The sequence below is a fragment of the Neophocaena asiaeorientalis genome, unplaced genomic scaffold (genome assembly GCF_003031525.2).
Source record: "Neophocaena asiaeorientalis asiaeorientalis breed wild unplaced genomic scaffold, Neophocaena_asiaeorientalis_V1.1 scaffold5, whole genome shotgun sequence".
Classification (NCBI taxonomy): domain Eukaryota; kingdom Metazoa; phylum Chordata; class Mammalia; order Artiodactyla; family Phocoenidae; genus Neophocaena; species Neophocaena asiaeorientalis.
The window spans coordinates 12959562-13020509 of NW_020174698.1; the positions used below are offsets into that span (position 1 = coordinate 12959562).

A 60948-nucleotide genomic window follows, 5' to 3' on the forward strand; every position below is an offset into this window, starting at 1 on the left:
CCCCCTTAACGTGTTCCCTTTGGAATTCCTGGATTTGCCTCTGTGTCTTGCTCCAATCTCTCACGTTGCATATGAGCCCAAGTGTTCCTGACCCTGACAATTTACCCATTAAAATAAAACTTTAAATTGCCAGGGATCAACAGATGCCCTCAGTGCAAATGCTGACTTCAGCACTGACCGGGAGAGAGACTCATAATTTCTTATTGTTTCTGGACTTTAAGGCCTTCCCTACAGTTATACATTTTTAAAAATATTTTATTCAGTTGTTCCGTACTTGCACTCCAGGACCCAGGTAGAAGGAGAACACTCGTGTGGTTTGATCTTCTCAATGTAGAGAGTAAGAAGAGCAAGAGAGCTGGTGAAACCAGCTCTGGTTTATATAAAAGTTTCTGCTCTGGTGAGTGTACTGTGACTTCTGCTCACATTTCCTTGGCCAAGATATGCCCATGGCAGAGCCCGGTGTCTGTGGTGTGGGAAAATATGCTCCTCCCAAGGAAAACGCTGTCAGCACGTGGCAGTGGCTGGAGATATACAATCCTGTTACAGGGAGGAAGAGAATGAATAATTAGAAACAATACAAGCTGCCACAAGGGAGATCACAGGTGGAAGAACAAGTCTGATGAATAAGTTGATGTGTTCACATCAGACATGTGATGCTTGAAATGTCTATGAGACACCCAAGCACAGATGCTGAGCAAACAGTTGGGTATATGGGTCAGAAGGTGAGGGAAAATAACTGAATGGGAGAGATATATTTAGAAACATTAATTGAAAATGGTAGCTGAAATCTTATGGAAGTAAATGAAATCTTTCAGGGACAAGAGGATAAACTTGCCATTTGCACATTAATTTTTGCATTCTTCCAATTTTCCTTAAAACACAAAGCTCTCTTGGTCTTTCACTTTTCAATTTTTTATAGAAACAGTGGATATCAAGAAATACTTCTCTATTATAAGAAAATCAATAACTGAGGTAAGCAATAACTGAGGCTTAAGGTCAATGTGTGAAGGATAGCAAAGAGAGTAGTAAGTGGAAGAGATTACAGTACATATCCTATCCAAATGGGCAGCTCTAGCTAACTATTGCCAGGTAGAAATACTAGCTTAGGTTGTCCAAATGGTCCAGTGTTTTCAGGAAAAGCTGAAAACATATTTAATGGGTAGTCCCCAATTTAAAAATATTGAATATAATTATTTCAAAATATTGCAAGGTCCAAATTATTATTATTTTCATTATCACTATCAACATTGTTATTGTTATTCACTATCTGTAGGCAGATTTGGCCTATGGAGTCACCAGTTTGATATATGATCTATGATACAGAGTGAGAAGAGGACAAAGAAAGAAACCTGAGAACAGTTAAAGAATGAGCAGAAAAAGAGAACTCCACTAAGAAAAGTGGTAGGAGAAACATAAGAGGACAGGGAAGTCACAGATCCCCAAAAAAGGAATATTTCTAGAAGCCCCTAATCTGGTTATTTTAAGGCATTAATGCTTCCTTATATCTCAAAAATGCACACAAAAAATGTGTTTTATATTACTTGAACTAAAAATATAATCTTGAGATGCTGGTGTGTTAAGATACCACCACAATTTTAAAGAGGTTAGGATATGTCCTGAAAAGTGTCTGCAATGCAAATCTGTATGTATTTTTAAACCAAGACATTTTATTCACTAATGTGCTGTAAAATGTTTGTCCTTCAGTGAATAAAATATACAATTATGGCTCTACCGAAATATGAGAGAAATATGAAAGATGTTATATAACTGGTCAAAAAAATTTTAATGATAACTTTAAGCCAGAAAATATAGCACAGCCTGTGAAAATGTGCTAAATCATTTTTCAAGCTATGGGAAGTAACTATCTCTGAGCACCCAGGTGTCTCTAACAAACATGCTAAAATTACAAAAAAGTGCATTAAGAGAGACTGGCATCAGCTTTCAAGGAATCTTAAATGAAGGGTAATGCTATTTGAGCACCTGCACTCAGCGGCTGGACACTGATACCTTAATGGCATGGATGCTACTTGAACTATATAGTAAAAAAAGCAGTGCTTCATTAAGTTCATATTTATTCCAGGTTGTCAAGGCCCATACTCCCTAAAACAACGTGAACTTTATAGTAAAATGAATTATTTTATCAAAAGGAAAATGCATTTAATTGATGGTAAAGATTCTAAAATAAGGAAGAACCCAGATTATTAAAGGTTATTAAAACCGTAATCATGAAGATCAAAAGACTTGACAACCATTGACCTCAGAAAGAAGACTCATTACTCATTACTGCAGTCTACCACCAAATGTAATAAAGGTATGCCCAGCCCACTGAATCGGGAATTGAAAAAACCGTTTATGAATATATCCTTTGTTAGCATCTTTCCAAAGAATGTGGATAGTTGTCTGTTTTAACTTCTAGAAAATATTTTGGGCACTGCCATTAAAGACATTGGAATCAACTCATTATCATTACCAGAAACTATTGGTAAAATGTAGTTGCATATGTTTGGCTAAATATAATAGAAATCTCTTTGAGTTTTGTTTCGTTTTGTTTTTTGATCTTCCCATAATCTTTTTGTCTCTCCTAAATTTGTTTGGTATCGGAGTCCTCACTTTCTTTGGGTGATTGTCCTTCCTTGACCCTAGCCTGGAACAGCTTCATGAACCAAGAGATGGTTACGTGACCAAGGCCTGACAACCATGATTGTCCACTGCACTGGCCACAGGAAGTAGCAGAGGAATGGGCAGAACTAAAGCTAGGTATTCAGTCTGCCCTGTAATACCCCTAAATAAACAAGTCCTCTCTTTTGGGGTACTAAATGGAATGATATGTATCCTTCATGAAGGAAGCTTGTGGTAGTAGAATAGAATTAATCTACAAGAATAAAAGAAAAGAGATAAGTGAAGGAAAAAGAAAATCCTGAAGAGCTTATTTAAATCCCTGGATTCAGTCACCCTGAAATACAAAGTAAATCTCTTTATTTCCTCAAGACACTTGGAATTGGGTTTTAAGAAATAGAAACATTTGGGGCTTCCCTGGTTGCGCAGTGGTTGAGAGTCCGCCTGCCGATGCAGGGGACATGGGTTCGTGCCCTGGTCTGGGAAGATCCCACATGCCACGGAGCGGCTGGGCCCATGAGCCATGGCCGCTGAGCCTGTGCATCCGGAGCCTGTGCTCCACAACGGGAGAGGCCACAATAGTGAGAGGCCCAAAAAAGAAATAGAAATATTTGTATAAATTATTAACATCAAATACCAACTATCCATAATAGTGATAACATTTGAATAAATTTAAAAGTAATATATAAGCCTCTCGTGAGGCACAATTTTTACTTCCTCTGTGACTTTTAAATCTTTATAAGGATTGCTACATGAAAATTTCAGAGACTCACTACCCTTGTCTGACTCTTTCAAGGTAGATATGTAGTTAGTTATGAAAAATTACTGAAGAGTGACCTTTGAGAGAAAAGAAACCAGGATCTACATAATTCATGAGCTGCAGAGTTCACCTCCAAAAACCTGGAAATTACCATATTTAGCATACCAAGAAAATGCATTTGGCACATATAGCAAAATGAATTTCCCTGCATCTAAGAAAATGCAATATCTACTTATTTTATAGAAATAAACTATATCTAGGATTCCATGCATGCAACAAGAGGTAAGTTCTCTATTCTCTGTAGCAATTGGAACAATTCTAGAGACAATCTCAGGCAGCATGTTTTGTGTGAGCTCTCAGCTACACAGTGTAAAGGTTTATAACTAGCAATGTGTGAAAAGACTCAAAGAAAATTATTTCCTGTACTAACTGTATAAATGTACTGCAAATGAAAATTTATCTATAGAAAAAGGTTGAAATAGTGGGACAATCTTCTGTTCTCTTCCTCAGCATTACAATTTAGTTTTATTAATATTTATTGAGCACCTAGTATGTGCTAGATACTGAATATAAAAAATGAACATGACATAGCCTCTGCTACCTAGGAACTCAAAGTCTGTTGAGAATTTTCTCCCATTTTTCCTAATCTCGTTGAGGAGCCAATGACTTCAATACTGAAAAGGTTATTAAGGAAAGAGCTTTCCCTACCATGGGCCAATCTGGCCTCTGTCTCAATAAACACATCATAAAACTGATTTATCTGTAGAAGCATAGTTGAAAGGATTGGTTATGTGTACTCTTATTTCTGTGGTGCAAGGCTAAGTCCTATTCTCTTAGTTGTATTCTTCCATCCCATTTACCCACTATCACCACCAGTACTCTCACTGAAAGTATTCAAAAAACTTTGGAAACTGGGTGCAGGTTATATGTGAACTTCCTGTACTATCTTTATGGTAAATCTGTCCTAAAATTTTCTTAAGTTTTTTTTTAAACTTAATGTGTGGATAATGAGCTTTTCATGTAGGTATTTTCCATAAATGTTGCCAGCAATTATCAGTCAATCATACAAGAAGCTTAGGACATTGAAAAACAACTTAAAATATTAACATTATTATCTTCTATATTAAGTATTTTCCTGATATGAAAAAAGAAATGAGATTTTTTCTAGAGGCAATTTTTATTTTGATCATTACTTTTCAACACATGTTCAGGGACCACAGGAACCGAAAGACATCAAAGAAGCTTAGTGATCATCTGCTGATGTTTCCCAAGGGATGTGTCATTGACATTTCAGTCAAGACAATTCTGTATAGTACAACAGTGTCCCATGAATTAAAGGATAACTAACATTCTGGCCCCGGCCCTGTAGCACTCTTCAGTTACTGTGACAACTAAACAAACCTAGATATTTCCAAATACCTACTGGAAGGAGGTACCATATGGTACCACTAGCCTGTTCCCTATTTTTGGAAAGGGGTAAATAGAAGTCCAGAGAAGTTCTATGGCTTGATTAAGGTCACAAAGGTAGCAAAGTTCTAAATAGCAAGCAGGCTTTTCTTAATCAATATTCCTAAGATACATGAATGTTTTCTTAATCCTATAGCATTACATTTAAGGTTTCTGAATTTTTGGTGCTTGGATTTAGTGTGAGTTATTAAACCAAATTCTCAAACAAGGAAACTCAAGGGGGGAATTTCCTGGCGGTCCAGTGGTTAGGACTCGGAACTCTCACTGCCGTGGCCTGGGTTCAATCCCTGGTCGGAGAACTAAGATCCTACAAGCTGTGTTGTGCAGCCAAAAGAAAAAAAAAAAGAAAGAAAGAAAAGAAAACTCAAGGCCTCTATGAAATTGGATTTAGTAATTGATTTTGAATTACTAATAGATTTTTAAAAATTTCATCTCTATTAACATAAGCATATACCTCATGACTTTTTTTTTGAATTTTATTTATTTTTTTATACAGCAGTTTCTTATTAGTTACCTATTTCATGCATATTAGTGTATACATGTCAATCCCAATCTCCCAATTCATCCCACCACCTCCTCCTCCCTCACCACTTTCCTCCCTTGGTGTCCATACATTTGTTCTCTACATCTGTGTCTCTATTTCTGCCCTGCAAACCAGTTCATCTGTACCATTTTTCTAGGTTCCACATATATGCTTCAATATATGATATTTGTTTTTCTCTTTCTGACTTACTTCAGTCTGTATGACAGTCTCTAGATCCATCCACGTCTCTGCAAATTACCCAATTTTGTTCCTTTTTATGGCTGAGTAATATTCCTTTGTATGTATGTACATACAGCTTCTTTATCCATTCGTCTGTTGATGGACATTTAGGTTGCTTCCATGACCTAGCTATTGTAAATAGTGCTGCAGTGAACATTGGGGTGCATGTGTCTTTTTGAATTATCGTTTCCTCTGGGTATATGCTCAGTAGTGGGATTGCTGGGTCATATGGTAATTCTATTTAAAAAAAAACAAACAACCTAATCAAAAAATGGGCAGAAGACCTAAATAGACATTTCTCCAAAGAGGCCAAGAAGCACATGAAAAGCTGCTCAACATCACTAATCATTAGAGAAATGCAAATCAAAACTACAATGAGGTATCACCTCACACCGGTTGGAATGAGCATCATCAGAAAATCTACAAACAACAAATGCTGGAGAGGATGCGGAGAAAAGAGAACCCTCTTGCACTGTTGGTGGGAATGTAAATTGATACAGCCACTATGGAGAACAGTATGGGGGTTTCTTACAAAAAACTAAAAATAGAAATACCTCATGACTCTTAAGGACAATTTAAGAAAATAGTTAAAAACTTAAAGCAAGCAATAAGGTAAGTGGTGAAGATGAGAAAGATCTCATTTCTTCCCAGCAGTGCCACAGTACACAAATGACTGCAACAGGATTAGTGGGAACAACCTTCAATTTGGCCATGGACCCAAGAAGAGAATTATATATACCTAAATCTACAGAGAGGAAGGTCAAAGTCACATGTGCAAATATTGGACTAGCTAGACCACCCCTTATGTAAAGATGATTAAGGAAATTTAAGACCTAGGAAAAGATTCTGAAGGACAAGGGAAAGAAAATATAAACCTGAAGCTCAGAAAAAAGGACAAGCCTATGAATTTTGTATACTAATCAAGCAGTAAAACATTTTAGAAAACTCCTTGGAGCTCTCAATCTCATGGAAAAAGACAAAGTAGAACCTCAGGCAGAAGGTTCTATTTATGAGGAACTAGCAATATCAAAGTTATAGAACAAGGAACATTTATGTGTTGAAACGCAGAGCATCATTTATTAGATACATGTGTATATATAATAAAATCTATTAGAAACAGAAAGAATTGAGAACCACCCCCATAACTTTCCATAGAGGATTTTAATACTTCTCATACTTTGACAGCTCAAAAGGATTTTTTTTAATGCAGAAAGTTTGGATAACCTCATAAATGACGTTGAGTTTAGATAGACAGATATCATAGGAAATTATCCTTTTCAAGAATGCATGAAACAAAAACTAATCAACTACTAGGACACAAAACCTCAACTAAACCTGGGTAGAAATGGTAAAAGCCATATTCTCTGACTACAATGTATCAATAACAGAGCTGTAATTTAATGACAACAGTTTAAACAAAAAGGCTCATCATTGTGGAGAATGGAAAAAACATGTCCTAAATAATTGTTCGGTTAAAAGAAAACCAAAGCTACCGGTAAAGAATATTGAGAACATTTTTAAAAATAAGAACTCGTTCTATTAAAATGTAGAAGACATGGCAAAGTTATATGGAGGCAAATGCATAACCTCTTATACTTAATTATTTAATAGGGAAAAATAATTTAAAAGAACAAGCACTTTAAGGAAAATAAAGCATAAAATGTTAGAGCAATGAAAATAATAAAGTGGAAACTGAATAAAAAGGTAGTTTGATTTATGAAAGAAAAAGCTGGTCTTTGGGGGAAATTTTTGTTTGGAATAATATCTCTGATATTCCTTATTCTGGTCCAGGAATTAGTGGAAACAAAATATAATTCTGGAAAAATTACTGAGCCTGTCTTTGGTCCCATATTGTTTCCTAGGTACTCAATGGTAATGCAGATTTAGAGTCCAGAAATCACCCTAGGTCATAGATCCAAAAGAAGCTCATGGCTTCCCTAAAACTTGGATTCTACTTTCTTTTCCTCTTTTCAGAGTTTTTAATCCCATAAGTACTACCAGTGAAAAACTGGTGATTCACCCAGTATACAAACATCACCTTCTGTATTTAGCGTAAGTAGATGAACCTATTTATCTGTATCTCCAAGACCAAGCCAGAATCCTCACTGTGTCCTCTACCTCTAGGGCACTGCTCTGGTAGCCCTCTGCTGCCCCCTCTTGGTTCTAAGCGATACTTTCTCAGGAACTGGGACAATTGGCTTAAAGCCTCTGAATAAAACCTCCAAATGTTTCAGAAATACCTGTGTAACCAAAGCACACTTGGTGGATATTCACTTTTAGTAATGTAATAAAGTTATAGGTGGTTTTCAGTACTCATAATCCTCACATACAACTAAAGGAAATTTGCCACCTGTAAAAACAGAGTACTTATCTTTAGCAAGTAGTTTCAGAAATTAACTTCAGCTCAAAGTTTTCTAGATAAAAACAGTCAAGGTATAGACATAGTAAATATTCCCAGTAAGACAGTGATTCTTTACATTTCTGAGTCATGAACAGCTTTGAAATCAGATGAAGACTAGTGTCCAGAAGAGTGCCTATTCAGAATACATCCACCAGGACACTGTGAGGAGATCCATTTTCAAGGAAAGACTTGCCTCAGCTGTGGGAAGTGCTGTCTTCTGTTAGCCTTCAGCTGTCAGGCCCTGCAGGAAGCCTTGGCTTGCCTGTCACCATGCCCCTTCTAGAGCCCTGTACTGACAACTGATTATGTCGGAATATAAATGTCTGGTCACCTTAGCCCCACTCGAGCAAGTCCAGAGCTACCCCATGGAGTCAGCTGAGGCTGCAGTTGAGTCTCTGCCCATTCTTGTTTCCTTCTCCTTCTTGCTGCGGGTATTGATCCCAAGGCACAACCTAATAAATATCCTTATGTTAAACCTCATGTCAGAGTCTTCTTGGGGAACCCAACATGTGACAACTATGAATATCACTGCGTAAAGTGTTTCCCCCTCCTTGTGGGAATTATTCACAGGCTACAGGAAGAAGCTTTTATAAGTTCCCAAACCTTTTTTGGAGAACTTGGAAACATATTTAACTTCCATACTCCATTTTATATGTAAACTACCAAAAGCAGATGACATTTATTGAGATCATGAAGGAGACAGGGGAAACAAGGATCCCTGGAGAGAAATCTCAAGAGCAGGGGCCCAGAGAAAATAGATCTCAAAAAGCACCAGCAAAAATATACTTCCTGAAAATGGGGGTCATCCTGAAATCAATAAGTAATATTCCTAGTTTATGATCCTTGGTGCAAGGACTAGCTAGATTGAGTTGGCATATCTTTCCTCCTAAGAAGAGGTGGGGCTATAAAAAGAATCATAAAGAAAAGTTATATTTGCAGGAAGCAGCATGACTCTGTGACAGAAGAAGAGAAAGCCCTTGCACTGTGAAAACCTGCTAGCCTAAAACTCTACCTTGTCTTCTTCCCCCAAAAGGAACCTCTGACAAATGACCAGTCTAAGAGAACCTAACTCATTCAATGATGAGTAATATTTTAAGAGGACAGAGTTGATTTTTTAAAATTCCCTTTTTTAAAAAAAGGTTTTTCCTCTTCCCCCTTCCATTAGTTACAAAATATTCGTTGATTCCTTTCACTTCTTTTCCCTTGAAGCAGCCAAGGCCAGTGACACTGGTAGAGCCAAGGAGATTATTGGGGCTGTTGAAGTGGGCAGGGCATAGCTGGGTCAGTAGTTTGATTACATACAGGAAGAATGAACAAGTAAGTAAATTGAGAATAATGGGAACCAGATTTCTCACTATTAGAAAAAGGAGTTACAAATATGGAAAAGCCAAAGGTCAAAATCAGCCCTGTGGTATTGAACTGTAGTTGGAGTTGTCACTATGAATGCATGTTACATAATATATAGAGGTAGATGTAGAAATAGATATAAATGTTTATGTGTGAATATAGATGGATGGAAAGATAGATAGATAGATAGACATATTTTCTCTGCCTGGTGGGAAAGCCTAGAAGCAATTGCATCCCAGGGGCAGTGAGCAGACCTACTGCTCAGATCTTAGCTTCTAAATAGAATTCTCCACTATATAGAATGAGAGCTCCTTGGTGAAATGAAAGAACGATATGAACCTGGAAGATCTTGTGCCAGAAAGTACAGAAGGGCTAAAACGAAAGTGATGGGGAGATGTCAAAAATAAGGTCCAGCCTCGAGGGAGGAACATCCCATTTGCCAAATAAGTAGCAAATTGAGCATCAAAATAAATAATTATATCAATGACTATCAACCCCTTAAATCAATAGAACTCTATAAGCATGTATGTGTATACACATATACATATATCATATGAATACATAAATAAGAGAGGGGCAAGAAAGCTATGACTTCCAGAAGGATGCAACTAGAATGTAGAAAGAATGATGAAATTAGAAAATCACAATTTGGCAACCATGATAGTAAATATATATTGAGGTAAGAACTTCCAATAAATGCTGAAATGAATGGGTAAATAATTATTGAGAACAATATATTTACATAATCTCAAAATAACTCCTTTCAAAATACTTATTAATTACAAAGAGAAAAACAGAAAGTTTACAAAGGAGAAACTTCACAGATACAACTTTAAACAAGTGATAAAAGTTATTATCACTAGTAGTAGGAAAAATTGAATCAAAATCCAGACATGAAAGGCATTCTACAGATTAACTAGACTGCATTCTTCAAAAAATGAAAGGGTCATGAAAGAAAAAGAAAGAATGAGGATGAGTTCCAGAATGGAGGGTAATAAAGAGACATGACAGCTAAAAGCAACATGTAATCCTTCATTGGATCCTGGACCAGATTCTCTTATCTATCTATCTATCTATCTATCTATCTATCTATCTATCTATCTATCTATCTATTATAAAAGATAACATTAGGATAATGGGCAAAATTTGAATGTGCCCTATAGATAGTATTGGAGCAATTAATTTTCTTTATATTATTTTTATATCTTTCCTGTAAATTTGAAATTATTTCAACTAAGAAAGTTTTAAAATGTTGCACTTTTAAAAAGTAAAATATACAAGAAAAATAGTCATAGTGTAGATTTTATCTGTGATCAAACATTCTTCCAAAAAATTAAAAACTTATTAACACTAATCCCTCTAACTAGAAGACCACGAAGCAGAAAGGGGGCATCATGTCTCCCTTATTCTCAATTGATTCAATCACACTCATTGTTAATTCATGACAAAGAAGACATCAGCAGATGCAGTTGAGTGTTTCAATCCTCAGGCACTCTTCAGTCTGCTAAGGATTTCTATCACCACCCTTCAGGTCATAAACCTGAACTTCATCTTCTGCTGAAGATGACTTCAGTCATCGAAGTAACACTGCTTTTGACGTTTCTGCCATTAAACTAGCCGTCTTTAACCATCTCTGCTCTTTTCTAGCTTTGACATGGAAACGCATTAGCCACTCCTTTGTCGCTTGTTTCTTGTTTGCTATGTGTGCTTCCCTTGGATCCTAATTTTTTTATTCCAGTCACATACTACAGGTTTTATCCAGACTCCAAATTATTCCAGAGCATTTCATGTTGTTTTTATTGCTGATACATCTGCCTTTTACCTAGAGAATAATGCTTTGACATGTTAGTTTGTTCTGATATTTTAACCCAAACCCTTCAAATAAATACTTTATTGATGACTCTCTGGTCTACTTTTAAAACAAGATTCTAATTTTCCTTTGGGAAATAATTTTAGTGTGTAAATTCTTACTTAGATCTCTTATTTATATTTTGTGTAATAGGTTAATCCAGTTTTCCCATTTTGTCTAATTTTATTCTCAGTGGAAATATAGACCACCTAGTTACCACATTCTAAAAGAGTATATTTTCAGTGTTTCCCCAAACATGATCCATGGGATGTGATGTAGGTTGTTTTTTTTGTTTCAGAAGATAGAAAGTCCTGAGGTCATATAAATATGAGAAACACTGGCTTAATAGCAAGCTTTATCACATCATTTCTCAAAGCCTTTAAAATGTAATGTGTGATGTGAATCTCTAATAGGGAAAGTACCAAACCTGTTTGAAAAAGATCTCTTTATTTTGGCTCCTTTTTTATTTCAGGACTCCTTCTTTCAACAGAAACAAATAAAATCCCTCTTCCTGTAATTGGCTACCTGAAGTTCTCCCACTTACTGACTGAGTAGCCTTGGACAAGTCATTTGATTTCTCCAGCCTTCAGATTCCTCATGTGTAAAATAGAAATATTAATAATATTTTTCCTGATGGAGTTGCGATGAGGATTAAATGAGTTAACACATATAAATATTTATAATACTGGTTTAGATACAATACAGGTTTTAGATTAATATATGATTATTATTGTTATTATTACGATTGATGACAATGTTAAAAGTCATATAGAGGGAAAGCAGCTCTATGATTACTTTTACTACCCTGGAATAAATGTCTGTGTTTCTAAATCAAATACAAAACAGAGGAACTAACTTGTAAAATGTATAAATAATCAACTAAAATATTCTTGTTGGCTTTTACTTTTTTAAAAATTAATTAATTAATTTTTGGCTGAGTTGGGTCTTGTTGCTGCACGCGGGCTTTCTCTAGTTGCGGCGAGCGGGGGCTACTCTTCGTTGTGGTGCACGGACTTCTCATTGCAGTGGCTTCTCTTGTTGCAGAGCACAGGCTCTAGGTGTGCGGGCTTCAGTACTTGTGGCCCACGGGCTCACTAGTTGTAGCTCACGGGCTCTAGAGTAGTTGTGGTGCACGGGCTTAGTTGCTCCGTGGCACGTGGGATCTTCCAGGCCCAGGGTTCGAACCTGCGTTCCCTGCATTGGCAGGCAGATTCCTAACCACTGTGCCACCAGGGAAGCCCAGGCTTTTACTTTTGAAATGGAATATCATCCATTAGTGTCAGCTCTTTTAGTTTGGTTCTCATGTTTTAAAAGTAAATATGTTGTTACCAAAAAAAAAGTCATTAATGGACAAAAAATTACCTCTAATAATTCAAGCACTGCCTAGATAGAGTATTAAGAAAAACAAATCTGATTATAATTTAAAACCAATGTCAGAATGGTAAGATTTTAAAGTGCATCTATTGTAGAATATTCCATTACCTTGCATTGGACAGGACTAAACCTTACTACTGCAAACAGATAATATACACAATTTCTTTTAAATTGCAGCCTATTTTGTACTCTATATATTTCTCCCCTACCCCAGGACATACCAATAACCTTATAAAATAAGTCAGGGTTCTTTAATCTTAAATATACTAACCCAACTTTCAAGTGTTTTAATGTATAATTTCAAGATAAAATTTGAATATCTATATAGAATAAAACTCTTATTTGAAACTGAAATTCTAATTCAAAGATAAATATATATAGAAGCAACATTTTATTTTTAGAAGAAATAATTCTACTATTTCTCACTGTTCTTACTGTTCTACTTTCTCAGACAAGACATTGGTTTTATTTATATAAAAGTTACCATATTTTTTGGTTGGCATAAATAATGCCCACACAAATCTTTCAAGGAATATAATGTCTGCTTTTTATGAAGCCTACATTCTGTCTTTAAATAAAAAACAAAGGTCAAGCTGTAGAAGTCAAAAGAATTTATGACATTCCCTTACCAGTGCCTGCAGAAGAGGGTATTATTGAGGAAGCAATGAAGAGCTCTTAAAGAATCAAAAATCAATCCGTTTGCAATTAACATTGGCTGCAGGCATGTTTGGAAGAGGCAGTAAATGCAATAGAAAATTTTTATGTTTACTTGTAAGTAAATACCAATTTAAAAGTTGTCTGTGAGTTTTGGGAACAGCAAATGACAAACAAGATGTACCTATAATATGGAATTATTTGTAATCACACTATGGGTAAAGTGTTTTACTTTTCATTCACTTACATAGCATTCACAATCATGCTTTATTTTTTCAGTTCAGTTTGTTTTTTTGCTTCTCTCTTCAATGACTTGAAAGCATCTCATGAATTAAGCGACCATACTTTCTGAAAGATTTGCTTCCTTCTCCACATCTCTTTAATCCCAATTTTCAAAGTCAAGGCTGATACCTTCTGAAATAGCGGATGATTTGAACAGTGAACCTTTAAATTGACTTAATATTTCTAAAAGCTAAGAGGAAAAGTTTTTAAATTCTTCAAGGCTGCAAGGATTTTCTTAGTTAAAATTCGTGGCATCTCACATTCCTGGCTTTCTAAATGTTACAATTTGTGGCAATTCAAATTTCTGGCTTTCTCAATTAAATTCTAAGACAAATCATAGATTCAAATTTTGTTTCCAAGGTAGTCACTTGTTCTACTCACTTAGGTACAGAAGAGGTCAAATGTTTTCAGGTCCCATTCATGTCCCATTCACTAGACAAGTGAAGTTTTGTTGAGATATTTTATCATAATATACCACACTCATTTCCCTTTCTATCACTGAGGATGAACAAAATAGAAAATGAAAATTTGCTTTGTGAGCTAGAGTTTAATTTAATACTGCTTTGTATTGTAGGGGAGCAGAACTTGCCACCCCCAAATATCTCTTTAGCATTCAGATTTTTTCTAGCTAAAAATAATCAAGGCCCAAAAAACTCAGGAAGAAACTTTGACCTTTCCCCTAACTGCGTAAAGAATTTAGAGGGTTAATTACAAGAATAGAGCTATTACCAGAGATGTCTGCAATGAACATAGGCTAGGTATTGTGGGGGAAAACTTAGAGATCAGAGACTCTGTGTCCCATTGTCTCTGTGAGGCCCAGCAAACATTTGTTTACCAAACTTTTGATTTACCATCTCCATGTGAATTGCCTTCCTCCCCTTTGAAGTCCCAAGCCACCACCCCCAACATCTTCTTTTGTCTTTAGCTGAAGATAGTATTTAAGGTGAGGGTTTTAGTCGTTTTGACAAGTCACTCAGTTTTTCTGGGGCTCACCCAAGGGTGTATGTTATTAAAATTTTGTTTGATTTTTCTCTGGTTAATCTATCTCATGTTAATTTAGTTCTTTGACCAGCCCCAAGAACCTAGAAGGGTAGAGAAACCTTTCTTCCTCCCCAACAGCATTAAAGCCCTTCTATTTTACTGGAATTTGGGGGGATGGGATAGGAAGTAGGAAGAAAACTCTAGGAGATTTTCTCAACGGTTAATGTCACAGATTGCTTATCTCTAAATTTGTTAATATTGTGAGATTTAATAATAGCTATTTATTTAAGACTATCAATGTACTTGCTCGATTTTTTTCATAGAAAATAATAATCAGTCTGGGAAAAAATAAACATGATTTCCAGATTTTAGTAACTTAGATTATTTTCCAAGAAAATAATTTTGAAAGACATCAGAAATTTTTCATCTCCTAAAGAGATATTTTCACTGCAAGAATAAGAGAAGGCAAAAAGGGACCCTAAGTAAGTACTTAGTGTCATCCAAATCCACCTTCTCTTATCTCCCCCTGCCATCAAGTTCACTCTTAAATTCATTCATTTATAAGTGTTTATCGAATGTATATTATATGTAGATGCATGATGAGTACTATCAGACATATAAAATAAAACTATCAGAGCATATAAAATAATCTATGACCTTATGTAATTTATACTATAGTGGGGTATTCAAGCAGGGAAACAGAACTAAAAGGAATAGTCAAGTTCATATCACACCAGCTCTGTAATTCATTAATTAATTCAACAAACATTTACTTAAACATATGTACTATGTAAAGGGCATGTTTTCATTTTGCAAATACAGTAAATTGCATAGGTATTGTGTGATTAACTGCTGGGTATAGTGTTTGGGACATGGTGAAGACTACACATTACTTAAATGTATAACAGTATGCTTCTCCAGAGAAGACCTTACAAAAACAAGCCAGAAGCTTCATTAAAATTTTCAAGTATATATTTTGCAAATGTGTTATTTATTTCTGAATAATATTGAAATCTTTTCTTAAAAGTTATTTTCCACAGACAAAAATTATGTAAAGATTAAGGAGAATAAAAAACTCATTAACCAGACAATGACAAATTCTGCAGTTATTGCCAAAATCACAGTACCTGTAGTAGGTTGAATAATGGCCCCTACAAAAAAGGCCACATCCTAATTTCCAGAACTTGTGAGTATGTTACCTTACAAGGCAAAGGGGATTTTTCAGGTATGATTAAGTTTATAATCTGGAAATAGAAAATTAGCCTAGATTATCCAGTTGGGCCCAATGTAATCACAAGAATCATTATAAAATAAAGGGAGAGGCAGGAGAGTCAGAGAGAGAAATATGACAACATGGTAGAAGTTGAAGTGATGAGGGATTGTAAGCCAAGGAAAGTGGACAACCTCCAGAAGTTAGAAAAGGCAAGGCAATGGATTCTCCCTAAAGCTTCCAGAAAGAACACAGTCCTACCAACACCTTGATTTTAGCCCAGTGAGACCTATTTTGGACTTCTGACCTTCAAAACTATAAGATAATAAATTTGTGTTCCTTTACACCACTAAGTTTGTGGTAATTTGTTACAGCAGCCATAGGAAAATAATACAGCACCTTCTTGAGCATTTACTTTGTGCCACTACACATATTAGACATATTATATCTTTTAATCTTCATAAGAGCCCTATAAAGTAAATACTCAATTTTTCTGTGTTTCACAAATGAGGGAACCAAGGTAAAACTGTTTAAGCAGTTTGCTCAAGAGACTGAACCCTTGGATTCCCTGGTGGCGCAGTGGTTGAGAGTACGCTTGCCGATGCAGGGGACACGGGTTCGTGCCCCGGTCTGGGAAGATCCCACATGCCGCGGAGCGGCTGGGCCCGTGAGCCATGGCAGCTGCGCCTGAGCCTCAGGAGCCTGTGCTCCGCAATGAGAGAGGCCACAACAGAGAGAGGCCCGCGTACCGCTAAAAAAAAAAAAAAAAGAGACTGAACCCTTAATCATTAAATTTCCTCATGATCAAGCAAGGAAATACATATATATGAAGCAGGATATCAACCTAGTAGCAATTTTATTATTGAAGTATTTTACCAAAGTGCTCATAGTTTCCTTAGATTTTATTTTGTAACTTGATGAAAATTCTGTAAGCATACACTACTAAAGATTTGAGTGATTGCTTGAGTTTCATGATAAACATGTTGGCTTTGTTTATTCTTGATGGCAGTACTCCATTTCTAATGTTTTCCATTTGTTTCACTCCTAGGAATTTGATGAGATATCTGCCACTGTCTCTCTATCTCTCTCAGAAATGGACCAAGACCCCCTAAACACCACCATACAGAAATGATATTTGAACAGCTTAAGGTAGAGTGGTTTATCTAATCAAGGCTAGATTAAGGATGGTAGAGCAGGTAATTGTTTAAAAATAACATAGAAGTATTGGAGCAGTGTGATAAAGGTATCGATTTTTTGTCACAGAAGTCTTAACTGCTTTCTTTGTTTAAAACTCACTCTTCTACAAGTAAAATATCAAAAAATATTCTCTCTCTATATATTGGTAAACTGTTTAAGCACCATGCACTTAGTAAAACATTACATAAAACACATGTTTACCTTCTATTTTTCACACACAGATAGATAAAGATGGCAACTGGGGCTTCTCTGGTGGCAGAGAGGTTAAGAATTCACCTGCCAATTCAGGGGACACAGTTCAAGCCCTGGTCCGGGAAGATGCCACATGCTGCGGAGCAACTAAGCCCGTGCACCACAACTACTCTAGAGCCCACAAGCTACAACTGCTGAGCCTGTGGCCCACAACTACTGAAGTCTGTGTGCCTATAGCCCATGTTCTGCAACTGCAACAAGAGAAGACATGGCAATGAGAAGCCCACGCACGTCAACGAAGAGTAGCCCCTGCTCGCCGCAACTAGAGAAAGCCCACGCACAGCAATGAAGACCCAACGCAGCCAAAAATTAAATAAATAAAGATGGCAACTGTAAGCATATTAGAACCTATTATTTATAACTAGTTATCATGCAACATAATTTTTATTATTCCTATCAATATGCATCTATTTAACTAGTTTTATTATATCTTTTATTTGGTTGAACAATAAAATGTGTTCTTTTATATTTATTCTTTATAGTAAATGAAGAATAGTATGCAGTCTATGTAGTACTACCTTTTCCTCAAAACAAAGCAAAAACAATTAAAAAAAAAAATCATATGATACTCTTTTTTATGTGCTTGTTTTTACTTCCAAAAGCTTTATAGAGTAAACAACCAAATTCAGTGCAGTTTTACTCATGCACAACTGAGGAAAATATATGTCAGATTTATATTGCTAAATGTCAGAGATACATTTCCCAAGGGGCTAAAAGCAAAACACTGTACCCTTAAACTTAACATTAAGATATATGATTCTAGACTGTATGAAAGTATACTTACCTTTAAAATTTTACTAAAAAGCTGAATTTTCCATTTATTAATTTATTGCAGAAAGAATAATAGAATTTCTTTCTTACACTACAGAATGAGAATTGTCAGCTAAGATACAATTGCAATAATTATTGCTGATGAGGATACAAAAGACAGAAATAGCACTACTTGCTGACAGATCACAGGTGGAGCATGGGTTACTGGAAGCAACAAAAATTACATTTCCATTGAACAGCAAATGGACTTGCTATGGAGATCTCTAAGAAATAAATAGATCCACTTGTAATCTTATTCACACAAATCTATATTCCCTGAACTGAATTGCTACTTTTTATAGTTATGAACAATTATTTGTCAAACTTTCTAAAAACTTTAAATTCTAGTTGAATTTATGTTCAGGAGTGTGATGTTCCTGATCACATATCAGTTACCAATATTTTCAGGGTTTTTTTGGTAAATAATACATTTATTCATTCAACTAACTTTATTGATTGCCTATCAAAGGCCTAATGTTTTTCTAGCCTGAGGATACAAAAATGCCTAAGACACACTCACTGTCCTCAAGAAGCTTAGGATGGTTTGGGAGGTTAATAAAATACAACAGACAATACAATGAGGTAAATGCACTCTTGCAAAAATGCATAGGTTACATAGAGAGTAGTTAAGTTATCACACTTAATGTTAGGAATTAGTCAAGGAAAGAAGGGGAGGCTGTCAGGGAAATGCCATAAAGGAGATGCACCTAAGCTGAGTTTTAGTGGATGAATCGGTACCAGCTAGATACAAGCATTTATGGGGAATGGTGCTGAGAATATTTCATGCAGAATTATATACATGAGCAAAGACAGAAAGATAAGAAAGTTCATGGCATATTGGGTAAAGTCCTAGTAACATGGAGTGATCGATGAAATGCAAGTTATAATACTGGGCTTCCAGTCGCAATATGGAAGTAGAAGTTGGCATTTTCCCTATTCTATTCCTTGAAATCATCCAAAAGGAATGAGGAGAAAGAAAACAAAACTACACAATCTCATTTTTAGCAAAATTAGGGAATAGCTAAATCCTAGATGAAATTGGAGGAAAGGCTGACATAAATTACTGGAGATAAAATAATAGTACATTTAGGAGGAAGCAAAGAGGGTTTGCCTTGGTTGTAGATCCCCAATAGAACCAGCAAAAGCCACTTCTCAATGGGAAAGAGTACACTTGGAGGTGAAAACCTAAATTCCTTATTTGCAATCATTAAAATCATTGATAGACAACGTTGCAGTGTTTCTCTGGACCTAATTTGGGTTTGAAAAGCAGAGGTAGGGTTAACTGAAGCATCATGAAAATAAGTTCATTTAGGAAGGAAGGAGTCTATGGTAGTAGAATAAAAGAGAAAACAGGAGAAATAAAAAAAAACTTTGGTGGGGCAGTAAGGAGTGGGAAAAATTTCACTGGCTAAGGAGAAATGAAATAAAAATGACACAGCCACACCCCCGCCCCCCAAAATATCCAAGGTCAAAAGGAAATTTTCAGATAGATAGAACATGGTGCTAGATATTTCTCCATATGAATCTCCTTTAATTACCATGTCTAGGACAAAACTCACCATTTAAAGATGAAATATTAAAATAGTATGAGCACAGATCTATATAAGGATATTATAAGGAATAAGGAGAAAAGAAATAAGAAAAACAAATGGCAGATGGTGATCATGGACGAGAAAAGCAATGTGGTAGAGCAAATAAAATAGATAACCATGATCTTAAACAAGCAAATCGACTTCTATGAAGTATTGAGTAAGTGAAAATAGACATAAGAACTTAGTGAAGAGATGGGGAAAGTGTAGGAAGAGAGAAATTGTGAATTGGCAGAGGTCAGACACTAAGTGGAAGAAACTAAACAAAATAAAATAGAAATAAAGTTGACCCTTGGACAACACAGGTTTGAACTGTGCAGGTTGACTTATATGCAGATATTTTTCAATAGTAAATAGTAGAGTACTACATGTTCCATCGATGGTTGTATCATGAATGTGGAGGAACGGCACATATGGAAGGCCAACTATAAATTTTACACAGACTAACCCCTGCGTTGTTCAAGGATCAAATGTAAAGAATTTAAAAGGCCACGAAAGAAGATAATATGTATGAAAGATAGGCAAAAGAGAGTCAATATATAAATAATTGGTGTTTCTATAAAAATAACAGAAATAAGCAAATAATTAAAGATACAATTCAAGGCAACTTTCCTGGAAAAAAAACACCTTAAATTTGCTCATGAAAGGGTTCCTCATACTTCACGGAAACTTGACTCAGAGTGTTTAATACTAAGATATATCCTAGTAAAGTTACTGGACTTGAAATTAAGAAAATTGACAGCTAATTTGAGGTGGAACTAGCATTTAAGCACTGGCAGCCTTACTTCAGGTTTAAGCATTTCTCTAAAACATTTCTCTCAACTGCCATTCAATCCAAGGCTTTTCTGTATGGAGACACAATGGGAAAAATCCATCTTTTGGATTCCATTTGTAAAAGCTACTTCTTAAAGCGTAATTTCCATGTATTATTATGTTAACCAATTCTGTTCCTGTGTTTTCTCTCTTACTAAAGACTACTGTTTGAAATTGCTGTCCAACCATGCCTGGATGAAAGCATACCATAGAAAAAGGAGTACACTTTTATATGTAGCTGGATGAGTATTTCTGGGAAGGAGAAATGTGCATTTATATTAATCGTACTAGAAATGTTCTCTCCATGGCAGAGAAACTAGATGGAGAGAGCTCTGCTCTCAGCCCAGTAGCCCCTGACAGGATTTCAAAAACTGGTTGATCCCCGAAAGACTGAACTCTACTGTACAATATAAATAAGACGGGCCAATTGAGGCAGGAAATTCCCTTTGAGAGATGTCAATGGAAGATGGTTTCTGGTTGGCTCACACATGAGCTTCCTTTAACACCAGATCTTTAAAGAAGATAGGACTGTTTCTGGAGGAAGACAGATCTATGAGCAATATGGCAGAGTTCGTGGAAGCCAGGCCAAGCTATACCAGAAACAAGTTTGGGGAAAACAATAGAAGAAATGACACAACTGGATGCTACCAACAGCTACACATAGGATTTTTGCAGGTGATGCAGAATGGGTTCCATATATGAAGACTGGGGTACTAGGAAATACTGTGATGCTTTATGAAGAAATTAGGACCTTACCAGTTAATTATTGGGTTGAGTAAAACCTGGTAGGGAAAGTGTCGAAGGGTGTCCACACTTTTTTTCTAACTATTTTTGAAGTTAAAGCAAATCTTCAAGAAAGGAAAGACTGTGAAAAAAAGAGTACCCAAAGTTCTTGATCATTCAGCAAAAAGAGAACAAGAAGAGATCAGCTTTATGTAAGAATTTGCAGAAGTGTTATATGGGGTAACAGAGAATACAGGTAGTGGAATGAGGTGTGGAGAGCTGAGTGAGAATCAACAAGCACTGTCTGGAATTATTTGAAATCAGGCTGCCTAAAGTGTCAAGGACTTCCTGGGAGCACCCTATTGTTACAATTAACTCTGGAGGGGAGAAAGCTAAGGCCATAGAAACTTATCAGATGATAAGTTGGTTAAAACAGAATTATGGATTATTTGGAATGCTTGAAAATCAAATCTGGTGAATTTCATACATATAAAAATAGCAGTATGATAGCCTAAATAATTATAAGAACTTAACATTTACCCTTCATTCAAGTCTATTGGATTTGATTTTTATACAAAATATTAATTAGATGAAACAGATTCGATACCTGAAGTAAATGTACAGGCTTAAAACCACTTTATCCTGAAATAGCTTAATAATTTATCCAAAGAAAAGTATGTTTTGCTTGTTTGTTTAGCTTGAACTGGATCACCTGGATAACTGCCTCAATTTTTTCTCTCAGCATTTGGATACGTGTTGTCCAATATGTGAGCTATTGAACTCTTATAATGTGGCTGATCTGAATTGAGATGCGCTATAAGTTATAATACAAACCAGACTTAGAAGACTTACGAAAAATAATGTAAAACATGTTATTAATAATTTTTATATTAATGTCATGTTGAAATGATAATATTTTGGATGTATTGGGTTAAATGTATTGTTAAAATTAATTTCATCTTTCTTTTTCTTTTTAATGTGGCTACAAGAAAATTTTAAATTACGGATGCACTGCATATTTCTATCGCACAGTACTGATTTAGACATTACCTTCATAACATATTTAATAAGAATTCAAAAATCTGATGAATGTCCCAACAGAAATAGTTGGCTCTTTTCTGTAGCATAATAAATAACATTTTTAGGTAAATGAATGCTTGATTTTAATATATCTTCAATATAGTAACATTATACTTGATCAGTTTCTAGGTGCGATCAGTAAATACTAAACATATTTCAGCTAACTGCCCTTGAGAGGCAAAATGTTTTAGAATGCCATTAATGTTTCTTCAAGTAGTCACTCTATCAATGATTATAAAACATTAAACATTCGAAACATTTGAATTCTCTATCCATTTCATTATTTACATTGTGAATATTTGCTTTTTGTCCCTAAATTTACATATGTTCTGCCTGAAATAAATATTCTATTTTTGTAGTCATCTACTTCACTGGCATAAACACCTGATTGTCCATGAGAATTACTGGCTTAGATTTGGGCAAAAAAAAAGAAAATCTGTGTGGAAAGAAAAAGATTCATTTATATTTTTATGTTTTTTTTGTTTTTTGCAGTACACGGGCCTCTCACTGCTGTGGCCTCTCCCGCTGCAGAGCACAGGATCCGGACGCGCAGGCTCAGCGGCCATGGCTCACGGGCCCAGCCACTCCGCGGCATGTGGGACCCTCCCGGACCGGGGCCCGAACCCGTGTCCCCTGCACCGGCAGGTGGACTCCCAACCACTGTGCCACCAGGGAAGCCCCATTTATATTTTTAATATTAAGTTAATAGTTTAGGAGAGTGTGCCTTTAACATTATTACTATCGTTATTTTAAATATCAAGATCACTGAAAAAAGCCTATCTTAAATCAGGATATGGTCTCTTCCAATTCTAAGTTTATACTGACCTCTATAGGCTGTTATGTCCTAATCTGTTTCTGGCTTATTCTTAAAGAACTTATGGTGAAATATTTAAACATGTTTACATTAGGATTAGTCATAAAATACTTTTTATAGGCCTTTTTTCTCCTTATAAATGCAAAATTTTACTCATCCTTTAAGACAATTTATTTTGAGGGCCCAAGGTGTTTTATCCCTCAATAGTTTCAGTGTTGGTCTACTGAGGACAGGGAAACTAAATAACAAAATCCCTAATTTACAGCGAAATATGACCTGATTATTTTCCATTAAAAATCTGTTCTATTTTCACAATGTTTCATAGCTATAGTCCATTAAGAAATTAGCTTTAAAGTTGATACAGAAATTTGTATAAAGGCAGAAAAACCTTGGGACCAAAGGTAAGTCTGATTTCGGTTAACCTTGATGGAAGGACACTAATTCTAGGTTAAAGTGGGAACTTTTAAAGTGTTGTGCAAGATACTAAACCATTTCCTTATGGATATGGGTGAGGAATGACAGGAGAGGGTGAAAGTTTACAGACCGCTGGCTTCTGGGCACAGGCATCTCCAGTAACATTTAGTGAGGAAGGAATTTTCTGCGGATGACCGCTAGACAATATAGAGAGGAGCATGGCAGCAGCAACCAGCCAAGGCAGCAGTGCAAATTGTCCCATAGGTCATCATTGGTAATCTACAACAGGAGCTCTATATACTCTGCATGCTTCCTTAAATTGCCAGCACCTGAATGAGATACTGAACTAATTTCTTCCCAGTCTATACATAGTAAGAAAGGGAAAATCTCCACCTCTTAAAAGAAGAGTTTTGGGCTTCCCTGGTGGCGCAGTGGTTGAGAATCTGCCTGCCAATGCAGGGGACGTGGGTTTGAGCCCTGGTCTGGGAAGATCCCACATGCCACGGAGCAACTGGGCCCGTGAGCCACAACTACTGAGCCTGCGCGTCTGGAGCCTGTGCTCTGCAACAAGAGAGGCCGCGACAGTGAGAGGCCCGCGCACCGCGATGAAGAGTGGCCCTTGCTGGCCGCAACTGGAGAAAACCCTTGCAGAGAAACGAAGACCCAACACAGCCAAAAATAAATAAATAAAATTTAAAAGAAAAAAACTTTCTTTAAAAAAAAAAAAAGAATTTCAACAGTGTTAATTATCAGGGAGCATAAACTACAGCAGCTCAGCAGTAAGTATGAGGTAGGCTCCAAAAGGTACAATGCCATGAAGTCCAGAATGTCGGTTCTATATTACTCTGTAATAATAAACACTCAAGAAGGAGTAGTGCATGACTATGAGATATCTATAGCTAATGTTTAGAAAGATCTTTCATTATTCATGCTTATTCTGGAGGAAAAAGTCAGTTATGGACTATGCTATATGAATTTAATATGAAGCCTGACTTGTTTTTCTTAAACTTGTACTTTAATATAATCTGAGAAATAGGGATAATTGAATGGTCTCCTTCCAGATCAGATAGTAATTTCCAGAGTATTATAGAGCAAAGACGTGTTTTGATCCTTTTTATGACTTGAAAATAGGCATGGATTGCCAGAAAAAATATTAAGTGTTTTCCTTTACACTGAAGATATGGTTTTATTGCCATACAGGTAAATTCTGAAACCAAAATTATTATTTGGGTAGATACTCTCACAATACTAATGACTGATAGTCAATAAGCCTAAATTTCAGAGTAACTTATTTAGTTACATTAGGGTAAATTTTGTGCCCCGTTCATCCTGGGGATTACACTGGTCTAGGCTAATTTTTATTAATGTATTATTGAAACATTTACTATTAACAGGATAACCTTGGTAACCCTGCTTTACATTTTTCTCAGGCTAAAATTATCACAATCATGCTCTACTTGGGAGCTTTGATTCTTTGTTCATCCATAAGTGAGAATGAACCCAGAATGTTTCCTGAGGAAAATCTTAAGCCTGCTTATAGTATTCCAGAATTCCCTCAGCCCACTCCTGTGCCTGTCTATTCTGACCTGTGTCTTGGTCTTACTCCTGAATTTCCCTGAGACTACTAATTTTAAATTCCATTTATTTTAATGCCAAAGTTTATATCTTGTCTTTAATTGGCAACATAGAGCATGCTCACATTCTTGCTAAAGAATATAACCTTGAGCTCTCTAATGCTCAAAAAGATCTAATCTTTTGATCTAACGACCAAAAGCTCAGTTATGAAAAATGATATTTTAGGAGGATTGCCAGAAGTCTCTGCAGTCCATCCTTTCCTCCATCAGCATATCTTAAACTATCTTCCACAGAATATTAATTATGATAGATATTAATACATGTTTCTTGGAAAAGAAAAAAGGGTTTTTAAAAGTCAAATGTTTCAAATGTTAACATGCAACATCAATCACAAGAATATAATACGCAGTACCACCCAAACATATTTGAAATATTTTCGGGGGTGGATACCTATTAGCATTTCTAATATTTTTGGAAATTGCCCACTTGAGATCTTCTAAAGTTGATCCCTGAATCAGGTCACACCATAGGAGAAATGAGCAGTTAGCATTTTTTAAAACTCCTAATTTACTTACTTTTACTGATTTGTGCTTTGGCATTATGACTTTGACTTGTACTACAAGAAGTAGCCTGGAGAAACTGCTCCTACTGAATTGCTGATTTGTACTGAAAACATGTTTTGGGTTGTCTTCGAGTACCAATCTAAAAAAGCCATCATTTTAACTCTTTCACTGTTGGCAAGGAGACACTCTGTTAATTATAACTAATAATTGTTTCTTTGCTTTACTATTGGTTTACAACTAACGGTTATATTGTCCCTTAGTGGGTATCACAATAATTAGGAGTAGGGGATAATTCTGACAGTTAGTGAGTGGAGTTAATAATACTAACAAATCTGTCTCATAAAGCATAATCTCACATAATAAAGTACTGTCCAATCTATAATGCAAATAATGTCTCTTTGAGAACCTCTCTAGCCACTAAGAAGCGTATAGTCAAATTTATCACACACCTCTAAAATATGATCAAACTCTTATGATTACTGAGGCTGTATAATTTATTATCCAAACTTGACAACTTGACTCTAAAATATATATATATATATAGCATCAAGAACAGCCAAAACAAGTATGAAGAGTAAGGTATAGAAACCCTTCCAGATATCAAGACTTACTTTAAAGCAACTATAATTAAAACCATGTATTTAGGGACGCAACTATAAAACTATGTATTAGTAAACTATGTATAGATGGACAACTCAATCCATAAAATAGAATAGAGTTCAGAAACAGACACATGTGTATGAAATGTGACATATGACAGCAATGGTATTGCTGCCATATGAGATGAGAGAGAAAGGATTATTATTCTAAAATTCATACTAGAACAATTGGTTATCTATAAGAAAAACTAGAATACAAGTGGACCTAGTGGTATGTTGGTGCTAGATCAAACTGACCAGTTGCTAGATAAATAGTCAAGAATTTCACAAGTGTATTGTTAAAACAATGGTAGATGGGAATCAGCCACAGTGGGAGTATTTATACTGGAAATCTGCAAATGCTACATATCGGGGCTATTTTCCCCCCCCGGAGAGGCAGTTTACCATCACATCATTGACTGGATTTCTACCTCATACCATACACAAAAATCAGCTCTAAGTGGATTAAAAACCTAACTGTTTAAGAGCAAAACATTAAAACTAGAAGAAAATATACAAAGGAAAATCTCTCTAAAATCTTGGTACTAGTAAGCAGTTCTAAACTACAAAATCATGTAACTTAAGGATCAAGTTTGTCAAATTTGACTACATTATAGTAAATTTAAAACTACGCTAAGGTGTCATCAAAGGACACCAAAAAAAGGGAAAGAATAAGTCCAGACTGGGAGATGTAATTGCTCCACACATAACAAAGAATTTGTATCCAAAAATATATTAAAACCATCTACAAATCAATAAAGTATAGATGGATAACCCAACTGATAAATGGACAAAAAACTTGAAAAGGCACTTTATTCAGAAGATGATGTTGCGATGGTCAATAACAAAAGTTCTCAATCTTACTAGTTATCAGGGAAATGCAAATTGATAGTATAATGAGACATTTCACTTCTCTCATGTTAGCTAAAGTGTGACAAACCCAAGTGCTGAGAAGGATGTGGAGCAATTCTCATACACTGCTGGAGAAAGTGTACATTGGTAAAACCACTTTGAAGAGCAATTTGCAACAGTCAATAAATTGAAGACATTGTAGCAAGATTGCTAGTTGGTCCCTAACATTCATTCATTATGATCATCTCTTGGTGGAGGGGGAGGAGCAATTCTATTTGTAATGTTTTATTTCTTGAAGACAGGGGAAAGTTCATGGTTATGACATTCTCTTTACCTTTTTGTAGGTCAAAATATTTCAAATTTTAAAGATGTTTGTATTAATAGCTTATTGGGTGATACTTCACTTTCTTACACTTTGCATTTAATTGCCCCTTAGGCATCCAGATGAATCCCCTTACGGAGAAGAAAATGTGGATCTGCCCCTCTGTCTTGAAACTCTGTACTACTTGCACGCCACTCCTTCTTAACTGGATGTGGTAGGTCTTCTGATCTCCCATAATTGTAGAGTCCCTAAATGTCTTCCCAAGTATTGTGATAAATCAAACTTACGTAGAAGCTATGATCTTTATAGTGGAGATACCACTTTATTTTTGGTTTGCATACAAGAGGTCGATCTCATATAAATAACTATAAGCCTACCTGAGGAAAAGACACAGCTCTGCAATCATAAATTGCAACTGAGTAGCTCTCTAGATGATCAATTAAGATTAACTGCTATATGGGTTTTATCCATAAAGGTATCAAGGGATCTCTTTTCTCAGAATATCTTCAGGGACTAATCACTATAAAAATAACTGGAACTTTTAGTGAATACATTCCCTGGAGATGTCCATTATCACCTATGGACAGGGTTCTAAATGTTTCCTCAACAGCTCGTGACATTCAGTAGAATCAATAACATGTTTGAATTATTACTATGTCTTATCTAACTCATTTAAAATTTTTAAATGTGCAAACTTCTTGTAACATCTTAATAAGGACAAGAAATTAAAATGCGTTCTCAATCGCAAATAGTGATAGAATTGGAAGCACCCAAATGAGTAGAAATATCCCAGTAAAACTTGGCCTAGGCACTGGCCTTCAGAAATAAGTTGAGAACATAAGTGGGAAAAAAAAGATGCAAAAGTTGAAAAACGAGACGCGTTCGGGAGTTGAATTAGAAGAGTAATCGCGGAAGGAGACAGCCTCGGTTTCCAGAGTCGCGCATGCGCAACCCAAGCACTGCACCCTCCGCCTTCCCCAGGCCACGAAGGAAGTGACGCAACTGAGGGGCGGGGTGGGCTCTGCGCCGGAAGTGGCTTGTAGTTAGTAAATAAGCACGAAAAGGCGAGAGGAGCTGTCTCCATCTTGTTGGCATCTGCTACTGCTGCGACGCCGTGAAGATGGGGAGCGTCTTGGGGCTGTGCTCCATGGCGAGCTGGGTAAGGTGGTTTTTAGCGGCCTTCGGGGTGCTAGCGTGAGAGACAGAAGAAAGGCACCAGAGCTTGGCTGGGTGAGGCCTAGAGAGACCGTGGTACCCCACCCAACGGGCAGTACCTTCCTTCCGCATTTTCTCCCTGTCTCGCCTGGCCACTCCGACTCAGGTTCGGGGCCCTGAGTCTTTCGAAGAGCTGACCGGGGTGGCCGTGAGGAGCAATGGACATGAGAAGTTGACCCCGATGGGAGAAGTGTAGCAGAGAGCTGGTAGTCTCCCTCGCCTACCCGTCTTTCGTGAAAGCTTTTCCCGATTCTTCCAGGCCCCCTTTTGTCCTATTTTTCTTATGTCTGCCTAGGCTATTTCTACAAAGGTTTTAGGCCCCTTCCTTTTGTGGAGTACCCCATCTCTTCTCGTCATCTCTTCCCAGCGACCTCAGACTGCAGCACTGTCATCCCTGGAGGCATGTCGGCCTCTTTGTTCTGTCGCGCAGACTACAAATAAGTGACGGATATGTAGGGCAGCTTGGCAGTAATACTGATATAGTTATATCCTTTTTAAATGGTCCTAACTCTGCGACTGGGTCCTCGACCTCAATGGTATGAGAAAATTACGTACTTCTCAAGTAATAATTTATGTATCTAGAAAAGCTGGTCAGTTCTGTGGTATTAAATACCAGTTTTTTGACAGAAAGATGCTTGCGTAATTTGACATCTCACTTTTAATTAGGTGCACGTTGCATTTTGATTAGATAGCGTTGTTAGAGTGACACTATTCTTCATTATAGTGCCAAGATTTCTTGTTTCATGTGGTACAAATAAATTTGAGTTTGATATAACCACTCCCGTGCTCCCCAATAGACAAAATTTGACTTTACAGTTAATAAAGATATTTGTAATATGGGGCGAGATATTTGGGTTCAAGTCATATTTCTTTAATCCATGATTTATAAATTCCACTTATAACAATTGCTGGTCTGACTTCTCAGATGGCCCCATTATATACATTAGCCAGCATTTTTAGTGTTTTACATACCTTACCTCTTTTTAAAAAGTTTTTGATATGGCTTGCACTGTAAGTGTTAAATTTTAGTTAAATAATACATAGAGGTTACTCCAACCCAGGTCATTGTCTTGATTATGTTATTTTTTCTTGTAGTTCGGTGTGGAAAGCTGGTATATTTTTCTTTCTTTCAAAGCTCAGAAAGTAGAGAATCACTTGAACCCATTGAGTATCTTATAAGAGGCACATTTAGTGTAATAATTTAAATGTATTACAAAATGATTATTATAGAATTGTCTTAATTTGGGGGATGTTTAATTCGATTTGTAAAGTCAGATTTTGTCCATTTATCAAGTGGGCCTGTTATTTGTATATAGTAAGTCATTAACTTAGATCAGTTAAGCCAGAATTAAAATGAACCTCATTCTTCCTTTGCTCCAGTTTCTTTAGACTTAATCAATTTTTGTAAAGGTTTTTTGTTTTATAAAACTGTAGAAAATACCTCAACTATGAAAAAAAGTATAAAAAGATTACATGTAACACTACTGTATAGAGATTAGAGTGTTAATTTTTTAATTTCATTTTGTGGTTTTTTGTTTTGTGTTTTTGCTGTTAAGTGGCCTAGAATTAGATTGATCTTAATCCTTGGTTCAAGCATGGTTATTTGATTGATGATTACTTTAAGCATTATTATAAACCTCTGTGGACCTCCTGCCTAATCCTGTAGCTACATTACCAGCAATTTATGCCTACTTAAGTGCTTTTCCCCACCCCAATCTTACAATACTGTTAGTGAATAGCATTGATACTTTGAATCACTGTACTTTATATACAGTAACTATCACTTTTTGCCCAAGATATTTAATGTAGTTAAGTAATTGAGAAGAAGGAGCTTGTGATTCCTGACCGCTTATTTTGTGCAGCCTCTGCTAGATTTTTATTTTTTAGTACAATGACTTGATTTTGTAGAAATGATTCACAGTTGTTATGAATAGTCAAGCAGTGCAGAGTACAAAATGTAAATGTCACCAACAAAGTCCCACCACCAATAACGTTTCTTCTCTCTCAATGCATATATACAGTTGGATGAATGAACAGACAAAAATACCTTGTTAAGGAACGGTAGCATGGTGGACATGTATTTTTAAAGAATTTAATTTTTTTTCTGAATTTAACAAAAGAATGTAAAAGTAAAGGAATTGCTGAATGTTAAGTAAACATTTCTTCATCAGGAGAGGTTCTGAAAAAGAGTTCTCTAAGGAGGTGTTTCTAGAGCAGTGGTTCTCAGCTGTGCCACAGGGAATATTTGGCAATGTCTGCAGGTATTTTTCATTGTCACAACTTGGGATAAGGGGTGCTAATAGCATCAAGTGGGTAGGATACTGCTAAATATTTCACAATACACAGGATAGTCCTCAACAACAAAGAGTTATCTGGCCCAGGATGTCAGTAGTGCCATGGTTGAGAAATCCTGCTTTATCCTCTTCACTTGGCCAGTGTAAGAAAGGGAATGAAATTTAAGAGTCTTAGCTGCTCTTTAAAAAAGCATTCAACTAATCATCCTATTTTCACCTCTACCTTCAGCCTCACCTATGGAGGCACCTGGTGCCACCAATTCCTGAGGTATTCGAGGATTCTATACAAATTTTATTGCTTAACTTTTTCCTTACTTTTTCCTTTGATGGTTTATAATTCAACTTTCTTGACCCATTAAATCAGTTATTATTTTGTTCCTTACAGTTTATTCTCCTGGGTTTTGTTTCTTTTTACTTTTTAAGTTTATTCCTTCTGTTAAAAATCCTTTTATTTTTCATTTTATTGGTGTTTCTAAAGTAATTCATATATTCAGTTTGCCATCTTTAACCAGAATTCCTTTGTATTATTTTTTATATATGGCTGTATTGTGTTATAACCATAATTCCCAGTTGTTTAATCTTAGAACTAAACCAGTCATCCTTAAAATATCCGGGACCCAGTAGCATCAGCACACTAGGAGACTTACTGGAAACACTGACTGGGTCCCAGCATTCTATTTTAATATGCTCTCCTCGTGATTCTGTTGGAAAACCACAGTTCTACACTTAAATGGATTCAAAGCTCAAAGCATTCTTTTTTACCATGGCTTCTCCCAGTTTTTTTTTTTTTAATGTTAATGTCATCTCATAATTGACCAAATTTGGTCGACCAGTAGATTTTTTCAAAAAGGATTTATGGATGATGAAATCCCTGAATTTTTCGTATTTAAAAATGCCTCATATGTTTTTGAGAGACATTGTAGACTGGTATAATAGTATACCCATTTCCTTCAGGACTTTGTAGTTATTTCTATGAATTGTGTTCTGTCTTATCCCACCCTGGTAGTCATTCCCTTCCAACACATCTCATATACATAATTGACCTGTTTCTTCTGCTTGGGTATCTGAAGAGCTTTACTTATCTTTGAAATTAACCAAGTATGTCTGACTTTAAATCTTTTATCACTTTTTTTTTCTGGAAAATATCGTTCTTTTGAAAATACAGATTTATTTCTTTAAGGAAGTTGTTATTGTATTATATCTTTGAATGTCCTTTTTTGTTTATTTAGAGGATTCTCTATTTTAAGGGCATGAGTTACTTTCATGTTATATTGTCTTAGTTTTCCTTCCATATTATTTTTCCTATTTTTATTTTTGTCATTTTTTTAGTTGATATAATTTACATAAAATTCATACTTTGTAGTATGTGGTTCTGTGAGTTTTGACAGATCATGTAGTTGTGTAACCACTACAGAACATTTATCACCTTAAAGAATTATGCCATCCCCATCCTGGAGAATCCCTGTTTTTTTTCAGAGTCCTCCCTTTCCAGAATGTCATGTAAATGGAATCATACAGCATATAGCCTTTGGAGTCTGGCTTCTTTTACTTAGTGTAATCCATTTGAGATTCATTCATATTGTGGTGTGTATTAGTAGTTTTTTCCTTATTGTTGCATAGTATTCCATTGCTTGGAAGTACCACAGCTTGTCTGTCTATTCACCAGTTATGGGGCATTTCCAGATTTTGGTGGTTAAGTAGCTGTAAGCACTCCTGTAAAGTTTTTTTCTGTGACTATAACTTCTTATTTTGTTTACCTAAATACCTTGCAGTAGGATTGTTAAATCATATGGTAAATATACATTTCACTTATAAGAAATTGCCAAACTGATTTCCAAGATGGTCATATTAGTTTTTATTCTCACCAGCAAATATTTTCTTCAAGTCTGTGGCTTGTCTTTTCATTCTCGTAATGGTGTCCTTCAAAAAGTAGAAGTAATTGTGCTTTCTATATTGATTTGCTTTGGCACTTTTGTCAAAAACTTCTTTACCATATTTAAGTCTGTTTTTGAACTCTGTTCCTTTTATGTGTCCATACTTTTGCCTAAATTACCCTATTTTAATTACTGTAGCTTTAAAGTTAGTCTTGAAATCAGGTAGTGTGAGTCTTCCAACTCTGTTCTTTTTAAAATACTTTGGGCTACTCTAGTTCTTTTGCCTTTCCATAAAAGTTTTAGAAGCAGCTGGTTTGTTTCTACCAAACTCCTGCTAGAATTATGATTGGAATTGGATTGAATTCATAGATCGGTTTGGAAAGAATTGATATCTTAATATGGATTCTTCCAATCCATGAGCCCAGTTTATCTTGCCATTTATTTAGATCTTTGATTTCTTTCATTAGTGTTTTTTAATTTTCATCATTTGAAAGCTAGTGTATATTTTATTAGATTTATACTTAAGTATTTCTTTTTGTTGGTTTAATTTCAGTTTCCAGTTGTTTGTTGCTAGTACTCAGAAGTATAATTGATATGTCCATACTGAACTTGTGTCCTGTGACCTCATTAAACTTTCTTATAGTTCTAGTAACATTCTTGTAAGTTCTTCGGGGTTTTTCATGTTGACAATTATGTGTGGAAGAAAGCAGTTTTATTTCTTCCTTTCCAAAGTATATACCTTTTCTTGCTTTTTCTTGCCTTGTTATATTGGCTGGGACCTCCAGTGTGCAGTCGAATACAAGTGGTGAGAGCAGAGATTCTTGGCCTTGTTTTGGATCTTAAGGGAAATCATTCAGATTTTCACCATGAAGTATGGTTGACAGCTATAGTTTTTTATTTTTTTGGTTTTTTTGGTAAATGTTCTTTATCAACTCGAGGATATTCTGTTTGTTTGCTGAAAGTTTTTTAGTTTGTTTTATGATGAATGGGTATTGAGTTTTTCAAATGATTTTTCTGCTTCCACTGAAATGGCCAAAATGGTTATCCTTTAGTCTATTAATGTGGTGAATTGATTTTTTTTGTTGTTGTTGTTTTTGTTTTTGTTTTTGTGGTACGCGGTCCTCTCATTGCTGTGGCCTCTCCTGTTGTGGAGTACAGGCTCTGGACGTGCAGGCTCAGCGGCATGGCTCGTGGGCCCAGCCGCTCCGCAGCATGTGGGATCTTCCCGGACTGGGGCACGAGCCCACGTCCCCCGCATTGGCAGGCAGACTCTCAACCACTGTGCCACCAGGGAAGCCCTGTGGTGAATTGATTTGATTGATATTCAAAAGCTTAATCAGCCTTGCTTTTTCCCAGCTAAACCCCACCTGATCACAATGTATCCTTTTGTATATTTTTTCTAAGACTATTTTTTTTAAAGCAGTTTTAGTTTCACAGAAAAATGAGAGGTAGAGATTTTCCATATATCCCCTGCCCCGACACGTGGAAAGCCTCCCCCATTGCCAACATTCCCCACCAGAGTGGTGCATTTGTTACAATTAATGAACCTATCAATACATCAACACATCATAATCACCCAAAGTCTGTAGTTTACATTAGAGTTCATTCTTGGTGCTGGACATTCTGTGGATTTGGACAAATGTATAATGACATGTATCCACCATTATAGTAGCATACAGAGTAGTTTTCCTGCTCTAAAAATCCTCTCTGTGCTTTGCCTGTTCATCCCTCCACCCACTCCTGATCTGTTTGCTGTCTCCATAGTTATGCCTTTTCCAGAATGTCATACAGGTGGAACCATACATGTATGTATGTAGCTTTTTCAGATTGGTTTCTTTCAGCTAGTAATATCTATTTAAGGTTCCTCCATGTCTTTTCACGGTTTCATAACTCATTTCTTCTTAACATTGAATTATATTCACTGTCTGAATGTACCAGAGTTTATTTATCCATTTACCTACTGAAGGACATCTCATTTGCTTCCGAGTTTGGGCATTTACAAATAAAGCTGCTATAAACATCCATTTGCAGGTTTTTGTGTGAACTTAAGTTTTCAACTCCTTTAGTTAAATACCAAGGAATGCAATTGCTGGATTTTATGGTAAGAAATGTTTGGTTTTGTAAGAAACTGCCAAACTGGGGGGATTTTGATTTGGATTGCATTGAGTCTGTAGATCAAGTTTGAGGAACTGACATCTTAACAATATTGAGTCTTCCTAATCCATGAACATGGAATATCTGTCCATTTTGTAGTTCTTTGATTTTGCTAATCAGAGTTTTGTAGTTTTCCTGATATTGATCTTGTACATACTTAGTTAGACTTATACTAAGTAATTTGTGTTTTTGGATGCTAACATAAATGTTATTGTGTTATTTCAAATTCCACTTTTTCATTGCTGGTGTATAGGAAAACAATTGACTTTTGTACATTAACCTTGTATTCTGCAACCTTGCTGTAATCGCTTAGTTCCAGGAGTTTTTTTGTTGATTATTTTGCACTTTCTATGTAGATGACAATGTCATCTGTGAACGAAGACAATTTAATTTTTTTCTACTAATATGTATACCTTTAATTTCCTTTTCTTGTCTTATTACATTCTGGACCTTCCAGTAAAATGTTGAAAAGAAGTAGTGAAAGGGAACATCTTTGCCTGATTTTAACGGGAAAACTTCCAGTTTCTCACCATTAAATATGATGTTGTCTGTAGGTATTTTGATGATGTTCTTTACCAAGTTCAGAAAGTTCTCCTCTATTCCTAGTTTATTGAGAGTTTTTATCATGAATGAGTGTTGGGTTTTGTCAACTGCATTTTCTGTATCTAAAATGTGATCATATGATTTTTCTTATTTTATCTTCTTGATGTGATGGATTACATTAATTGATTTTTGAGTGTTGAACCAGTCTTGCATTTCTGGGATAACTTGGTCATGGTGTGGAATTCTTTGTATACATTATTGGATTTGATTTGCTAATGTTTTGTTAAGACTTATGCCTCTATGTTCATGAGAGAGGTTAATCTTTTATTTTCTTGTAATGTGTTTGTCAGGTTTTGTTATTAGAGTAATGCTGACGTCATAGAATAAGTTAGAAGGTATTCCCTCTACTCCTGTTCTCTGAGACTGTAGAGAATTGATATAATTTGCTCCTTAAGTGTTTAGTAGAATTCACCAGTGAACTTGTCTGGGCCTAGTGCTTTCTGTTTTGGAAGGCTATTAATGATTGATTAATTTTCTTTACTAGAGGCCTGTTCAAATTGTCTCTTTCTTGTGTGAGTTTTGGCAGCTTGTATCTTCCAAGGAGTTGGTCCATTTATGAAGGTTATCAGCTTTGTTGGCATAGAATTGTTCATAGTATTCTTTCATTATCCTTTTAATGTCCATAGGGCTTGTAATGACATCCCCTCTGATTTCTGGTATTAGTAATTTGTGTTCTCTCTTTTTTTCTCAGTTAGCCTTACTGGGGGCTTATCAATTCTGTTGATCCTTCCAAAGAACCAGCTTTTGGTTTCATTGATTTTTCACTATTTTCTATTCCTAATTGCATTGATATCTGATCTAGTTCTTATTTTTTCTGTTTATTTTTGATTTAATCTGCATTTCTCTTTCTGGTTTCCTAAGATAGAAGTTTAGGTGGTGATTTTAGATTTTCTTTTCTGATAAATGCATTCAGTGCTATAAATTTTCCTCAAAGCACTGCTTTCACTGAATCCCACAAGTTTCTATAAATTGTGTTATTTTCATTTATTTCAAAATTTTAAAAAAATTTCTCTTGAGATTTCTTTGACCTATGTGTTTATTTTAAAAAGTGTATTGTTTATAATCTCTAAGGATTTGGGGATTTTCCAGTTATCTTTTTGCTGTTGATTTTTAGTTAATTGCATTGTAGTCTGAGAGTAGTCAGTGTATGGTTTCTGCTGGTTTAAGCTTGATAATGTGTTTTATTGTCAAGAATGTGGTTTTGGTGAATGTCCTGTGTGATCTTGGAGAGGAATGTGTATTCTCTGGTTATTGGATAGAGTAGTCTATAAATGTCAGTTATCCATTTGATTGGTGGTGTTGAGTTCAACTGTATCCTTATTGATTTTCTGCTTGCTCAATCTGTCCATTTCTGAGAGACAGGTGTTGAAGTCTCTTAACTGTGATAGTGGATTCATCTATTTCTCCTTGCCATTTTATCAATTTTGCGTTACATAGTTTGATGCTCTGCTGTTAGGTGCATACATATTAAGAATTATGTCTTCTTGGACAATTGACCCCTGTCATTATGGAATGCCTTTCTTTATCCCAGATAACTTTTGTTGTTTTGAAGTCTGCTCTGTCTGAAACTAATATAGCTATTCCTGTTTTCATTTAGTGTTAGCCTGTTGTATTTTTCTCCATCCATGTACTTTTATTCTGTATATGTGTGTATATTTAAAGTGGGTTTCTTGTAGATGACATAATTGGGTTTTATTTTTTGATCCACTCTGACAGTCTCTGTTTTTTAATTGATAAATTTAGATCTCTGACCTCCAAGGTGATTATTGATAGATTTGGATTCATATTTACCATACTCGTTAATGTTTTCTGTTTGTTGCCCTTGTTTTTCCTGTTGTGTGTTGGGGGGGTGTGTTTAAGCATTGTATATGATTCCATTTTCTCTCTTATTTAGCATATCAGTTAAACTTTTTTTAACTTCTGTAAAATTTTATTTATTTACTTATTTTTGGGTTGTTGCCCTATTTATTAGTGCATTTGGGCTGCTCTAACAAAAGACCACAGACTGGGTGGCATGTAAAGAACAGAAATTTGTTTCTCACAGTTCTAGAGGCTGGTAGTCCAAGATTAGGGTGCCTGCGTGGTTATCTTCTGTGTCTGGTGAAGGCCCTCTTTGGGTTGCAGACTGCGAACTTCTTCATATGTCTTCACATGGCCGAAGGGGTGAGGATCTCTCTTGGGTCTCCTTTATAAGAGCACTAATCCCATTCATGAGGTCTCTGCCCTTTTGATCTAATTCTTCCCAAAGGCCCTATCTCCTAACATCATCGTATGCATTAGATTTTCAACATATGAATTTCAATCTGTAGCACCATGGAATTTGCAGTGTATGTTTACAACTAATCCACTTTCAAGTAACAGTATACCACTATACACACTTCAGTATAATGCTGTACCAGTTGATGGCTAGTGTGAATACCTTGTAATAGCAGAACAGTCTTTCCTCCTTTCCCTTCTACATTACTGTCATTCACTTTGTGTGTGTGTGTATAAACAATGTGTATATATATATATATACCCACATATATGTATGTATTACAGAAGTATGTGTATAGGCATAACATACGTGCATACATAATACATTGTTTCTTTTGTTATTTTGAGCAAACGTTAGCTCAACTAAGAAACGTAAGTTTTTATTTCACTTTCATTTACCCTTTCTTTATGCTCTTTCCTTTTTTATGTAGATTAGAGTTTCTGACCTATATTATTTTCCTCATCTCTAAAGAACTTTGAACATTTCTTGCAAGTAGGTCTACAATTTGGCAACAAATTCTATTAGCTTTAATTTGAGAAAGTATTTCTACTTCTTTCAAAGGATAATTTGCAGAGTAGAGAACTATAGGTGGGTGAGTTTTTTTCTCTCAGTGCTAAAATATTTCACTTCACTCTTGTTCGTGGTGTCTGAGGAGAACTCGGATATAATTCGTTACTTGTTTATCTATAGGTAAGGTGTTTTTTCCTCTGGCTCCTTTCAAGACTTTTTATTTTCTGTAGTTACAAGCGCTTTATCTAGGTGTAGGGTTTGTTTGTTTTGTGGAGGGTGGGTTATATATGTCTGATGTTAATTTGGGAAAATTCTGTCATTTAAAAAAAATTTTTTTTTCCATCTCCTTCTGGTATTCCCATTATATTATACCATTTGTAGTTGTCTCACAATTCTTGGATGTTCTGTTGAACAGAATATCAGTCTTTACTCTCTTGGCTTTTTAGTTTGGGAAATTTCTATTGAGATAGTCTACAGCTCAGAAATTATTTCCTCAGCCATGTCTGCATTCTTCATTTCTGTTAGTGTTTTTTATTTCTAGCATTTCTTTTTGGTTCTTTTTTAGGATTTTCATCTCTGCTTCTTGTAGGCTGTCTACTTTATCCATTAGAATCCTTAACGTATTATAGTTGTTTTAAATTTTTGGTTGGTAAGTCTAACTTACCTGCCATGCTGGTTTTGATGCTTGCTCTGTCTCTTCAAATTGTGTTTTTTGCCTTTTGTTATGCCAGTAATTTTATTCCTAATAGCCAGACACTATGTACCAACTAAAAGGAACTGCTATAAATAGACTTTGGATCATGTCATGGTGAGGTGTGGGGGAAGGAGAAACATTCCATCGTTTTCTGATTAGGTCTTAGTCTTTTAATAAGCCTATGCCTCTGGACTGTGAACTTTACAAGTGTTTTTCAGTTTTTTCCTCCCCCCTTAAATGGGGGAGGATGGCTAGAATAGGCTGGAGTTGAGTATTTCTCTTCCCCTAGATTATTTATCCTCTGATAATACCCCAGCAAGTTAGACTCTATTTAACTAGTTTCTCTTGAGGTCGAGTGTTAAGAGCAGTGTTCTAGTATGTTTCAGAATGGTTCCTTTTCCCTTTTGCTGCAAGAAGCAGGGGGGAATTTTTCTCTCATGTTTACTATGAGAACCTGGTTGAAGTCCTAGAGGAAAAGTTCACAAATTTGTGGGGCCTTTGTATAACTGGGTTTTCCTGGAATTTTTAACTCTCAGACTTGTCCACAGTGAGGCTCCAGCAATTCTTCAGTTATTCTCCAGGATATCCTCCCTGCACAGTGGTTCCCAAGTCAGTTTCCACTTGTGGGCTCTAGTAAGCCACGACTCCCTATATTCACCTGTCTGTCTCTTCAGTCTTGGGGACAGTGACTTACCCTATGTCCTCACCTAGCTTATGCATCCTAGAAGAATTGTTGATTTTTTTAGTCTGCTTGGCTTTTTACTTGTTGTTAGGATGGAGTGGGGTTTCTAAGCTCCTTACCTGTGGAAATGGAAACTGGAAATCTTTGTATACTTTTTATATTGTTGACAAGATATTAGGGACTTTTTTTTTAATGTTCATAAAAGATATTGGTCTGTTGTTCCTTATGATATCTTTGGATTTAGTATCACTTTTTTGCCTCTTCAGTTTTCTGGAAGAATTTGGGTAGAGTGGTTTGATTTATTCTTTAAATGTTTAATGGAATTCACCAGTGAAGCCTTCTATGCTTGCGAAGGTTTGTAACTACAAATTCAGTGTCTTGACTAGATACAGGGTTATTCATCCTATATATTTCTCATTGAATGATTTCTGGTAGTTTGGATTTTTCATGGAGCATGTCCATTTTATCTAAGGTGTTGAATTATTGAATAAAATTGCTCATAGTTTTCTCTCATAATCATTTGATGCTTGTAAGATCTGTAATAATGTCCTCGCATTTCCTACACTGATGATTTGTGTGTTCGCTCTCTTGCTGTTTTTTATCCTGATCAGTCTGACTATATAGGTTTCTAAATCGTAATGTTCTTCTAAAACTAGCTTCACGGACTTCCTTGTTTCCTGTTTTTTACCTCATTGATTTATCTTTATTCTGCCTATTTGGGCTACAATTTGCTCATTTAATAACTTAAGGTGGAAGCTCTGATCAGTGATTTGATACATTTATTCTTATTTAATATAGCCATTTAATGCTATAGGTTTCTTTTAAACACTGCTTTAGGTGCATTCCAATAATGTGATATGTTATTATTTTCATTCTCTTTAATTTATTCTTTGATGTCTTCTGCCTGTGGGTTAATTAGACTATGCTATTTAGTTTCTAGAGATATCTTTGTTATTGATCAGTATTTACTTCCATTGTGGACCAAGTATCCATGTATGATTTGAATAATTTTATATTTATTGAGATTTGTTTTATGGCCCAGAATATAGTCTGTTTTGGTTAAGTGTTCTCTCTGCTTTTGAAAATAGTTTTTACTGTGCTTTCATTAGATGGAGTATTTCCTAAATGTCAGACACAGTTGATTAATAATGTTCAAGTTTTCTATATATTTATTGGGTTTTTTTGCTTCTATTTCAATTAATGAAAGAACATAAATGTGGATTTGTTTGTTACTCCTTTTAGTTTTATTAATTCTTTCCTTGATGCATTTTGAAGTTCTCTTTTAGATGCAGAAATATTTACGATTGTATGTTGTATGTTTCCTCCATGAATATCCCATATTTCCATGTATCGATATGTCCCCTTTTATTATGAAATGGCCCTCTTTATCCCTGGTAAAATTCTTTACTCTGAAGTCTACTTTGTCTGATACTGCTGTAGCGTGGTATGTGTGTATGTATATATACATATGTGTGTGTATGTATTATTTTTGTATATATATGTATGTACACTTTTTTCTTTATACTTTTAACCAATTGTGTCTTTGTGTTTAAGTGGGTTTCTTGTAGAAAAGTTGGATCTTGCTCTTTTATCTGACAATCTGCCTTTTAATTGGGAGTGTTTAGTCCATTTATGTGATTATAGATTATGTTTAGGCTTAAATCAACCACCTTTCTATTTGTTTTCTGTTTATCCTCTCTGTTCATTGTCTCTTTTCCTTAGTTTTTGCCTTATTTTGGATTAATTAGCCATTTCTTAGTATTCTGTTTTATATCTTTTAGCTTACTAGCTGTATTTCTTTGTTTTGCTTTTTTATAAGTCACTTTAGGGTTTTTAGTATTTAACTTAACTACAATCTACCTTTGTGTGATATCCACTTTTTCTAATTTAAGTGTATACAGAAGTATAGTTGAATGTCTCCTCTTCCAGCCTGTTATTTTTTTTAATTAATTTTTTTTATTATTTATTTTTTGGCTGCATTGGGCCTTCATTGCTGCATGGGCTTTCTCTAGTTGCGGCGAGCGGGAGCTACTCTTTGTTGTGGTATATGGGCTTCTCACTGCCGTGGCTTCTCTTGTTGCGGAGCACGGGCTCTAGGTTCATGGGCTCTAGAGTGCAGGCTCAGTAGTTGTGGCCCATGGGCTTAGTTGCTCCGCGGCATGTGGGATCTTCCCGGACCAGGGATTGAACCCGTGTCCCCTGCATTGGCAGGCAGATTCTTAACCACTGCGCCACCAGGGAAGTCCTTCCAGCCTATTTGTAATTGTCACACATTTTACTTCCATCTTTGTTATAATCACCAGAATACATTGCTATTATTTTTGCTTAAAAAAATAATAATCTTTTAAAGTAATCTTTTTGATGTAAGAAAAAAATACACACTACTTCCTTTGTTTATTTCTTTTGTGTAGATCCACATTTCTGCTGGTGTAACTTTCCTTCTTGAAATATAGATTAGATTTGTTAGTTTTGGATTCTTTTCTCTATGCCTAAAAATGTCTTCACTTGGCCTTAATTTTTGAAAGATATTTTTGCTGAGTATAAACTTCTGTGCTTACAGTGTTTTTTTTCATTGAGTAATGACATTTGGCTTGCAGTATTTCTTACTAGAAGTTGATACCTTTCTTTGTTCCTCTTTATATAATGTGCCTTTATTATTTTGCTTGCTTTTAAGATTTTTCTGTTTATCATTGTTTTTCAGCAGTTTATGATGTGACTTGGTGTAGTTTTCATTATATTTGTATCACTAGGGCTTTCTTGAGTTTCTTGGATCTGTGAGTTTATAGTTTTCATTAAATTAGGAACATTTTGGCAATTATCTCCTCAAAAGGACTTTCCTGTCTCCTCTCTCCTTCAGGAGCCCCAATTTCACATATATTAGGCTGTTTGAAATTGTGTCGCAACACTAATCCTCTGTTATTTTTTTTTTTTAGTTTTTTTATCTCTTTAATTTTGGATCATTTCTTTTGCTATGTCTTCAAGTTCATTAGTCTTTTCTGCAGTGTCTTATCAAGTACTTTTTGGTTCAGAGATCTTATTTTTAATCTCCATAAGTTTGATATGGATCTTTTAAATTATCTTCCATATCTTTCCTTGACATGCTGTGTTCTCTCCTTGAGCAAATGAAGTATAATTACAATAACATTAGAGCGCCATTATTTATAACTGAATTAAGTCATCTGTGTAATTTCAGGTTGGTTTTGATTTATTGACTTTTCTCCTCATTGTAGGTTGTTTTTTCCATACTGGCATGCCTACCAATTTTTTTATTAGCTGTTAGGTATTGTAAATTTTACCTTGATGGGTGCTGGATGTGTTGTATTTTTAAAAAACATTCTTGGGCCCTATTCTTAGACATAGGTGAGTTATTTGAAGAGAATTTGATCTTTTCAGTGTTTGCTTTTAGGCTTTGTTAAGTGAGACTGGAGTAGCTTTAGCCTTATGGCTTATTTCCACATACACCCCCCCTACCCCCCCACCCCTGCCCAATACTGTGTAATAATAATAGCCTTATAACTCTGCTCAAGGCCTTATAAAGTTCTTCCACTCTGGCTGGTAATACCACCCTCCCCACTCCCCCACCCCCACCCCACAGAGTAATTTAATCAAATGCATGTACTGATCAGTGCTCTGCTGAAGACACAAGTTGAAGCTTCTGCAGATCTCTGGAGTTCACTCTTGGTGTAGCTTTCTACTCTCCTTGTTTCTGCCCTATGAACTTTAGCTGCCTTCACCTCCCTGAACTCTGAGCTGTCCCAACTCTGTCTCCTCAGTTCAGTAGACTGCTGTCCTCTGTCTGGTTTCTCCTCCCTGCACTGGAAACTCTTTCCCAGGCAGAAAGATTGGGCCAGTCATAGAGTTCACACTGTTTCATCTCTCTCAGAAACTAGTGTCCTACATTGCCTGTTGTTAATTGTCTGAAAAACCATTGTTTCATTAATTTTTTCCCTTGGATTAAGGCAGTAGGGTAAGTCTGGTCACTGTTACTCTATCTTGGCTTGAGTTTATGGTACTTAATCCCAAACTTTATTCATCGATCACATTTTATTTTCAGCTGTTTTTGTTTTGTTCCATGATAGTTAATTACTGTTTTTTTAAACATGTTTTTCCCCTTCTCATTTCTTCTCAGCCTTGCAATCCTCCTTTTCAGCTTGTTCTATTCTTTTCATTTTGAGCTCTCCTTTTTGCTTCAGGTGTACCAATTTTAGGGAATTTCCTCTTCTTACTGAGTTATGTTTTATTTCAGATTGGATTTTTCAAATGCCTTTTTTTTGTCTGAGGGGGCATGTTTGCTTATTTTTATGTTTTGCTAAAGTGTGTTTGCATTGTTTACACGACTTTTGTTTTTATCTTACTGAAGTTTAGTATAAGTGGTTCTTATCCTACCTTATATTGGTTACTATAGTGTGTCTGGCTTCTACAATTCTCCCTTCCTCTGGTATCTGATGGTATGGTGGAGCTCAGCCTAGATTATATTCAATTCTTTTGAGGATACTTTCATTTTGCCTTTCTGAGATATTGTTAAATTCCGTTACTAGTATTTGCCTCTCCTGCTAAGGGAGATATTCTATTCCCCTAGGATATACTACTAGTTTAGTGTGGAGTTCTGTTAGACAATGCTAGCTAGCCTCACTTGTTCACTTATCCTGTTTTGCCTGATTCTAATAGAAAATTTTACTGTTATCACTACTACCAAGTCAGAAGAGGGAAAAGATAAGGATATCAATTCACTTCTTTTCCTCCTCTGGCGTATCTGAGAAATATCAGACTTTTGTGAATTCACCAGCATGATTTCTGGGGTTAAAAGGCAGGAGTTTGGAGATCAGCTTGTAAGTGTGAATATTCCATTCCTTTTCTTAGCTAAACTTTGGTTGCTGCTGCTGGTTTTTTTCCCTTTTTTTGTTTTAACTGAGTTTACTCATTTTGCTTGCTATAAAGGGCAAGTACTTTTTGGTTTTACTTTGCTTCAGTTTTACCCAGAAGTTACTAAATTTTATAGTTTATAGATAATATATGTGAACCAAATCTCTTGGTAATTACTTTAACTCCAATCCTTTCTTTTTTGAGTAGATAGAATGTAAGTTTTCACTGTATCATTTTAAACTATACTGACTTTTAAAGTTCTTTTTCCAGATACCATGTTTGTGTGGCAGTGCCCCATGTTTGCTGTGCCGATGCTGTCCTAGTGGAAACAACTCCACTGTAACTAGGTTGATCTATGCACTTTTTTTGCTTGTTGGAGTGTGTGTAGCTTGTGTAATGTTGATACCTGGAATGGAAGAACAACTAAATAAGGTTAGTTTTCTTTTTTTTTTTAAAAGATTAACTGAACCTTTAGTATGTATATGCATAAAACTGCTTCTTGTGTATTGGAAACAGAATACTGTAAAAAGGAAGAATACTTAATCTGAGTTTTAGTAGTTCATGATCATTTAGGAAAGACAAACAGTGAAAGGCAGCTTATTAAAATTCTCTGATGGTAGGGCAGAAAATGTGTTGTGTTAATATGAGGAAATCAGTAATTCTAACCAGGGAAATGTCAGAATCACTGTGGATCTCATGGAAAAAGGGACATTCTAAGAATCAGTAAATTTTTGTATGCAGAAATTGAAAAATAGGAAGCAGAATGAGGATAAAAGCTTTTTGAGCTAAGTATGTATGCCTTAGGAAGATTTATCTGATAATTAGGATAGAAGGCAGCAGTTAAGTATGGTGGCTGTTGGAATGGTGTAATCAAGAAGGGCATAGAGGGCCTGAAATAATTCTTTGAATGTAGAATTGACTGAATCTGGATTTAAATATTGGTAGTGATAGAATAATAAATAATAACCAGGTTCTGATCCTAGATAACTGAGAGGAAACTGTTGCTGTTAACTCAGGAAAAAAAAGAGAGAATAGGTGTTTTATTAAACTTTTTTTCCCCCCCAGGGAGTCAGGTTGTGCAAAGAGATGGGGAAAATATAATTTAGTTTATAATATGTTAGCTTGTGGGTACTGCACCACATTGTGTGTGTGTGTGTGTGTGTGTCCAGCAGGAAGTAAAAAATTTGGGTGTGTAACTCATAAAAGAAATCAGAGATAGAGATGAAATTCAAACTATGGCAGCATATGCTGAAGAAGACCATTTGGAGTGAGGAGAGCTAGAGCTTTGACAAAAGCTCGTAAGGGAGTTGGTGGAGAAAAGGGAACCTTTGAAGGAACAGTGAAAAAAGAGAACCAAGAACCTGTTTAGTAGGCCTTAGGAACAGAGTCTTAAGAATGACAGCATAATGTCTGTTTAAAAAAGGTAAAGGAGTGTGAGGATTAAGAAGTAGCCTTGGGATTTGACAGCCAGTATATGTCTAGTGTCTTGAAAAACCATTTATAGAGTGCTGGCCTGGAAGGATTGGGAGGGAGAGTTAGATGGCTATGAGGAAATGGATCCAATGAGAATAGGCTGCTGATTTAAGGAGTTTTGTAATGCAGATAGTACGTCTTAGAGGGAGGCTGAATTAAAGAAGTTTTTAGGCTGGGGAGATTTAATTATTTGTATTTTGAGAATAGTCATAAGGGATCTAACCCGTGAGAGAGAATGTGATCAAGAGAAGGCATATAGAAGTTACTTTTCCTCCAAGGAAAAATGAATGACAATAGAAAATTTGAGGTTGAGAGAGTGTTTATGTCAGATAACCTCCATTTTAAACCATAGTTGTCTGCTTAGGGTTGACTTTGGGGTAAGGAAAAATAGCGTAAGTTTGGGAAATGAGCTTATTACAGTTTCAAAGTAGCATTGTGCATGGCATATGTAGATGCTCAGTTAATGTTATTCAGGTCCTTCGTATAAGCAGAAGACGTTCATGTTTTTTGTCATGGATCCAGTTGACTGTTGTTATGAACGGTTTAGTTGATAGATGTTAGTTAGTTTGTAACCCCCAATGTTTCTGCTTCTCTGCTTTCTGAAGGTCATCAGAGAATTGCATTTCCTAGAGTGCTTGTGATATGTAGGGTCATGTCTCTAGTACTGGTCAGTGAGTTATGAGTAGAAGTGATAAACATCACCCTCTACTTGCTAATGCAGATTCTCCTTTCTTTTCTGTCACAACCTGTATATCATTTGAGATGGTGGCTTCTCTGGCAGCCTGGATTCTTTTAGTTGACTATGTAGAACCAACCATGTACATGTACATGAGCAAGAAATACATCTTTGCTGTTTAAGCCACCTATATTTGGAGGTTGTTACTGTAGCAACTTAACCTAATATAGGTGATTGAATTAAAACTTAATGATGGGAATTAGCCAGGTGGTGTGCTGCTCTCATTTAAGGGCATGGGATAATTAAGGGTGCTAGTGAGTACATGTTGCAAGTGAGTATGGGTAAGTACATATTGCCATAATTGTTAAACTAAGTTGGGAAAGTAGGGTTCAAGTGAGACCAAGAAAGAGCTTATAGACTGTACAGGAGCTAGCAAAAAGAAAGTAGCACCTGCATCAACTTAAATATAACTTTAGGTTCTTGATGTTAAAGGCACATATTAACAGCTGTATTTTGGCATATTGGTTTGCTTTAACGTTTCTAGAGGTAGTAATTCACTCTGATATATGTGAATAGTGTATCTACTCCCATTTATTTCACTTAAAAATATTTTTTAAATACTTTCTTGTACTCTGATTTCAGTGTGATTTTCTGAAATGGTCATCAGTCTTTTTTAAGATTTTAAGTTAAAAAATAAAAATACAGCTAGCCATTTTGCTGTTAATCCAAATCCATCCATTATCAGAAATAACACTTGTAGAATGAGGGACCCAAACTCAAAATGCCATCATGGTTCTCTTTAGTATTTAGAAACTGGTTTAGTTACTCTGTGATTATTTACACTTTTATTGATTGTATTTTTCTCTTATACATGTGATTGAGTATATCCCAGTGGAATGCAAGTTTTAAAAAAAACTTAGAATAAGTCTGCATGTTAAAATAAGCATCCACTTTAGGATTGACATTTGTAGCTTATCTGGTGCTCACATAAAGTAAAAAAAGAGTTACACTTCTGTCTTATGAAAATGTGTAGACTTAGCTTGATTATATTTCAGCATAAACTGTAAAGTGAACTTCAATTTTCTAAACCTTAAACTATTTGATTACAGAATTTTCATTTTTTCTTGAAAAAATTCTAGATCACAAATTCCTGTTTTGTTTTCAGATTCCTGGATTTTGTGAGAATGAGAAAGGAGTGGTCCCTTGTAATATTCTGGTTGGCTATAAAGCTGTATACCGTTTGTGCTTTGGCTTGGCTATGTTCTACCTTCTCCTATCTCTATTAATGATCAAAGTGAAGAGCAGCAGTGATCCTAGAGCTGCAGTACACAATGGGTAAGGTTTTTAATAAACTTCAATATAAAGTCTGGATAGTCTCTTCTCAGTAATTTTGAGTCTGTCTAAAGAAAGTTTAAGGTAAAATAAACTTGAACAATCTGCAGAATTATTTTATTCATGAATGACAAGGTAAGAAAATCCTCTTGTCTCTATTAGAGAATGTGTTGGAATTTGGAAATATAAATATTAAATAGTAGCCTTGGGTCATTTATTGGTATAGTCTCTGCATTATGTTTAATAAAGTTGACCCATGTGAACAACGCAGGTTTGAACTGTGCAGTTCCACTTTATATGCAGATTTTTTTCAACAGTAAATACAGTGTACTACACAATCCATGTTGATCTCTAGTTGAATGAATTCACAGATGAGGAACCTCGGATACAGAGGGCCGACTATAAGTTATATGTGGATTTTCAACCATGCAGAGAGTTGGCACCCCTAACCCCAGCATTGTTCAAGGGTCAACTGTATTTTCATCCTAAAAAGGAAGATTTATCATATCTGTGACTAATAATGAGGAGCTTATTCCTCCTTCTCCTCTTAGCTTTTTGTAGGCCAATCTCACTACATAAAACTGAACTCAGTTCCTAAGATGTACAGTGCAGCCAAAATGAAAAACTTTATTCCTTTGAAACAAGGTGATTGATTGATTTTCTAAATGGTTATACTGAACAACCTAGAAACTTCAGGGTCCCTTTTATCAGTCTCCCTTAATATAGAGCACTACTTCTCACACTCAATTTTGAATGTTTTGAATTTTATCACTGTTTTTTCCCCTCATAAATTAAAAAAAATTTTTTTGGAATATCTGCTATTGCTTATCTATTCACATGCTACCAAAGACAAGAAGAATGAACAAGTGAAATATTAATGAAAAAAGATGTGCTGTGCCAGGTTGATTTTATTTTGTTTTTTTTTTGTTCCCTTAGTCATTGGTTGTTTTAATTTTAATTTTTTTTGCACTCTTAAAACATCTTTACTAAATGTATTTTTAAACACTTCTCAAAATGCATTACAGGGTGGCTATCACAGTCATTTCATGAGATAACATTCTCAAAACATGCACTAAGCACTCATGTCACTGTTAATGTTTTTTTTAAATTGAGTTATAATTGACATATAACATTGTGTCAGGTTTAAAGTGTACAAAGTGTTAATTTCATACTTTAATATATTACAATATGATTACCATCATAGTATTAGCTGACACCTCTATCATATCACGTAATTATTATTTCTTAGTTGTGATGAGAACAGTTAAGATCTAGTCTCTTAGAAGCTTTAAAGCACATTTTTCTTTTTCAGATTCCACATATTGGTAATATCATAAATGTTTGTTTTTCTTTGTCTGGCTTATCTCACTTAGCATAATGCCCTCAAGGTCCATCCATGTTCTTGCAAATGACAGGATTTCCTTCTTTCTCGTGGCTGAATAATATTCCATTGTGTATATATACTATAGTTTCTTTATTCATCTGTTGACAGATACTTAAGGTTGTTTTTATATCTTGCCAATTATGAATAATTCTTCAATAAACATGGATGTGCAGATATCGTTTCAGTACCCTATTTTCACTTTCTTTGGATATATACGTAGAAGTGGGATTGCTGGATTGTATGGTAGTTCCATTTTTATATTTTTTGAGGAACCTTCATACTGTTTTTCATAGTGGCTGAACTAGTGTACATTCCCAGTAACAGTGCATAAGGGTTCCCATTTCACCACATTCTCACCAACACTTGTTATTTCTTGTCATCATGATAGCCATTCTAATAGGTCTGAGGTGGTGATATCTCATAATGGTTTTGATTTACATTTCTCTGATGATTAGTGATGTTGAGCACCTTTTCATATGCCTGTTGGCCATTTGTATGCCTTCTTTGGAAAAGTATTTAGTTCCTCTGTCCATTTTTTAATTGGATTGTTTGTTTTTTTAATGAGTTGTATGAGTTCTTTATATATATTTGGTATTAACCACTTTTTGATACATGGTTTGCAAATATTTTCTCCTATTCTGTAGGTTGTCTTTTCATTTTGTTGATTGTTCCTTTTGCTTTGCAGAAGCTTGTTAGTTTGATGTAGTCCCACTTGTTTGATTTTACTTCTGTTGCTTGTACTTTTGCTGTCTCATCCAAAAACTCATTGCCAAGACCAATGTTGTGGAGTTTCTTCCTTACTTTCTTCTTCCCAGTATCAGCATCTTTCTAGTATTGATATCTTTTATGATATCAGGTCTTAAATGTTTAAGTCTTTAATTCATTTTGAGTTAATTTTGTGAGTCGTGTAATAAAGGAGTCCATTTTCATTTTTCTGTGGTTACCCAGTTTTCCCAAAACTGTTGAGGAGACTGTCCTTTGCCCATTGAGTGTTCTTGACTCCCTTGTCAAATATTCGTTAATCCGAAATGGAAGGGTTTATTACTAAGCTCTCTCTATTCTATTCCATTGGTCTATGTGTCTACTTTTATGGTACTACTGTTTCAATTACTGTAGCTTTGTAGTATAGTTTGAAATCAGTAAGTGTGATATTTCCAGCTTTGTCCTTCTCATGGCTGATTTGTCTATTTGGGGTCTTTTGTAGTTACATACAAATTTTAGGATTGTTTTTTCTATTTTTTTGTAAGTGGCATTGAAATTTTTATAGGGAGTACTTTGAATCTATAGGTGGCTTTGGGTAGTATGGACATTTTAACTATTCTTCAGATCCACAAACACGAGTTATCTTTCCATTTGTGTCTTTTTCAGTTGTTTTTTTTTAATTCAGCCACTGTGCCTTTTGGTTGGTGAATTCATTACATTTACATTTAGCGTAATTATTGATATGAAGGACTTACTAATGTCATCTTATTCATTGCTGTCTGGCTGTTTCATATTTCCATAATTTCCTTTTTCTTTGTTAACGCCTATGTATATTGGTGATTTTCTTTGTAAATTGGTGGTATGGTCTGCTTCCCTATTTTCTGTAAATCTACTTTAGGTTTTTGCTTTGTGGTTACCATGAGGCTTACATAAAACATCTTATAGATAAAACAGCCCATTTTAAGCTGATAGCAACTTCAGTTGTATACAAAAGCCCTACCCATTTACTCCTCTTTTATTTTTTCGATATCACAATTTATCTCTTTTTATATTGTATATCCATTAACCAATTATAATAGCTATTGTTTTTTAATACTCTTTTTAATCTTTATACTACAGTTACGTAGTTAACACACCATGCTATTAAAGAATTAGATTTTTCTAAACCTGTGTATTTCCATTTACCAGTGTGTTGTATACTTTCGTATGTTTTCGTGTCACTAATTTACTGTCTTTTTGTTTCAACTTGAAGAATTCCTTTCACCATTTTTTACAAGACAGATTTAGTGGTGGTGAATTCCTTGGATTTTGACTGAGAAAATCTTTATTTCTCCTTTGTATCTTAAGGATAACTTTGCTGGACAGAGTAATCTTGGCTGGCATTTTTTTCCTTTCAGCACTTTGAGTATGTCACTTAAAGTCATTCTACTCTCTCTTGGCCTATAGGGTTTTCTACTGAGAAATCCACTGAGCCTGATGGAAATGACTTTGTAGATTACAATCTTTTTCATCTAGCTGCTTTTAGGATTCTCTCTTGTTCTTTGATTTTTGACAGTTTTCATTATGTAATATGGCTTAAAAGGTTTGTTTGCATTGAGCTGATATTGTGATCTATTAGCTTTGTGAACTTGGATGTCCAGACTTAGGAAGTTCTCAGCTATTATTTCTTTTCTTTTTTTTTTTTGTGGTACGCAGGCCTCTCACTGTTGTGGCCTCTCCTGTTGCGGAGCACAGGCTCAGCGGCCATGGCTTACGGGCCTAGCCGCTCCACGGCATGCGGGATCTTCCCGGACCGGGGCACGAACCCGTGTCCCCTGCATCAGCAGGTGGACGGACTCTCAACCACTGCGCCACCAGGGAAGCCCCCCGGCTATTATTTCTTTAAACTTTTTGCCCCCTTCTTCCTCTCTTCTCCTTCTGAAACCCAATCATTCTAATATTTGAATTCCATAGATTACTGAGGCTTTCTTCCCTTTTTAATTTTTTTTCTCTGTTCACCCCTGATTGGGTTATATCAAAATTCCTGTCCGTTTTTTCTGTCTTCCATTTGATCTGCCCTTCTGCAGATCTCCATTGTAATTTTCATGTCTTTTGTTGAATTCTTCAACTCCAGAGTATGTTTGGTTCTTTTTTATGATTTCTGTCTCTTTGTTAACTTTCTCATTTTATTCATATATTTTTCCTGGTTTTTGTTGAATTATCTTTGTGTTTTCTTATAGCTCATTGAGTTTTCTCAAAACAGCTGTTTTGAATTCTTTATCTGCTAGACTGCAAGATTTTATGCCTTTGTGCTCAGTTATTGCAGGATTATTGTTATCTTTTGGAGGTGAAATATTTTCTTCATTCTTCATGTTCCTTGTAGTTTTGCATTGCTTTCACATTTGAAGTAGCAGATGCCTCAAATCTCTACTAGTTGTCTTCAGATAAGGTTATTGATCCTGTTATATCTAGGGTTCTCTCTGACTCTGAACACCTGCTTCTCACTTCTTGCGCCTTTCTGTGGCAGAATTCTTAAACTTTTATGTCTTCTCTGATTCTTTGAACTCATTTGGCTAGCTAGTGGAAATCTGTCTTCCAGGCATTTATTGTGTGTTTTCAAAACTATTCATTTGTACAGTGTACCTTATTTACACTTTCATATACACCAGTTATAATAGCTATTGGTGTATATGTAAAATAAACCTGTGAAATGAAACTAATATTCTCATTTTATCATAATGAATTAAAACTGTCCTAAAATAGTTTACATGATATTCTTCACTTCTCGTTTTCAGGATATCCTCAGAAAGAATAGAATAGTCACATAAAGTGTAGCTGTTCTTTAAGAATAGCTCTTCAAAGATTTCATACATGAAACTACTTGTTGAATGAATATTTATTAATAAAAAATTATTATTTTTTGTTTTAGATTCTGGTTCTTTAAATTTGCTGCAGCAGTTGCAATTATTATTGGGGCCTTCTTCATTCCAGAAGGAACTTTTACAACTGGTAAGAAATATTTTTTTTTCTTTAATTGTGTGATGTTGATATTTTATAAGGAAATTGAAATAATTGTTGCCTGGAACTGTAACTATTTGTTTCCCCCACCCCCACCCCCCGATTGGCAAAATCAAGGCATTTATGTAAACTTTTATTTTTCCCTTTGTATATTGATTGTGAAAATGAAATAATGAAAAGTGAACCAGTCACTCATTTGTGGTTTTTTGCTTTTTTTTTTTCTTTCAGTGTGGTTTTACGTAGGCATGGCAGGTGCCTTTTGCTTCATTCTCATACAGCTAGTCTTACTCATTGATTTTGCCCATTCGTGGAATGAATCATGGGTTGAAAAAATGGAAGAAGGGAACTCAAGATGTTGGTACGCAGGTAAGCTTTTTGTCTTACAGAACATCTTCAAGATAGCTGAAGTTTGAAAGTGAGAACAGATATGTAGACTGTGGGAAAATCACGATTTTTATGGTATAATTTTCTGTGAGGAGGTTTTTAGCTTAAGTTTGTGAGTGGCATCTTATCACATTATATCAGCAACTTTACTTGTAGAGAGAGTTTTTGGCATGTCAACTAGGAACATACCCAAAAACCAGGAAATAATCCAGAAGACCATGAATGGCTAAAATAGAAGTTCCAAAGCCTATTGCTGAATGCATGTATATTTTACAGCCTAATTTCCTGGGAAGCCTACAGAAGGTTAAAAGTAAAATATTAAAGGGACGAGGACTGCTAGAAATAGATGAACAAACAGTGGTACAATTCTTAAACAGCAGCAAGCAGGAAAAATAAAAAAGCAACTCTGAAACATTTTGTGTAAGTGCAAAGAATGCCATTATGTGTAACTAACACCTAAGGGAATTTTTACAGTAGTGTTTTAATGTTTATTTATGATGATGAGCTCGAGTCCTGTGCTTATGCTCTAAAACAGGGATCAAAATTCAGATGCTTACAACAGGTAACAAAAATGCGGAAGGAGAACCAGGTTTAAGTGCATTTTCAATCCTTTTGCAAATAGAAGGGACTGTGATGAATTGGAGAGTGTAAAGGCCTTTATCTAAAATGCATATAGCTACTGCTCAGTTCCATCTAGTAGTTGCCTTGTGGAAATGTGAACCCAGTGTTGCTTAACTTTTCTGATTTTTCCAAAAGAAGCCATAAATCTGAATTTTTATGTGAAATGATCTGAGTTTCAGCTAAAAAAAAAGAATAATTTTTTTAAAAAAATCAGAGTGAAAGCTAAATTCAGCATGTCTGCTAGCTTCATATTTTCTCTCATACAACTAGTTTGTGGTATTCGATCTCAGTGGTTAAAATAAAGGGTTTGGTATTCAAAGAAATGAACTTTGGTCATTTGGAAAATTTACTTATATAGAATATCTCATTTTTTAATGTTAAATCTAGTGTAAGAGTTTCTGCTTTGTTCCCTACTATATCCCTAGGGCCTTTGTAAGTATTCAGTAAATATTTGTTTGATGGATCCCCTGTCAGTGAGGCACATCGACATAAATACATGTATATTAAGCATACATTAGCACAGAAACTAAAACGTGTGTGTGTGATAGAAGAAACTTAGGTTGTCTTATTAAATAATAATGACTTACTCTTGAATAATTTTTTTTAAGATTTTAGTTGATGAGGAAAAGCATTTTTTGCAGGCTTAGCATTAACAAAATAATTTTCTTAGTGCCCTTGTTTACAACTGAATGATTATCATTCTTTAAAAACCTTAATATTTCCCTCCTAGTTATTTTTCTGTATTTTGAAAATAATGGCTAATACATCTGAATGTGTTTTGGAAACTCTATGAAGATCATAGTATGTTATTGTCCTTGAAAACACATCATCATAATGAGCTATATATAAAGACTATAAAATTCTTAATGTGATAACGCTCAGAATATCTTTACCTGCTTATATAGCCTGTGTAATGCTGACACAATGTTAGTTGCTTAAAGTAATATTTTTGAATGAAATAAGATTGCTTGTAAAATGAGCCATATGCCTAATTCCTAATATTAGTGATAAAATCTAATTGTCCAATGTATTTCTTTCACAGCTTTGTTATCAGCTACAGCTCTGAATTATCTGCTGTCTTTAGTTGCGATCGTCCTGTTTTTTGTTTACTATACTCATCCAGCTGGTTGTGCAGAAAATAAAGCGTTCATCAGTGTCAACATGCTCCTCTGCCTTGGTGCTTCTATAATGTCTATACTTCCAAAAATCCAAGTAAGCTTGGATTAGTTCATTAATGTTTATGAAGCTTCTATTTTTTAAGTTTTCCTAAATCTTGAATGATAACAATATTTTTCTGTTTGCTTATTTTTTTGTAGGAATCACAACCAAGATCTGGCTTGTTACAGTCTTCGGTAATTACAGTCTATACAATGTATTTGACATGGTCTGCTATGACTAATGAACCAGGTATGTTCGTTTGCTTGGATTTGTTTCTTTTTAATGAATCCTACAGCTTTTCTTTTTTCAAAGATGGTCATTTTGTAAAATTAAGCTCACAGAGAAATGAAGAGAATGGGAATAATACTATTTTCATCTTTGATGTATTGCTATATTTTTTCACTTAGTTTCTTCTTTCACTAGCAAAACTATAAGAAATTATACGGAAATTATAAGAAATATACCTAATTTGTACAGTGCATATGATAGTATATGTAGAAGGAAATAAGAGCTGTTAAAATGTTTGTTGATTCTACTGTAAATAGTATAGTTTTTTTCCACCTATTATTTTTTGTCTGTGATTACCTAAAAAGTGCATATAATTAATTGGTCTTTGTAATCTTTTTATAGGCCAGTTTTATTGCATTCTGTGGGAGTAGAAGCCTGTATATGTCATTTGCGGTGAAACAAATTAGAAGTTAATAATTACAGTCAACCCTTGAACAACAGAGTTTTGAACTGCACAGGTCCACTCATCCATAGATTTTTTTCAAATATATGTACTGCATTACTACACGATCTGCAGATATGAATGGCTGGATATGGAGGCCAGCCATAAAATTATATGCAGATTTTCGACTGTGTGAGGGGGTTGATGCCCCTAATCCACTTGTTGTTCAAGAGTCAACTGTACTATTTTTTGAAAAGGAAAAAAATGGTCTTTCTTCCTCAGAATAAAGAAAAATTATAAAATGTTTTCTGAATCTTACATTTCATTGAGTTTATAAATTTTATAGATGTTTTATCACTAGTTGGAGAAAATGTTTTTGTTTTTTTTTTTTTTTAGTTTACTAGAGAAAGATTCCTTATATTTGTCCAGGTAAGTGTCTAGAAAAAAACTAATAGTAATTTGCTTTAGGGATTATCCTTATATGAATGGCTTAAAGATAAAAAACATTTTTCATTGATAAGGTGGCAATTGACATATCTGGCTTTGTGGGAGGAAAACATGTGGGACACTTAAGTGGATACCAACCCTATTTAAATTCTTTATTTACGGGAGTCAAGAAGCTGAATAAGCATTAGGTCATTATGCCTTGTTTGCTCATTTCCACAAACCATTTGCTAAAATTCTAGTAACTGATTTTATGTATAAACTATATAACAATGTAGTTTGGCAAATTGATAATAACAATAGTCTTTTATTAAGTTTATCTCACACTTTGTAGTAGGAAAGCCAGTGCATTTTAGTTTAGAATATCTGAATTTTATTCTTTACTTGAGCTTTGCTTTAGAGGTCATCTAAATTTCACCAGTTTCCTGATCAACGAAAAGCTTAATGTCTCAGCTCCTGCATGAGGTTGAAAATGAAATTGTTTTCCAAGCACGTCTATAAAATTAGCACTATAAAATTTGTATAAAAAGGTCTCTATAAAGTTGTCCTAAAGTATTTTTTTGTTGTTTTTGCCTTTTTCTAACAAAATGTTTTGAATTTGCAAGAGTATGAGTTAAAAAGAACTACATTGTGCTCTGAAAAAAATTTTATACTATTCCAAGATTTTAATTTGACCTTAATTTACATTATAGAAACAGAGTGCAACCCAAGTCTACTGAGCATAATTGGATATAATACAACAAGCACTGTCCCAAAGGAGGGGCAGTCTGTACAGTGGTGGCATGCTCAAGGAATTATTGGACTAATCCTCTTTTTACTGTGTGTGTTTTATTCAAGGTAAGAAAAATTATGGATTTTCATTTTTTTTAAAAGTCCAGCTATTTTTCATATATGAATCTTTAAATTCCCCTTTTTTTCCTTCTCTCTTTCTAAACCATCTTCCATGCAGCATCCGTACTTCAAACAATAGTCAGGTTAATAAACTGACTCTAACAAGTGATGAATCAACATTAATAGAAGATGGTGGAGCCAGAAGTGACGGATCACTGGAGGATAGAGATGATGTTCACCGAGCTGTAGATAATGAAAAGGATGGTGTCACTTACAGTTACTCCTTCTTTCACTTTATGCTTTTCCTGGCTTCGCTTTATATCATGATGACCCTTACCAACTGGTACAGGTACTTATATTTTATGAAAACTTTGCATGTGGAAACTGATGGCTTTTTTGTGATTTCATTGTTAAATGTGGTATGGAGTACTTTTTAATCCTCCAATATATTTCAAAATTTACAGCTAAATGAATAGTGAGATCAGTTTCAGAAATGCAGGCTTTATTTCCTTGCTCCAGCAATAACAATCATTGAAATATTTCCACATCTTGAAGAGACTGAAATAAAGTTTCATGAAACTAACACATTGCTTAGGGAAATACATGTTGACAGTTGATCAAACACAATGCTTGCTTTTCTTTTTAATACTGACTAACCAGTTCCCAACATAGTGCAATAAAAAGATACCTTTCTTCTGTTTTGTTCAAACTTTGTCATTAAAATTTTTGAAAATTTCAAAATTGAGATGTGAATACATTAACATAGATGGATTCTTAGAATTCTTCAAAACTAATTTTTGTTTTTTTATCACTTCAAAACTAATCTTTTTGAAGATTAGTTAGTTGGAAGATAGCGGTTTATATTTTGTTTTTAAAAATTCTAATTTTGTCCAAAGGACTACTGAAAGATTTAAGATTCAAGTTGAACTGTGTGGTTAGGGCAGTTCTAGTTTTAATAATTTTTAATGCATAATATCCTTAACAGTTTGTAAGAGGGCTCTGAATACCATCAAAAGATGTAGAGAAAAGATTATTCTTTGCTTTATTTCTTTGAGAGCAGCCTCTACCAGCATTTATTATTGAAAAATACATATATTTTAAAATTCCTACACTGCAGTTTCTTAAGGTATACGAACCCAAATAGTTCTCAGTAATTCACAGCTTTGGCTGTCAGGTTAATAGTAAATGTTAAGATTAGATGAAAAATATTTTTGGTATGTTTCATCAACATAAAAGTCAGCTAACTTTGGGATGTATTTCCTTCCCAGTTTCTTAAATCTGAGAAGGTGGAGGGGGTTCCCATATACACTCTGAACAGATTATATTCCTTATAACATAAAGACTTACCAATTCTAAATTGTATGTCTTATTTATTTATCTAGAGGTCACATTCCATTTCTCTCGTAATTAGTGAGCCAGAAAAACATAAAGATTTTCTGAGTATTAGCTAAAAGAGCTGTTTCAGAGGCCTATGTCCTCTACTCCTTTAAAGAAAATTGATTTTACCTTCACATTAGCTATCAAAGTGGTGTGGAAAAGCAAGGCAACAGATAATTAGTCCAGCAACTATATATCTGTTATCACAAATTATATACAAAGAATATTTCTGAAGTAATGAAGCCTGATGGCTTGATGACCGATAATCCAACCTCTCCCCCCTTTTTTTTTTTCCTTAAATTTTAGGTATGAGCCTTCTCGTGAGATGAAAAGTCAGTGGACAGCTGTCTGGGTGAAAATCTCTTCTAGTTGGATTGGCATTGTGCTGTATGTTTGGACACTGGTGGCACCACTTGTTCTTACAAATCGTGATTTTGACTGAATGGGACTTCTGGCATGAAAGTCTCACTTTGATCATCACTTATTTGAAATTAACAGTATTCCCAACTTTTTAAAGTTGCGTATATGTGTGCTTCCCATGTAACTTCTCCAGTGTTCTGGCATGAATTAGATTTTACCGCTTGCCATTTTATTCATTATAGTCTTGCCAAGCACATTGATAGGTGTTTTAGATTGAAGCAGAGTTCTGAGTATGTTGGTGGTGGTAAGTTAGGAGAAGTGGACATTGTTAGGTTTATCCTTTGCTCAGTACCTGTGAAAAGAATAAAAACAAAACTGCTTGACAGTTTGATTTTTAAATTGTGTTATAACTTAAGCTGTTTTAGAAAAATACGAAAAGAAATTTATGGCTGCCTTCTGAAATATTTGATGCCTTGCCCTACAGGATACTGCAAAGAACATGGCTATCCTAAAATTGTATAAACAAGTCAGTTAAATGCCAGTTTTCTAAAAAATATTTTCAGATTTTTCCCTTGATAGGAAGAGCAGGAACTTACACAAGTGTGGAGTGTTTGATTGACAACAGTGTAGCTTATGGTGGAGACTGAGATACAGAGCTTTCAAAGAAAGATTGCTGGTGGTGGGTACTAAATTGAATACCCAAGGTGGTTTGTAATGATTCCTGGGTAGGGATGGCCTTCCATACTTACATAGTGAACTTTGTTTTGGTCATTATAAACACATGCAGATGTGTTAAAATGTGTTCAGTGGGTTCAGTGGAGTGATTAGGAACTCTGAAGGATTTAGACAAAGGCCTTGAAAAGGATAATCATGGGTTAGAAGGAGGTTGAAAATCACTTGGAAATTTCGTTTTGAAAATCAGAGTTGATAAACTTTTGACAGAACAGGAAGAAACTGCAAAATAGGCTTCAGTAGACAAAGTCTCATTTAGTTTTCTCATTTAAAAAATGAAGAAGCTGGGTTTCCCTGGTGGCGCAGTGGTTGAGAGTCCCCCTGCCGATGCAGGGGACACGGGTTCATGTCCCGGTCCGGGAGGATCCCACATGCCACAGAGCGGCTGGGCCCGTGAGCCATGGCCGCTGAGCCTGCATGTCCAGAGCCTGTGCTCCGCAACAGGAGAGGCCACATCAGTGAGAGGCCCGCGTACCGCAAAAAAAAAAAAGAAACTGAAGCATAGGCTTAAACACAGCTTATCAGTGGCAAAGCTGGGAAATCCCAAGTCTGTCAAAACAACTGGCATTCTTTCTGGCATTCAAAAATAATTACTATTCAAATATATGCATAATAGATTTTACACCTTGTGAGTGGTGGATAATTTATGTAAGTTGCTGGTGTCCAGCATGCCTTCTACACACAGACAGGCCAGGAGAATGATGGACTGCGGTAAACTCCTGCTTACAGTATACTATACAGTTCAAAAGATGCTTTTGTATTTGCTGCCATCCAATTGAAATATATAGATTATAATCTTTCAACCTGAAAATCAAGCAGTATCAGTGTTAACTTAGGTAGAAACTCTTAGTTACTTGTGTGATTAGTGTCTTAATGAATCTTAAAATCTACATTTGCTTCTTTTAAGATATTTATTAATGTGAATGAAGTATAACAATTTAATTTCCCACCTGTGTTGATATTGTGTTCATGATTTCAAATGGCTGTGTTCTATCTTTAAATAAATGAATTCAGAGAAAGTGTGTGGTGTATTAATTCTTTAGCAGTTTGAATTTAGGTGGTATAATATCCAGATCTACTTTCTTCCTGTGTACGTGACACTGAGGGTTAACTGACCATTTTCTGTACTGAAAAACGGAGTTGTTTTTAAGGTGATATTTACCCTTTTGGTCCTCTGTAAGAAACTCCTGAGTGGATCTCAAAGGTAATTCAAGTGGTGTTCTCCTAAAGAACCTTCAGGAGGGAGACCAGTTAAGTTTGGAGAATATTTTTAATTCATTTGATTGATAGATATTCTACACTTGCTGTGTCCTCC

At 35.3% G+C, this 60948-nt stretch overlaps 1 protein-coding gene across 1 annotated transcript; it reads left to right on the forward strand.

Annotated features, from left to right (window-relative positions):
• Positions 1 to 28363: 28363 nt before the first annotated feature.
• SERINC1 (serine incorporator 1) lies at positions 28364 to 59286 on the forward strand. Its single transcript, XM_024759002.1, has 10 exons — positions 28364 to 28505; positions 44763 to 44924; positions 47807 to 47976; positions 52968 to 53047; positions 53285 to 53422; positions 55104 to 55273; positions 55378 to 55468; positions 57026 to 57170; positions 57283 to 57513; positions 58848 to 59286. Exons 1-10 carry the CDS (start codon positions 28467 to 28469, stop codon positions 58981 to 58983), a joined length of 1362 nt encoding a protein of 453 aa, XP_024614770.1. The 5' UTR covers positions 28364 to 28466; the 3' UTR covers positions 58984 to 59286.
• The last annotated feature ends 1662 nt before the right edge of the window (positions 59287 to 60948 follow it).

Bases quoted from the DNA above. Each gene is read 5' to 3' on its own strand.
- SERINC1 (XM_024759002.1), top strand. From the start codon at position 28,467: ATGGGGAGCGTCTTGGGGCTGTGCTCCATGGCGAGCTGG. The intron at 57,171-57,282 runs GTAAGAAAAATT...TCTTCCATGCAG, and splicing joins CTGTGTGTGTTTTATTCAAG to CATCCGTACTTCAAACAATA. The intron at 57,514-58,847 runs GTACTTATATTT...CTTAAATTTTAG, and splicing joins ACCCTTACCAACTGGTACAG to GTATGAGCCTTCTCGTGAGA.